The sequence below is a fragment of the Colias eurytheme genome, chromosome 10 (genome assembly GCF_061535395.1).
Source record: "Colias eurytheme isolate Ceu_HAF_F1 chromosome 10, ilColEury1 Martin Lab GWU primary, whole genome shotgun sequence".
NCBI lineage: Eukaryota > Metazoa > Arthropoda > Insecta > Lepidoptera > Pieridae > Colias > Colias eurytheme.
The window spans coordinates 9,795,490-9,846,779 of record NC_142989.1 but is presented as its reverse complement, the minus strand read 5'-3'; the positions used below and the strand labels follow the sequence as shown (position 1 = coordinate 9,846,779).

The following is a 51,290-nucleotide window of genomic DNA, read 5'->3' as shown; positions in this document are numbered from 1 at the left end:
GTCAGGAAGTTTTATCATTTTCTGTCTAAGTTTTCTGTCTGTCAATATTTATACCATTGTCGGTAAAGTAGCAGTTTGTTTAAGCATTAATGTATGTTATAGGATTATATGCAAGTCGTAGTTAATTACGGACATAGTTTATTTTATTATAACCTTATTATAATCTATACATACCTATAATAAATCTGTAGAAGGGTCAATTCTGTACATTGAAAATATTGAAAAAATAAATAGCAGGGGGTCTGTCTGTCTGTATATGCAGACATCACGTGAAAACTAACGGTTCGATTTCGATGAAACTTGGTTTACCTAATTATACTTTATTATCCTGGGCATAAAATAGGATACTTTTTATCCTGGAAAAAATACGTAGAAAAAAAATAAATCTTAATTTTTCAGTTTTATCCATAGACGTTGTTCTGTAGAACCGCGACACACGTTGCGTTACCGTTATTTATGAATTTTGATGCGAGCGGACGTGTCCAGTGTGGCGAGCGAGAGTGATCGTCTAATATTAATTTAGTGAGAAACGTCTTCCCAGTTCAAAATGGAGAAATAAACCATCCACGCGAAGACCGACATCCGCGCGGACGGAGACGCGGGCGGAACAATACTAGCATTGTTATAAAATGGTTTGTATATTATAAGTTGCGTCTGAAAATCAGCGCTGTCTCTCAAGTTTTGGACAGCAAATGCTGAGACGCAACCTTTTGCTGCCTATCATAATATGTGGGAAACTTGCGATGAGGTATTTGAAATACAAGAACTTGCTGATTCATAAATGTTCACTATCGATAGCCGTAGGCGACCCCAACTCGCTCGTGCCGCGCGATTGATTTTTAATTCTTCTATAATGTGCTTCAATTTAGGTAAATATCATATCAGACGCTGCATCAACGTTAATACAACGCTGCAATTAAATCAAAGTTACAACAATACTGCAATATTTTAAAATATAAAAGTTGTTTAAAAGGCCCTGTAATATAGAGTTATCTAAATCTAAATGCATAATATTGCCACCAAAAACGGTTCAAAACCAATTCAAAACCAACAGATAAACAACGATTGACATTTGATAGCGATTATCTCAAAATTGAAACAGCACAGATAAAGCAATCTTAGACGGGAGATATAAATGATGAAATACTCTGGACGAAGATAAACATTTTTGTAGCTTCATGCAAATTTTTAACATTAGAATATTTTATGTTTGTTCAGTGCGTTTTGTTAATAGCGGCTTATTTGTTTTTCTTCAAGGTTGAACTAATGTCAAATTGTAATCGAGTTGTTTTAAATTCAGCGATTTTCAGAAACCATTCTAAAGCATTGAGAATTGTGTGAAATGCTTATATTTTAAAACTAGCTGTGCCCCCACTCTTGTTGGTCTTAGCCATCCTCGATAAATGGGCTATCTCACACGAATAAATTTTTCAAATCGGACCAGTAGGTAGGTACCTAGTTCCTGTGATGAACGCGTTCGAAAAAACGAGCAAACTCTTCAGCTTTTTAATATAAGTATAAACTGTATAGATATACATAATATTATTATAATACAAATTTAAATTTAAGTAATCATAAATTTTATTAGTTGTATTTTCCTTTTTTATAAATTATTATTGAAAGGAACGCCAGTTAAACATAAAATTCTATCATCAATAGGAGCTCCATCTGCACAATCTTAAATTACATTACCATCTCACAAAGATATTCAAATCAGTCAAGTAAAAGGTTTTGTGTTAAGTCACGAAGACCAGCGTCGTGCGGAACCAGCCTTGATTCATTTCTATTGTAATTAATAGCACTTCTAATCTTAAGGACTTATAAACAACACCTTGTGATTTACAGCTACTGGTAAATAATAGGAACATGACAAACACCGCCGTATCTTCAATTACACAACTGTTTACATATTTAATTCAAATTTATAGATAGTTGTTTATTTGCGTCTTACGTTGGACGTTTTTAGATTTACGAGTAAATATCGATGCTTCGTATAAAATAAGTTAATTATAAGTTAGTTTATTAATCATTATAAAAAAAATGCTTATGCAATTTCTTCTTTGAAATTCTAGTTTATAATAAATTATATATTTTAAATATTATTTATTTTATATTAGATATAAACATTAATCATCTTTGAAATAAATCAAATTACAGTATATCAATTTTTACACTTTGTTTATTTTTTATTTTCTTTGCAAAACATGAATTTCGTAGTTAACATTATACAGGGTGTAATCGTTAAGTGTGCACAGGCGATTTTTCCGTAAGTATTACAGATAACAAAAAACTTTAAACTGATATCGAAAGTACTTAACCTAATGAGTAAAATGGCGGTAATAAATTTTTAAAAATAAATCGAGAAATATAAAAAAAAATATCTTTAAACCCTCCCATACATTAAGTATGAAATATGAATATCCCATATACCTACATTTAATATGAAAGATTTTAGCTTTCTTTTTCCTTTATGGTTTTCTGCTTTAATTACTTCGCAAATTTGAAGTGACATTTTCCACGTTTTTCCGGACATTTTCACGCATTTTCCGGATATTTTCCGGGGATTTTCCGAGCATCTGTAATACTTACGGAAAAATCGCCTGTGCACACTTAACGATTACACCCTGTATAAAATAATAAAATATAAACTGAAAATGAAACATAAAAAAATTACTTCAAAATATTTATATATTAACTGCATAATATTCTTATAACATTAAAGTAATGTTTCGAGAAATAACTGAACCGAAATGAATATTTTTCATAATAGAAAACTCAAGAAGTTTAAGCGCTGGCTTTTCCATACAATCTTTTTGTGTTTCCAACTTTACGTCTGCCTCATGTCGATATGTTGAGAAAAGCCTCTATTGTATGAACTGAAATACTTTAATTACTTCTTGGAATAATAACTGATAGCACGAAATACTATTATAAAATTGTAATTTGTAGGTACTATAATATGTAGGTATTTCACTCAATGCAGTTGTCAAAAAGTGGCAAAAGATTATTCTCAAACTTAATGATTTCTTAACATAAAATTAAAGAAGTAATATGTTAACATATCTGCATACAAAAAAATCGTGAAAAGCACTTCAAACTTTTTTTATCGGTAAATTTGTAAGTGGCCAAGATTCCGTGCCGGTGAGTGTATAATAATAAAAAAATGTACACACCTTAATAAAGCTTTGGAAAGAATGTATGTGTCTTTATTTTTTCCTAGAGTGTACTGAAATAATTATTGCATTTTAATTAAAACACCTTAAAATTCTACTATTATTTCGACTATTCGCTTAAGAAAAACAATAACTTATCCTTAACCTAATATTAGTTCAAAACGAGACGGATAAACGATTATTGTAGGAAATCCTGGCAAATACGCATTTGATCGTAATAGACTAGGAAAAGCAATAAAATAAACAATCATTTTGTTTATATAAGGCTTAGAAAACAATCTGTCGTTCCCTGGGCTACAATAAGTGTAATCCCGAAGGCGAATGACGTGGACTTTAAGATTCTGGAATGGACACAAAATGAAACAATCTTGTTTTATATTTTTAAACGATTTTATTACTTAATACTTAGTAATGGTTATAATTTGCCTGTTTTAGGATATTATGCTTGTGTTTTTGATCGCTAAAGATACCGATATACATTAGGCAACGAGACAATGAAATGATTAATATTGTAGAGCCTATATAATAGTATTTAACATAGTTGAGCTTTTCCAGTAAAAGTCGTTGTAATTGATGGCATTTTCTGCACAAAAAAATAGGTAAGTTAAAATTGGAAATGAAACTTGGTATTGACCACGTAGTGACATGTAGTGTGCTAAAATAGATCATAATTTATTTTTATTTAGTATAGCAAAGCAAAGACTCCAAATTAACAAAGTAAACAGTCTTATTCCAGATGCTACCAAATACATTTAGGGGAAATGATAAAATTTGATATGAAAATATTTAACATTAAATATTTGTATAATACGATAACAGGAAAAGCGCGTGGTTAATAAATAAACTGTATTTAATTAAAGTATTGTTCACATACTTTTTTAGATTGGGAGCAATGAAGAGGTCATAACTTGTGTCTACGATTCCAAGGACAAAATTATATGTGACATTATTATTAAGCTATTGCACAGCTTCTATTGCGGGCCTTGAGCGCGGGGACCGATTCCAGAAAATCCGTAGCGAAAAAAACCTCACGCTCCCCACTCCGACGGGCACGGAGCTGTGGCTTGAGGGCATGCTATGCAATAGCTTTACCGCGGCAGTCCCCGAGTGCCACACGTCTTTTTTTATTTTCTTTATTGGAAAACATACAGAGACAGACAGAAATATATAAAAGAAAAAAAATCTTATTAACTAAAACGGTACATGAAAATGTCTCCATATAGTGCTTTCACTGTGAGCATAATACATATATTGTATTTGCCAACACTCGCAGTAGGAGTGAAAAAGAATAAATAATCGATAACTAACATACATAAAATCAAGGTTTACCGGAAATCGGAATTACCTGCATAGGCTTTCAGTTTTTGGTCATAAAATGTAAACTAGCAAGTTGCTTCGGCTCTATCTATAATTTTTTTTAATGTTTTAAAATTGTGAGGCAAATCCAACCAAAAATCATTAAAATTCGATCAGCAGTCGTTATGTTATAAATTATTATAAAGAGATTTGAAGTCTATAAAATTGTTGGTTTTGTAAAATCGAGAAAACGGCGCTTGAAACTCTGCGTTATAAGGTGAACTCAATTATATTCATAATACTTTTCACAAGCTTCACTTCAATCTAATTCAACCTCAAAAGTTCGTTTGAAAAATAAAACATTTTTATAATAAACAACGTTAATTTTGTATTGTTGAAACTAAATGCTAATTGAGTTAGAAATTGGAGGATTAGATTTACCTATAAATTTTCCCTAAATTGTGTTTTCGTTCTTGAAAGATAGAACTGAAAATGATTATAAATGATAACACGAATCTGAAAATGTTTTTGTGGGATTTTCTTTAATACCACGATAAACAAATGTACTTACTATGAAGGTCAGTATTACAGTTAAGAATCAATTGAGACAATTCTCGGCTATGATCAAAGCTTATCCTGTCAGTGACCACACCTTCCATTATTCATGGCATTTGATAACATTTCGAACATAAAGCCACGACCAGACGTTTCATCAAGCATGCTGCTTCGTCATGCATGCTTGAATATATTTTCGGGCAAAACATCACAGTCATAGTTTTCATCAAACAGTGGTTTGTGGCTCTCCGTGTAACATGAACAGTAAAAAAATGCATTTGTCATGAAGAATAATTGTAGTTCAGTTTACGCTTTGATATTTTATTGATAAGAACTTTACTTTAGATTACTACTAAGTCTGTACTTATCGTAGTAGCGGAACATTCATTTGATTGTTTGCCTGTTGAGTCCGAAATGCTTGTTATTTATCTTACCAGCTTAAGTGGGATGAAATACTTACTTTATTGTTATGACCGTCTTAAATTGTTGTTTCAGATCATATTTTTGTTTTCCTTGTATAAATATTTCGTTTACACGTGTCCAGCTATTTATTTGTATTAATTGTTAAATTTATTTTTATATCTTAACCATAGTTATCCTAAAATAAATGAGTTTATAATTGTCATCGATATTAGAACGTATCGATATAAGAAGTAATAAAATGTTATTGGAACACCTAAGGAAGCCATATCTAGGGGTTATACGGCGATGTCACCTCGTGCAGGGCGGGCGACCATGGCAGAGGGCGGCGCGGGCGCCTCAGTATTCTTTAGACTTCCAAACTAGCATCAACAAATAGCAACCCTTATGCAACAAATAACTTTTTTTTATGTCAACCATGGCCTGAATGCAGCACGTTCTTAAAAAAAAAACAGTGTTCCAAATTCAAAAAATGCGCGGTTCGTCGATTTCTTTTTCGTGAATTCGCGTTCCGTTTTTTATAATTAGTTTGTAGAAAGTGAATTAGTGGACATGGCGGAAAAATTAAATGAATATCAAGGTGTGACGGGACGATTGCACGGTGTTAGGGATAAATATAAGGAGCGGTGGGCGCAATGGAAGGAAGAGCATCCGAGAGGTATTCGTGAGATGCTGAAGGAACATTTTTTTGGTATACCGACGTCAGATGAGCCACCGGACCGTGTATATGATAACAGCGAATATTGTGATTTGTTTAGGTATTTATATCACATATTCTTATCTAAATACTTAGTCAATGAAATAGTTAATTTTAGTAGGTCACAGATGCATATCAAAGTACCTATGTTTAGAGAAAGTATTAAATATGCACAGCGATGTAATGAATTATATTGATTAGTGAATAAAAATTATTAGTTAACGCATTTTATTGTTTAATTTTGACCAAAAGAAAGTGTTTTATGATAATGTCTAAAACATAACAATCTAAACTTTGTTGGTTTAATATATATTTAGACACTTTTTAATGTTCAGTTTTTAATGATATAAAATATTTTTGTCTATGAATTATATAAAAATTTTAATTGTTTGAAGGTACATCAGAACAATAAAACACGTATTACCTATTTCATTAGCAGCATTCAAAAAAACCCTTTCTACCAGAGCGAAAGTTAAGCAAATAAAACCGGCCAAGTGCGAGTCGGGCTCGCGCACAAAGGGTTCCGTAGCAGCAAATATAATAAATTACAGTTAAATCAACCTATCTCAAAAACTATAAGAGATACTTTGATCAAACCAAAAATCGTTGAAAGAGTTAATTAGCATGCATCACCTCTATTTTTTTTAGAATTTTATACCCCGTAGTTATAAAAATAGAGGGGGGGGGACATACTTTTTACGACTTTGAGAGCTGATATCTCAAAAACCGTTCACTTTAAGAAAAATGTTTTTTAGAAAACTTTATATCATTTTAAAAGACCTTTCCATTGATACCCCACACGGGTATGTACATCGAAAAAAAAAATTTCATCCCTCAGTTACATGTATGGGGGGCCCCACCCCCAATTCTTTTTTTTACTATTTAGTGTCATATTTTTGTAGCGGTTCATACAACACATATTCCCATCAAATTTCATCACTGTAGTACTTATAGTTTCCGAGTAAATCGGCTGTGACAGACGGACAGACGGACAGACGGACATGACGAAACTATAAGGGTTCCGTTTTTGCCATTTTGGCTACGGAACCCTAACAAAAAGAGTTATATATTTGATCGACGCTTCGCAAACATTACCTTTAAATTGAAGCTTTTTTCACAATTTTCCACCCAAATTTTCATTATTTTTATATTAACATAAAAGTATATCATCATGTGAATTGTTTAAACACGTACTACGCATTATAATAAACAGAATCAGATAACCTAATTAGATTATTACTTCGTTACGAATATGTTATTAATTTATACAAGGTTTATATGTTGCATTTTAAATATAATTAAAAATTTAATATAAATACTTCTAACAATACAATAATTCTCTATTTAAATAGTTTGTAAAGAAATTATAAAAAATACATTAGAATTTGGTATTTGTAATCGACGCTACGTTAATACACAAATCTAATTATGTGTAGACTTTTATGAATTAATTGATATAATATTTAAGTTTTTACAATGTCCTATTAACTACGTATCCATGCATACATTTATTTATACATTTTATCCATTATATAAAACCAATCCTTTATGTATTCTAGGCGAAAAAATAGAATAGAACTCATGCGGATATCAGCCGCAGTCATGGGTATAGAATTTTCATATGCCGGCGAAACGGCGTTCGTGTCACCAACCTTACTTCAAATTGGTGTTCCCCACCAGCAAATGACTTTAGTTTGGGCTCTATCACCTTTAATAGGCTTCTTTATGACGCCTCTGTTGGGCTCTTTGAGTGATAGATGCAACTCTAAATATGGGAGACGACGACCCTTTATCGTTATGATGTCTATTGGTGTTTTTCTTGGTAAGTATTTAGGTTATTGGATTCGTGTTTAATGGACTTATTATTGCTATAAGATCAAAGAGTAGATGATTGATAAAAATGCATATTTATAATTAATTGTAAGAAATGTAAGATGTGCTGTAGAGTTGCTACGCCGTAGCACTTAGTATTATGCAATTTAAGTTTTTTTTTAAACGATCTATGTCATGATCTTCGTAATTTGAAGTCAGGATCTATTTTGTACACAGACTTCATGAAATACCTTGTCATTTGTTCTATAAATTACGATATATCAATTCAATTATTTTTAGGGTAAAAAAGCGCTTTTTTAAGTTATTATTTCCTTTTCAACAGATATTTTACAATATTCATAACTACAATTTCAGGTCTCATCCTAGTACCAAACGGCGAAGACATAGGTTACGCGTTCGGTGACTTAGGGTCCATAAATAGAACAACTGTCCCCTCGGCGCTGGGCCCTCGTAGTTCCGCGTTAGAGACGCAGGGCACAAACCACCACCCTTGGGGGGTTTTGTTCACGGTTTTGGGGACAGTTCTCTTGGATTTTGATGCTGATGCCTGTCAGAGTCCGGCGAGAGCTTATCTTCTGGATGTTACTGTGCCGGGTGAGTAGGGTTTTTTCTTCATTAGAACCTTCCTAATGCCTCAAAAATACGTTAATTGATCGAGACGTCCTCGAGTTTAAGGCTTAGCAACACATTTAGCGATTCAGTTTTATTAATTGTCACTACCTGTACCTTGCGATTGCATCCGCGGACAATAATAAATTGATTTGATTTGAATTTTATTTTACCTATTAATGCCCGCTTTTCTCAAATGAGAATATTAAAATCTCATAGCTTAGCGTGAGTATTCGCTTTCCTTCAATTAAATAATAAAAAATATAGGTATGTACCTACTTGAATTAAACAAGTCGTTCATAAATGATAAAATAGTTACTTTTGTAACTAACAAATACTATAAAGTACATGATTACAACCAGACACATAAAATCCCTATGAATATTATATGAATTTTCGTTAAATGATGTCATATTCTAATAAAAATATATCAAGGAGATTTTTGAAGATTTTTGTATCATATCGCTGCTATGATTGATTGTAGGTACTACTTCAGATAAAAGATAATTTAAATAAAATGTTAGAGAAATGTAGATTGTGTGTGGAATTTGGAATACGTGTAATCGGTTCATAGTAACAAATAAGAGAACATAGTGTGAAGTCCCGTGTCCCCGTAGTGGGGTAAGGGGCAGATGCATTATTCATACATCTGTTTCACTGATCGATTTTCTTTAGGGATAAGTAGGTGATCAGCCTTCTGTGTCCTGCCAGACCGAGACATTTTTTTTTCTTCGTCTCCACCGGGAATCGAACCCAGGACCCCTCGGTTCTACGCTCAAGCGCCAACCACTGTACCAAGGAGGCGGCCCGAAATAAGAGAACATACACATCTTTTAAACCTTTTTGGAGGAGCTATAAACAACTGGATTTATTGTTATCAAAACGTTTTCTTTATATAGACTTTAGAATCATAGTTTCCGACGGAAAGATTATTTTATCAGACGCACTTAAAGATGTCGATCATATTACCGGCTTATTACCATATCTTAAGGAAGAGGTATATTATCTTTGTATGGAAAAAACATTTTAGTTAATATCCAATGATATTCGTTCGGCACTGATGAATAATCTGAATTCCTAAAGATTTAAATATTTTTATCTCTGAAATAAAAACCCATTTTTTATATTATTTTAACATTGTTGAAAATTCTTTTGGTATAAAACAAAACACTCATCAATCAATTTTTACTTTTTTATGATAATATTTCAGGTAGGTAACATATTTTAGGTAGCATATTTAAATATTATGCTGTTTTGGAAAATTTTAATTTAATAATCATATACCAATTTAAGAAACATAATACATTGCACGCTCATAATAACAATAAATAAAAAATTAACAATAAGAACCTGTGAGAGCATTGCTCCTATTTCACCGCGAACTTTGTGACCTCTTTTTGCGTTACTTATCTCAATATTTTAAATAAAATTCAGTTTCAAACATTTTGCTTGCTATCCTTCACCCAGATTGATAGACGTGGGCAGTGTTTAATTAAATATTTATTTGCTACGTCACAGCATGTGACTTCAATTTAGCCTGAAAACAAGCCACTATCATTTCCTTTCACAGTGATTGATCTATCTTAACAATATTTATTTTGGTATTTTCCTCTTGGCTATTTGGTTATCACTGATATATTCATGTAAATAGGTACAGTTTTGGAACATTTAAGTTATATTAAGGTTAGACAATAGACATGTTTGTTGTTCTCAAACGGTACTATAGAATTAATATGTTTAAATTGTTGTTTTACCATTTACCGTTTGGAAAATCGTATGTAAATTGTAACATAGAAAGAAGTGATGTCAACTAAATTAACTTTACAATATTTTCTATTCATTCGCATGATAACTATTTATAATAACAGGTAATAGGTAAACGTTCAATTAACTTATGTTGCATACCTATATTCAAATTGAATAATTTGTGAGGGCTTGCTAAAAATTCCGATGTAAATCTCAGAATCTATAAGCTACTTACGAGGGTTTGTGCTATAAATACCTGAATAGCCTTTGAAGTAGTCGATAATGGAATTCTATATATTCGCCCTTATCTCCAGTGTAAATTTATATGACGTAAAACTATTATTAGCTTAGCGTCAAGACTAAGATTGAACGGGTAATGGCAGATTATATAAGGTATTATTTTAGGCGTTAGATATTTTCATTCTTGTGATAGATCTGCCGGCCTGGACAAAAAGATATTAGTTTTTTTTTTCATATATAATTTAGCTACTAATTACTATAATTTAACAGTTTTTAAATGACTTTATACTTTAACATAGGAAATTAAAAATGCGTACAAAATAAAATCGAATCAAAACAGTTTTTAGATTCTCACTACTATTATTAGATACAAATTTCCATTCCAACTAGCTATTTAGCTGACTGCTCTCTTGATTGTAAGGATTTAGTTAGTTGAATAAAAACTTGAAAACTAATAGAATGTATACCTATAGGCTATAATCAGATAACTATACTGAAACCACCAAAATAATGCGCTAGCTCAAATTTATAATCCATATTCCATACTAATATCTATTATAAATGCAAAAGTAACTCTGTCTGTCTGTATGTTACTCAATCACGCCTAAACTACTGAACCAATTTGCATGAAATTTGGTATGGAGATATTTTGATACCCGAGAAAGGACATAGGCTACCTTTTATTGCGAAATATGTACCACGGGCGAAGCCGGGGCGGACCTCTAGTAGAATATCTATACATATAATAAAATCGTAGGAAAGTCAAAACTGTACATTGAATATTTTTTTAAAAGAATACATAATCCATGATCTATAATCGATATAGAAGCCAAAAACATAGTTTTTAGAATTTTTGTCTGTTTGTCTGTTTGTCTGTTTGTCTGTATGTATTTCCGGGCTAATCTCGAAAAGTACTGCATGGATTGACTTCAAATTTTGCATGAATATTACTAACAGGTCGGGTCAGGCTATAGGCTACATATTATCAAGCTATCAACTACGGGGAAGGAGCTGTGAACCTTTATTTTTCTTACGTATTCCATGTACTACGACAGCGTACAATATAAAGAATCATGTTTAAATGTTGTTTTTGAGTAAGCCATGCTATTGTCTACCTTTACACTATAAAAACTACATCATTTAAGTAATTTTGGCAGAGAAACAGTATAATGAATCTTAGTAGTATAAAGACAAATTTAAAACAGCGCCATCTATGAGATTTCATTAAAATCAAATCAATTTACATAATATTAAACGCTTCTTGGAAATTCATAATTTAAATATTATGATGTTGGTGAGGTTGTTTTTTTTTAAAGTTAAATAAATAATTCATATCTTCCCAGAGTCCATTTCAGGTTCGCTTATATTTCATGTGAATATACTAAATTTTTATAAGTGAGGGTAGATGTTTATTATTTGATGTCAAACAAGACACCATTACAGTTAATATAGGTAATAGACGTAGTATTTGTATTCTCTTTGGGTAATAGTAGATAACAGTGATTGTGTTCATTGGTTACATTTTTAAAAATCTTCGGCTTTTTTTTAAATTTTCGCCTTCTTGCGTTCCCACAAAAGATAAGTTGTAGCTTTTATATTTATTGTTTATTATAATTATATAGTTAGACTCATGTTTTTAATTAGTTAAAGTTATGACAAAATAAGAAAATGATGAAATTTTATTTTTATGTATAACTTTTACAAGACTATAATATTAAACGCCCAAAGAAGGTCACTTTAGTTCTTGATAAAACTTTATTTGATAGTAGCTTTTTAATAAAATTAGGTACAGTAATCTTTTGATTTTTTTTATTTACAGATTCAATGTTCTTAAAAATCGACGATTTGCGTGAGGATGTAGTGGAAATTAGTAGATAACCTTGCGCGTGGTCAATCAATACATATAATAAAATTCTAGAAAAGTGATGTCTGTGCAATGAAAATATGTAAAAAAAAATTAGCAGGGGTTATTATTAAATCGATCCCAAACCCAAAACTGTAGTTAAAAAAATTTTTGTCTGTTTGTCTGTATGTTTGTGCACGCTAATCTCAGAAACGGCTTATCCGATTTAGATGCGGCGGTTTTCACTAATATATTGTGGTAATCTTCATTTAACATTTAGTGTTTATTTTAATGTTAATCGGTTCGTAAATAAAAAAGTTATGACCATTTAAGTATTCACGGCGAACATTTGCTAAGGCATTCTATTGTACACTATACAGTGTACGATAAAACGTAAGTTATCTGTTATACGCTACAGTTATTCCTTATAAATGTCCAGGTGATCATATCGAAAGTCCCCAAGGGTGGGGGGGTAAGCTGAGGTAGTAGGGGGGGGGGGAAGGGGTCAAATTAGAATTATGCTTACTATGGTTCTTAGATAAAGTGTATCAAAATCGGTTCATCCATTTATTATACCTCGGTATATAGAGGTAAAAGTGGGAATGTGGGAAAAAATATTAGTTATATTTTTATCCAATTCGGTTTATCCATTTATTAGATTACAGCGGTAAAAGTGGGAATGAACAATAATCGAATGTGGTCAAATAATATACTCAAGCGGCATATCAAAATATGAAAGAGCAACGTGTGAATTACAATTAGTAATGTTTTATCGAAATCGGTTCATCCGTTTATTACATATAGGGCACTTTAGGGGTGACAGTGGTAAGATAAATAAACCAAATGGAGCATCAAACAACAGGATATGACGTGTACATATAGGTACAATTAGATAATATGGTATACATCAAAATCGGTTCTGCCATTTACTAGGGGTGGAAAGAGAAGGGTTGAAAGTCTGTGAAAGAAGAGGGGGATATGGGAGCGAGAGGATAGCCACACCCTGGAAATTTTGAACTCTACTCAAAGCCACATAGGTCTGGCCCTTGGCAATTTTTTTTCCTAAAGATACCACTTCTTTTGCCACTGTGATCCATTACTTACAATTTGTGCACGGTTACGGCCCAACTTAAAAGATGTCAAGGAGCAACAAACTTATAGATATCAATATGATGTAGGAATGTAATATGGAGCTAGAGGTAGGTCTCGCTCACTTGAAAATATTACATGAAAATAAGAAACCGAAGTTAAAAATTTAAAAGAAAAACCCAACGCAACGAAGGAAAAGGAATAAATAATAATTTTACAAACTTTCCGACGATCTTTAAAATTAATTACCATTATAAAAAAAAATATAATATATGATATGATAATGATGGTATGGCAGCCCCGACGACTTTGTTTTTTTTTTATTTTTATAAATATTTAAAATGGTATTTATTTTTAAAGATCATCGGGAAGTTTGTAAAATTATTTATTCCTTTTTCTATGCACTTTTCTTCGTTGCGTTGGGTTTTTTTTTAATTTAATTTTTATCAGTGTCTTAGTGTCTCAGTCTCAGTCTCAGTGTCTTCGTTGCGTTGGGTTTTTTTTTAATTTAATTTTTATTGCACGGTCTAAACGGTTTAGTTACTACAGGCGTGAGACAGGAAAGATCTGAGCGCTGAGACAAACGTCAAAACGCAAAGGAATAGAATCCACTATCGATACTAATTATTGTCATAAGCGTATGATGTTTTGCTAAGGATTTGTTCACCCTACCAACGACGACGACGACCACGAACAAAATTTTCATCCAGTTGTAATTTAACAAAATTGTGCAAAACACAATTAAAAATAAATTATTAAAATTTCCTGTCGTTCTGGTGATTGGAATTTTTATTTTTGAGATCAACGAATGAAAAAATAGTTTTTTCGTAGAAACGGTGGCTCCTAGAAAACAATGTATTTGAAGTTTTTTATAGATAATTTTATGATCTACAATTTTGGTAAAAGGTAATTATATGATTAACTTACCGTCTCCGCGAAAATCGCAAAAAACCTATTTTTATATTAATTGTCCTCGAATTTTTTTTCTTTCCGAGTACCGGTATGACGGGAAATTTTAATATTTTATTTTGAACCAATTTTGTCAGGATGAAAATTTTGGTCTTGGTCGTCGTCGTCATTGGTAGTGTGACCGAACCATTACTAAAATATCATGAGCTTATGTCAAAAATTAGCGATAGCAGTTTCTATTTCTTAGCGTTATTCTATTCTCTGACATTAGTCTCGGCCTGCTGATTTGGATTTGGTGCTGGATTTGATAAAAACTGAGTATCGATTAAGCTAATCAGCAGGCCGAGGCTAATGTCAGAGAATAGAATAACGCTAAAGAATAGAAACTACTATCGCTAATTTTTGACATAAACTCATGATATTTTAGTAATGACGGCAACGACTACGACCAAATTGTCCTCCAGACAAAATTGGTTCAAAATAAAATATTAAAATTTCCCGTCATACTGGTATTCGGAAAGAAAAAAAATTCGAGGTCATTTAATATAAAAATAGGTTTTTTGCGATTGTCGGCGAGACGGTAAGTTAATCATATAATCACCTTTTACCAAAATTGTAGATCATAAAATTATCTATAAAAAATTTCAAATACATTTTTTTCTAGGAGCTACCGTTTCTACGAAAAATCTATTTTTTCATTCATTGATCTCAAAAAAAAATTCCAAGCACCAGAACGACAGGAAATTTTAATATTTTATTCTAATTGTGTTTTGCACAATATTGTTAAATTGCAACTGGATGAAAATTTTGTTCGTGGTCGTCGTCGTCGTTGGTAGGGTGAACAAATCCTTAGCAAAACATCATACGCTTATGTCAATTAGTATCGATAGCGGATTCTATTCCTTTGCGTTTTGACGTTTGTCTCGGCGCTCAGTTGCTGCACGATATATTGTCAAAAAAATATATACAAGGAAGGAAGAAAAATAAATTTGCTCCCTTCCCCCCTAAAAATAATATGACATAATTTAAAAAAAATTTTACGTAGAAAATTAACTAGGCATTTATTTTTTTATTTTTTAGCTCAGTTTAGTAATAAATTTTACTAAAAGTTCTTTTAATTATTTATGGTAGTACGTGTTTATTCAATAAAAGTTAAGTACATAGTAACTACTATGCAGTCACTATTCCACGCGGACGAAGTCGCGGGCACAGCTAGTATAACAATAATCAGATAACTATACTGAAACCACCAACATAATGCGCTAGCTAAAATTTATAATTTATAATACGTAACCTTAATGTGTAAGTATCTCTAGAGACACGTCTTGTTTTGGGATTTTCCAAACACGTGTTATCACGAAAAACATGAGATATCGATGGGTTTCTTCGTTACACTTATCTATACCAAAACTCAAAAGAGGTAAGGTGGAGTCTTGTAATTGCAACTAAAAATATTGGAGTCATTACTTCATCTCTACATAATTCTATAAATATACGGAAAAAAATATTTCTTAAAAATTTGTGAATAAGTAAATTTAATGCGGATATTATTTCACCGTCATAATCACGAAAAACTGTGAAGAATAAAAAAGTATTTCCAAAAGTTCTTAAAAAGACAGCAATAGTTGCAATTACCCGTCCTGGCGGGTAATTGCAACTAATTGCTTGTTTTACTTATTTTTCTATGTGTGTTTTCTGCGCGTGTATTTTAATAACAAGCTTTGAAAAATATTCATAGGATTATGATATCTAGGCTCTTGAAATAAAGACCAATTTCGCAAAAAAATACTTTTTAGCTGTGGGGCGGGATATTGCAACTATTTTCTCAAAAATAGTGATGGGAACTAGGGCATGCAGAACCGAGTCCGGTTCCAAGTTTTTGAAACCCGGTTCCAAATCGAGCTCAGAACCGGGTAGAACCGGGTTACCCGGTTCTTTTATAATACCTCGGAAAAAAATACGAAATAAAACAAAAGTAAATGTAAAAGTACCTGATGGGCCTTTTATTTTACGCGGCTTGTGTCTTATTTTATTAAATTAATAAAGAAACAAAATTTCAATACTTCTCTTTATTTATCAGTCTTAAAAAAGTACCTTGTTATCATAATATCGCATATAAACTTAAACCTTATTCATCAACTGCAAACTGTAAACCCAATTTTTCCTTTATCTGTGTTATAAGACGTTACTTTTACCAAATTTCAAGGCTCTGTGTTCATGAGAAGTACCCTGTAGGTTTTGAATTCCATGTAAATGTCGAAATTTGTGAAAAGTTTCAGCATTTACGGCTGTATCTTTTGATGCGCTGGCTTGTGAGTTTGACTTCTTCATAGCATCAAGGGACCGTAGACTTGAGTATTCGATATAAATTTCAGCTTAATACCAAAAACAAAAACATGGCTGGATCATTATGTGAAACAGTAAAATCAACAGCTTTTCAAATTCACGACAAATCTAATAAAAATATTTCTGTAACCTTTATTATATTTTGTCATTTTCGAAGCCCATTTTTTTTTGCAAACGATGCTCGAAGACTTGAGCGATGCAAGCTTAGGGTTGGACTTACGATGAACATGACCAAAACAAAGATAATGACTAATAGCATCAAAACCACCATCATTGTCGAGGGTGGGTCAGTTGCATACGTCGATGAGTATACCTATCTTGGCCAAATAGTTTCTTTCCAAGCAAGACAGGATAAAAAAATTGGTAAACGTATTGAGAACGCTTGGAGAAGCTTTTGGTCCATGAAAGAGCTGATGAAAGGAAAGATGCCTCTTTCACTAAAGCGAAGACTCATGGACATGTGCATCTTACCCATCCTCACCTACGGTGTATAGACTTGGTCATTGACTGATCGCCAAAAGTTCGCACTTGGGGTTTGGCAAAGATAGATGGAGCGCAGTATTTTGGGCGTAAAACTTACGGATCGCGTCCAAAATGAGATACTGCGCACAGATAATCGATGTAGCTCATAAAGCTGCTGAGCTGAAATGGAACTGGTCTGGCCATGTTTGCCGAATGTGGAGGAGTTGTGGCCAAAAATTACCACTTTGTGCATCCCCAACAAGGACAAAAGGCTGCGTGGCAGGCCCAGAACAAGATGGCGGGACGAGCTTGATTCCCATTTAGCAGATTGGAGCAAAATTGCTCAAAATAGGGAGAAATGGATTGAGGGAAGAGAGGCCTTTGCTCAGCATGGGACAGCCATGGCTCATATAATAATAATAAATACAACCGTAGGAAACCTATCGCATCTAAGGTTATAGTTAGGTTATATAGAGCCAAGCTTGAGGCGTGGCACGAAAATTCGCGATGCACGTGAGTCTGACGTTGCCAGAAAGAATAAATTTGTTAAAATAATGCAGCAAAATATAAATAATACTTTATATTTTAATATTTTGGTCGGAACCGGGAGAACCGGGTTTCATATTATTCAGACCCGGTTCTCAAGATCATCAAAAAACCCGGGTTTACCCGGGTTTTTCGGAACCGGGTAAACCCGGGTGCATGCCCTAATGGGAACCTTATCGTAATTTTATCGACTGCCATGGTAGCAGAATTAAAACTCAGGGATATACTGTTTTGGTCGCGGAAGAATTCTAACAAATACCCGCGGCCCCATCATTAAAGCGGCTCGACGGAACACAGTGGGGTTTTAGTCGGTAAGAATCCGACATAACCCAAGGCTCCTTCCCCGGGGGCCGTGAGTATCTTTGGAAGATTTCCCCACTATAAAAAAAAAAAAAAAAAAAAAAAGGGATATACTGTTTTATATATATTTTAATTAGAATATATCTAATCACATAACAAATTCTTAATTTATTTAAATTAACGAAACATTTTAAACACAGTAGGTACTTAACAATTATTTAGTAATGAAAAAGTCTGTTTTTACTCTTATTTCTAAATTCTACACTATTTTTTAACTTTTTTTGAAACACACTAAAAGCCTTTTAGTTATCAAACAGTCTTATTTTACTCTTCCTTTGAACTCTTTACTATTTTACCTAGCTTCATTTTAATTAATTAGAATAATTAAATCTCAATCAGAATACCTAATCAAATTTCCCAACAGAAGAACTCCAAGTAGAGATTGTCTAATCTAAAAATGAACGACCCTCCACTGTGTTTACGCTCACATTCAAAGTACGTGTATAGACGCAATACACACAAATTGGTCTGCCTCATTGGTCGTTCAGTCCTCCAGTCCAGACCATGCCCGAACGACAGGACTAGTTGGCCAACTAGTGCATAAATGACGCGATGCACGACAGAACGGACGTGTCATTCCGTACATAGCGCGCTCTCCCCGCCATACAATGCTAGGCACCTGAACTAATCGCCCGATTAGTTGACAAATCAGTGCGCGAGTGTCAAAGTTTGCAGTAGAATCGACGCGCGCACACATATAAAGTGGTTCAATAATTATTTGTCCTCACACATTGAAACAATTAAGTTTAGTGGAGGGGCGTTCATTTTTAGATTAGACAATCTCTACTTGTTTACTTACATTCAAATATTATCTCTACCTTAAATAAGGAAAGATTACCATATTGTCTTCTTCATTTATCACAGCATCGGGTAATCGTGAGATCACATCTTCTTTTTCTATAATGGAAATACTTATATCAATAAGTCACTGAGTAACAATCATCGAAAAATAACAATCAGGCGTTTTATAATTTAAGTTTAATATCATTGGGTTGTATCGACATATTTATGTCCACTGTCACATCACTAACATTTTCATACTTCATACAAAAACTGTCAGATAATTGCAACTAACCTAAAAATAAAAAAATAGTTGCATTAATAAGACTTTTCATATTTGGCCTGGTAAATGTAACTGCACAGAAAATTCGGAGTAGAAGCATCGTAGAATAAAACAAGCACGTACAAAACGACTTACCGTGGTTGATTAATACACTCCTTGTAAAAAAACCCGCGAAAAACCACAAAAAACAGTATTTTTGATCAAATTACGCACCGCGTGCATTCAGCGCTGGCAATAACAAAATGGTGGAATGACAAAAAGCCCTGTCACTCACACAATTCTTGACCGATGAGCGCCATATATATTTTTTTATTTATATTTTTACTAGCAGAACAATATCACGCCTGTTGTTGTGCAGAACAGCAATCCTAGAGGGCGTTATTTAAGATAGTTGCATTAACCAGATATACCCGGCGCGGCCTAAGATGATCCCTATGACACTGACAGTTATTCTCAAGAGACAAACTTGTAATGGCGTCACCATTAAATTAGAAACGTATTGGAGGCGTCTAAAAATGGCATTTATTAATTTTTACGTAGCTTTATGCCATTACAATGATATTCCGTTGGAATTATAACAATTCTTAACATTTACGAGAAATTATATCAATCTGACTTTACGTTTACGTCCTTCAAAACTTACATCGTTGGCATGTATCGACTAGTGCGGAAAGTATCGATAAACAAATTTCGATAATGGAAACGAGTTCACATTTTTTCCATGCTTAAGCTATAGTTCATTCTCTATTGAATGGAACAGAAGATCGCAGCATAATTAATTAATTAATTACCGTTCGCGTTAATTTACTTACCTATGATAATATAAGTTTTTTAGAAAAATTAAATGGGGGATTCCATTTTCATGATAAAATAATATACACTGTGTTAAACGGGTTAAAGATTACGAGAAAATGATAAGGAGCATTTTTATGTTTTGGAAAACTTTCGTTTTACTTACCGTTTCGTTTACATAATAGACGTTAAAAATTCATTTTATAATATTTGTAAAAACATGTTTACCGACGTGGCTGAATGCAAACCACGCCTTAGCCTATAAAATAGTAAAGTATCGACACGATCCATCATACGAGCAATCACTAAGACGAACTGTCATAGGGATCATCTTAGGCCGCGCCGGGTATAGTTGCAATTACAAGACTTGACCTTATCTTATTAGAAAGAGAGCGTTATGATTCAACTGTGTTCAACTGTGTGTTAATATCAATATTTTTTTAATTTTGTAATAGGAACATAATTCATACATAAAAAGGGAAAATCTGATACACCCAAATTTATATTTGACTAGCTTTCCGCCTGCGACTTCGACCGCGTTTCAAAGAAAAACCCGCATAGGTTCCCGTTCCCGTGGGATTTCCGGGATAAAACCTAATATGACGTGTTAATCCAAGTTACCCTCTATATGTGTGCTAAATTTCATTGTAATCGGTTCAGTAGTTTTTTCTTGAAAGAGTAACAAACATAAACACCTACACATACACATACACATACATCCATCCTCACAAACTTTCGCATTTATAATACTAGTAGGATTTATACAAAGATCTTGAATGTACCTAAGCGAAGCGAAATTCAAAATCTTTGGATTTATATGAATTAAGAAAGTTGTCTGCATTTTATTAATTGTTTATGTTAATTTATTGAATAAGAAAAAATACATAAAAATATAGTCATGAAATTATAAATAATGCAAGTGAACGAAATAATAATGTAGATAAGTACTAAGATAAGGAAATAAATAAAGACACTAATAAAATTGTAAACGATATTATTTATCTTTATTTTTCTCGTTTTCAGAGGACCACGCGAAAGGTTTGAGCACGTTCACGATAATGGCAGGTCTGGGCGGTTTCATGGGATATGCTCTGGGCGGGATCAACTGGGATGAAACTAGCCTTGGTAATTATTATTATTGTACTTTGATTTTTAAATAAAGACTAAGATAGAGACTTGCTTTTTTAGTGCTTATTTCAGGAATAGAAACTTATAAACGAATAATTAATTAATCAATTTTATAAATTTCTTAAAATCGAATATGTAATGGAATCCATTTACGTATTGAATGTTTTGGGGGATTATTACAGACGCCTTCAATACACTACTATCATGGAAAATATAAATTATAATTTGAAGTTTTTTCTTCATGATATAACTGCAGTTTAGTTGTCACTTTTACTCAATTTCAAGAGGAGCTAGTGAATTAAGTGCTTTTTATTTTAAAACCCTATTATATCATGGAGAACACGAAGAGAAAATTACTAATATTATATTAACATTTATGTATCCTATCGTTATAGAATAGGTACTGGGTATCTGAATACACCTTAGCAACACAACCGCACGTATTGAAATTTTGTGGAAATATCCGTATTATTAAAATGAGTTGTCAATTTAGTACAATTTCTCTCCCTACGCTATTATTGTGATGGAAATTTTCTTTATTGATTGCTTGATTTTCTTTTTTTAATGTATCATTTTATGTAGGTATCAGATGTTATCTATTTATAATAGTAATTAATTTTAGTCTTACATTATAATAACCCAATATTCATACAAAAAACAGCGGTGCAATTTAATTTATATTTGCCGAGTGTGGCATTGTACAAGGTGGACCAAAAGAAGTCATCCGATGTTGTTTGGCTCTCATTTTTTTTCTAAATGAAAAACTTCGATTCTGTTTTTTGATTATGTTTATTTGAACCTTTAAAATTTTATTGGTTAAGTCGAGAAGATGATATCGGCCAAATGGGCGCCGTCACAATTGATTGCCATACGGGCTCGTTTTATGGCATTTCTCATCACTTCAGCGAGAACTTCGGGCGACAAATTCTCGCACTCGTGTCTAATGTTGTCCTTGAGGGCTTTCAAGGTCTCAGCCTTGTTAAAGTAAACACGGGACTTCAAAAAAACCCCACAAAAACGTCTGGAACGGTTAAATCGGGCGATCTTTCGGGCCAGTGCAAATCGCTAAAACGAGAGATGAGGTGACCCGGGAAAGCCGCCCTCAGAATATCGGATGTGGCTCGCGCAGTGTGTGCCGTTGCTCCGTCCTGTTGGAACCACATATTCTCCAGTCCTAATTCGTCCAATTGCGGCAGAAAAAAACTCAGCAACATGGCCCTATAGCGTGCACCGTGCCCGTAGCATGTTTCCGGCGACAGCTCGACATCCTCGGCAACAGCGGCGATATTCTCGGGAGAACGGGCGCTCCGGGGCCGGCCACTCTTGGCAACGTCTCGTGTGGTCCCATACTCTTCAAGGTTGGTGGCCAAACGGCGCAGTGTTTGCACAGTCAGTGTCGGACGGCCGGGGAATCGGCGACGAATTGTTACGCAAAAAAGTTGACACGATTATTCTGCGTTATTGGGTACTGTATCGCTCCATGGCTTGTTCACTTGTATTCTACATCTGTCCAGTACACAAATGTCAAAACAGATTTGACATTGGCGGCCATTTGCAAAAATGAGAGCATCTTCCAATAGGGTGATTTCTTTTGGCCCACCTTGTATTTCGGAATTCTGAGTTGCATACAGAAAATAAAAAAGCCCTTTACAAAATTTCAGGCGACTTCTTCGGAGGGCACGTACGAGCAGTGTTTTCTCTAATCACAATAATATTCATAGTATGTGTATCAGCTACAATAACCAGTTTTAAGGAAATTCCTTTGGACGAGTTGCACCAATATGAAGAATTTAGAAAAAGCGATGAAAGTCAGGAACCTCCAGTAGTACAAGTAGAGGGTATCCAGGAGGAACAAGTGGAAAAAGATGGGTTGATTAAGGATGGTACTGTTATGTATGGAGCGTTGGAACAGAATGAGGTAAGAGATGTTAATAAATATGAGGTTTATAGTAATTCTAATAAAAATAAAGATAATTTTAATTTACTTTCTAGTTTTAAATAATTTTAGCTAGCTTATTAAATGTAAGTTTCAACTCCTTGCTAGAGAGGTTACTAGATCTTCTGGGTGGGTTTTTTTTATTTTCCATGGTCCCCGTACTTTTCCCTTAATAATAAAAATGGTTTATACCTACTCCAGGGTCCCAGTATTGCAATCCCCGAGGGTCATGGAGAGCCATTATCCCTGAAGCATTACTTGCTGTCCATCATCATGATGCCCAACTCCCTCCGGGTGGTGTGTCTCACCAATCTCTTCTGTTGGATGGCTCACGTGTGCTATTCACTGTACTTCACCGATTTTGTTGGTGAATCTGTGTATGGTGGGAATCCAGCGGTGAGTATACTTTTTAAATTAAATTATACATTATTTTTATTTGTAACCTTTTTTATTAAAATAGAAGAGGTCACAATCTTATTATTTTCGAGTTATTTAGATCTTTAATAAAATCCTTAATTTCCAGATTAGAATATGGATAGAATAACAATCTGTTAATATAAATTCACAATCTGATAGATTACATATTTACTATGATCTCTGTAAAACTCCAAATAATCTTAAATAAATAAATCTAAATCATCTGCAGTATCAGACTTGACACACCTACATCCCAATTTCAAGAAAAGACGAATGAGTCAGAATTTTTATAGAGAACTTCCTATCATGTTTATGCGCTTAAGTTTTATGACTGCGTTTAGTTAAACAGGTGTTTATACTAACAAACTGTTTATTAGAGAAGGATTAAATGAATATGGCTTCTTGGTAATGTTGATCCATAGTACGTCAACAATTTAATATTATGAAATAATTTATAAGCGATTTTACTTACTAAACTGTTTAACTATATTCTGAATACTGTTTTCAAAGAACTTATTATTAGATGTTTGAAGTACTTACGAAACCTTCAATTGAATTTAATTTATATGATTACGACCTACCGACTTTAACTAAATGTATTTCTATTATTATTTTATGTGTAAGGTCTTAAAATATATTTTGCTGCCTCTAAATTCAAATCTTTTATTTATTTAAGAGTTACCTCTGTAGTGTGTGATAAAAATGTAGAACTATATTTTATTTCTCCTAAAACATTAATACTAAATACGTGGCTACAAGTTTTGCTCGATTATTTCCAACAGGCGCCAGAGGGTAGTGAGAGTAGAATCAACTATGAAGCCGGCGTTCGTTTCGGATGTTGGGGAATGGCCATGTACTCGCTGTCTTGTGCCTGTTATTCCACAATTATTGAAAAGCTTATTAAGAAACATGGGTAAGTTGGGGATAAGGAGGGTTCTAGATTGTGTGTATGTAATAATGGAATTTTGTTTGATTATTATTTAAAACATTCCTTGTACGTAATACAGAAACATATTAAAGTGTGTTGCGATTCTTTTGAGTCCCAACTAATTTGAGTACCAATTTTTTTCTTTATAAAATTATCTATATGTGGGATATAAAATTAAGAATTTTGTATGTTCGTACTAGTACATACTTGAGGTTTTAAAATATTCAAACTGTCGGTGTTTTAGTCGAAAAATAAAATTGATAAGGTTCCAGCTAGTAAATAAAAAAAATACAAACAGTCAACAGACGCTTTATTGTTTGCTCAAAACATCTTGCTTACCTGAAAAAACTTATTCCGTGATTTCGTTGAACAGAGAACTTAAAATTAATTTAATATAAACATTGCGAGGTCGAAACGAAGCCAGGTTACTATCACGAGTTGGATATGGCTTCTCAGTCTAATTATGCGATTTAATTGGGTTTATCATTGTTAAATTAATCGCCACATTGTAATTAAGCCCTAGTTCGATATGTGTATGTTGATTTCATCATGATATTATTTCATATTCCTATCATCTGAAAGTTATGTTAGTTATTATCAAAGCTACTTTAATATCAAGCACCTTTAAATTAGAGCAATTCCAATATAAAATATGAATTATGGTAAATTATTATGTGCACCATCATCATCATCATCATGATACTAAGGTAAGCAAGATATATGAACATTTCATCTTAGTTCTATATGTGAAGTTAAATTTATTAAAACAAATAGCTTTATACCTTGGAGATTGTAACTGAATGACCATTCTTGAAAGTCATTTAATTATTTAGATATTCTTGGAAGCTCTTAGACTCGAAGCTTTTAGACTGAAGTAATGCTTTTTAAATATGAAAAAAATATTCAAAACTAACTATTTTTATAATACCTATATATTTACTTTAAACTTGACTGTGAAATTTAATAGGACAAGACTTGACATTCAACATCATTTTTGTGGCTTCTCATGCTCTAGATTTTTTCATGTCCCAGTTTCTTGGCAATTTTTATATAATAATTCTACGGTCTATATCCTTCAAAGGTTTTATGCCGTGATATTACTATGAGATATTTATTCGAATTATTTATTTTTACTTGTTTGAATATAAGAACACCTGCTGTAAATTATGAGCATTAGAAGCTGGTATTGTTTTCTTTAATTTTTATTGATATATTTATTGTGCTATTTATTGTGTTTACAATGTTGTAAGCTTTTGGATTGATATTGCATTTGAATTAAATTAGGAAGTTCTGTTTTTGATATCTAAAATATTACGAATGATATTAAATTTCCGCATACTACTTTTAATGCAAATTAAGAAATTTAATTGCATATTATGATCAATTTTTGGCTTATTGTTTGCTTATTTTTATTCTCGGCTTTTGTAAAGAGTAGATAGATCAAATCGTCAATAATTTTATTTAATTATGCAAGTTGATGGCCTTATAATAACCATTTTCAGAAATAATACTACCATTGGCACCATCTTTCACCAAAATCTCCATAATTAAGTTAAATTCGATTTTATTACTATGTTTGTTTTTACGACACAAATAAATAACAATAGTTTCAATCATCTCAATAGATGGCGCGCGGTGTGTCCCTTAGACACATATAAAACTGAAAGAATAGAATAAATTCGATCGCTCTGGCAGGTCACGAGTGGCTGAATTGGTCAGGCATTCGCCCCGGTTTGGCGCGAAAGGATGCGGGTTCGAGTACCGCCTCGTGATCGAATTTTTTCTATTCTTTATAAATTTATATCTATAAAGCATTTATCAAATTCAACAATAGTTTCTCCAATTCAGGGCTAAAAAGGTATACGTAGGAGGTCTAAGCACGTACAGTTGTGGTATGATGCTGCTCTGCATCTTGCGGGCTCCAGCTGCAGTACTACTGTTCAGTTGGACCGCTGGAGTCATGTACTCTACACTGTTCACTATGCCGTATCTATTGGTGGCCCATTATCATGCCACGGGGATGGTGAGTTTTTTTTATCATTATATAGGTTAAAAAAGCTATTCGTCATAATTTAGCGTGTTGCATTTTAAGTTTGTCACTATCCATACTATAATTTTATAAATGCGAAAGTAACTCTGTCTGTCTGTCTGTTACTCAATCACGCCTAAACTACTGAACCAATTTGCATGAAATTTGGTATGGAGATATTTTGATACCCGAGAAAGGACATAGGCTACCTTTTATTGCGAAATATGTACCACGGGCGAAGCCGGGGCGGACCACTAGTGTAATATAAAGCTATAGGAATTAATCACTTTCAATTCACTAGTATTAAGTACCTCTTATTCGTCGTTTGTACTTCCTGTTAACGCTTTCTCATCTCCATAAACATTGCATCCCCCCTTTAAGTTTTATTTTCTATATCTGTATTGTTACGCGATAGCTTTAAAGCTTGTTCTAGACTCTAGTGATGACATGATTGTAAAAGAGCTAACTATAGCGTTTCTTGTCCGCTCTTCTCTGTAGAAACTGCTTTCAAAACTAGCTCTTAACGGTAAAACTATGTTATGATGATTCAAAAGTGCTTCTAGAAGGAGTTTACGCGAATAAATAAATGTTTGAATTTGAGTTTAGTTCCCTTGTTTTTCAAACAGAAACTAGACGAAAGAACGTAAAATGTAAAAGGTAAAATTCAAGAGATATCTTTAGAATTTTACCTGTTCCGTTTAGTTTTATCTAGAGGATATTTTAATCTATTATTCCTACATTCATTCCGTCTTATTATATGACGATAATTAATGTATAAATCTGAACTCCAGAATATGAAATCAAGGTACAACATCAAAGAGATTTACTAGAATTTAACACTTTGTAATTAAATCGGATGCTAATTAATGGACTGCACGGTTGTGGAACGTTTCCACTGTATAGTGTAGTCACTCGAAATTTACGAGGTGTTGAAATTGTATGGAGTGGATGCCGTACAAAATCAAATTACCGCCAAGAAAAAAAATTGTTACGCCTCTGTGGACCACTCTTGTACGGTACTACGTGTTTTGTTATTGCCCTAAATAATCATATGACCGAAATATGCTCCTTCTACTAGTACTTTTGAACTCTCAAACTCTAACTTCGTCTAATGAATATTGTGTGTCTATGCAATAAAAGAGTGTAAATAAATATAAAAATTATTATTTATTTTTAATATTTAGTTTCATTCATAGAACATTTTAAAGAATATAAAAATTCGAGCCCACGAGTTTTTCGAATTCTAATTCGAAACATCGTGGGCTTTAAGCACGTAAAACCGAAAGAGTAGAAGAAATTAGATTGCTCAGGCCATTTTTCTATTCTTTAAGATTTTCTCAATAATTTATTTAAACTAGAATATAACAAATCTTGTAAATATTGCTTTTCAGCTATGAGGCCGCTTTTTATGCAAATTATGCTTATTCAACTCTGCTTTTTACATACTCCTGTTTTTTTTCATATTTTGTCCAATAAGTAATTATAAATAAACAACTAAGTGGCTTCTTTATAGTGGGACAGCTGCGGCGGGGGCAGCGGGGGGTCGCGCGGGATCGGCACTGACGTAGCAGTCGTTAGCAGCTGCGTATTCGTAGCGCAGCTGCTCGTGTCCTGCATCATGGGGGTCGCGGTGCGGGCTGCGGGCTCTACGGCCGCGGTCGTAGCGGTCGCTGCTACACTGGCTGCGTGCGCTGCTGTGACTGCTACACAGATTACCTATTTGGATCTGTGAATTCTCTTGTATACATCAGTCAATGTTTTATTGTTTACAATAGATCTGTCTGGGTATTATTTATTTATTTATTTATTTATTATTATAATTAAAACGGTATTGCACCAATTACATTAATTATATCTAAAAAATTACATAAATTATATTACAAAAAAATAAAATTTCAAATTACATATGAAAAGAAAAACAATAATATTATGATTGTCTTGTCTTGATTATTAGTTTCAGTGGGATTAGGTTACCATGTGTTATGGCCTATGGGGGTTAGCAAGTTCGTATTCGTAAGGCAGCTACTCGTGTCCTGCAACATGGGGGTCGCGGTGCGGCCTGCGGGCTGCGGGCTCTACGGCTGCGGTCGTAGCGGTCGCTGCTACGCTGGCTGCAGCTGCTGCTGTAACCGCTACACAGATTACTTATTTGGATCTGTGAATTCTGTAGACCTGTCTTTTGTTTTGTCGTCTAGGTTGTTAGTTTCTGTGGGATAAGGTTGTCATGTTAAATGGGGGTTAACAAGTTCGTGTTCGTAGCGCAGCTTCTCGTATGATCTGTGAATTTTGAAATGAATTTTGTTACGGCTGTTGTTTTGCATATTAGTGTACAAAGAGTTACAAAAAAATATAATTATAGTAATCAAGTTATTTAAAAATGTATTTAGAGTGGGTAATATTATAAAATGTCGATAGTTTTAATGTTTTTGTTACGAACTGTGAATATGATCTCTTTATTGATAATTATGTTATTGAATCTTTAAAAACTTTATATACCTATGTACTTATAAAATAATTATGTAATTTAATGACTCGTGACATTAATACTCATTATTTGACTTGTTGTTGGAGACAATATTTAATTGTATACATTTTTAAAGAGTATGAATGTATTAAAAATTATCAAGTGAGATTTTGGTATGTAAATAATATTATCTTTAATTAATTATTTCTAATAATAAGCATACTTTAAACAATTAACATTCAAGTTAATGATTGCCTATCTAAACCTATAATTTACGCTTGCAATATATTTGAAATTTTATATTTATAAAAGTGTCTGTAGAAGCACATACATAATATTATGAAAGTAGAGTATTAGAGTCATTATTCTGATTGTTAATTATTATTTCATTTATAGTATAAAGTATTATTGTAAATAAAATATACTTACTGTTGAAATTGATGTGTGTTATTGCATGTGGTATTAAATTATGAAATGAACAAGTTGTTTTCTTTATTTTTGCCTGGATATCCATCATATAATTGCTTTTCAGGTTCTTCAATTATAATCTACTAAAGATGTTGCCTAATACATAAAAAAATAAATATAGCATTCCTTTACCTTAAAATATTATTATAATCCCTCAAAAGTCGAAGCCACTATTGTACAAAATATATTATCAAATGAAATCGTTAGTTCTGTCAATGGAAACACTCCCTAGAGCTTATATAATTAAGAGAAATGCATCTATTTCAACAATATCCATTTCAAGGGGCCGAAATGGGTCTGCTCCACCGTGTTTGGTTAAAATTAACACCAACAAAAGCTTTACAGCACTCTGCTAGAGAGGAGACTATGTTCTTTGAATATATGTACCGTGTTACGTATTTAGAAGGTAAGTGTTTATTGTCTATCACCAGAGCTGTGTGTCTTTCGACGCTTTTGATGTTGTGTTTGTTATGGATCCTTGAGATTTCAATGTTCTCACAAAGTTTATTGACATAGCTTTAAGGTTAAAATACACAAAACGTAATAAGAATAGCTCTTTAGAAATCTAAAGGGATAAAGGGACAATGTCGTAACTATTTCTTATTCTTAATAGATATACTAAAATAATATACTCAAATAGATTAGATTTTTTACTAAACTTGGATCTAGTTTCTCGATCGATCGTGATCTAGATCGAGTTTATAATCCTATAACTTACAAGATATGCCTTATATAGCCTTAATGACACTCCTAGATACATTTAAATTATATTACAATACACTACTAGATTTCCTGGAGATATAAAAATGTGTATAACATTTTTATATCTCCAGTTTAAAAAAGCTGGTTTAGCTGCAAAATCGTACTACAAAATATAACATTGTCATCATAAGTTTGCAAGACTACATTCCGTAAAGAGTTTTGTGGTTTAATATATGTTCAAAGTGGCATTAATGCTTGAAGTTTTCAACATCTGCGGCTTGGAATGTTCTTGCGGGGCAAATTATGCTTTCAAACTTTGTACCTCGTTTTATAACTCATTTTGTATGGGTACGTTTTTGGACTGTTCTAGTGTTAAATAATAAACTTTTATAATTATTGCAGCTTTAAAATAGAACTCAATGGATTAAAAATGTGATCATTGTGTAAGAATAATCAAATTTGTAGATATAATGAATACAAAGAGATCTTATTGTATAAATTACAGTAGTCGTGGTACTTATATAGCCTATAGAAATCATGTTCATATCCCACCGTGAAATATTTTTGAAATACAGTCTAGTACTTCCCGAGAATCCCGAGTTTAGTCCATTCAAACAAACAAACTTTTTATAATTTATATTTACAAGATACAAAACCAATTAAACGTAAATAGTCAAAAATAATAATGAATACTTTGACTCTACTTATACTCTACGACTATACCTTAGTTTAATAATATAAAAGCTGTGTCATCGAAGCAGTAAGTTTCCTCTAAGATGAAGAAGTTTTAATTGAATATGAGTCTGCAGTCCCTATTTAACGAGTAATCTTATCGAGTTCCTAGCGTTTCACTGAAGGCGCATTTAAAACTATTATGCTTTTAGTATAACCTTTTAGGAGTACCCAATAATTCCTCAGACATGAACTAATAATATATTTATTTGGAGATCAATAATTAATTAATAGTTATGTAGAGATTTTATAAAACAGAGATTTTACAATAATGCCACTTCAAACTGGTTAAAAGAGTGTTATCTCAAAAACGTATTACGAGTATTAGAAATTAGTATAAAATGTGTGATATTTGAAGGTTACCTCAATAATTAAATTAGAATTGTGTAAGTGCCTTTAAAATCTATATGAGCCACGCCCGAAGTCACGCTCTATTAACACTTTTTTGAATTGGCTATTGAAGCTATTGAATGATCATTACATTTAGATAAGATTCATTGAATAGTTAATAAATTAGCAAACAATGATTATTATTAATAGGCTAGTAGGGCAAGTTTTTTACTGTGATTGATATTTACCTGCAAACTGAATATTTGAGTCTTAAATTACAATTTATAAGTTATTTCGTCGTAACGTCCTACGTTTTAGTAAGTATGTAGGTATTTATTAAGATGTTTATGTTTTCCAAATACTGTCTAAAGTTGGCCTTTTATATAGCACCGACAAACAGCATTTGCAAAACATTCGTTATTTCTTTTCACAAGAGTTTGCGCTTTGTAAAATGCAAGCTACATTTAATAATGATGTTTCTAAACAGTCCAAGTTTCAATTACTCTAATGCAATAGCATAGAGAATGCATTAACTAACTTGTGCATTCTAGAACTTGGGTCTTGGACACACGTGTTTCTGTTTATTAAAGGTATTTGAGTTGCTTAATTGGAGAGATTAAGACGTGAGACAGTTTGCATCTCGCTGATAAACAAGTTGTTTGACACCTAATATTATGTACTTTTTAACCGACTTCCAAAAAAACGAGGAGGTTATCAATTCGGCCGGTATAATTTTTTTTTTTTTTTTTTTGGATGTATGTACACCGATTACTCATAGGTTTCTTAACCGATTTACGTGATTCTTTTTTTGTTCGATGCGGGATGGTGTCGAATTGGTCCCATAAAAATTTTATTCGGATAAACCCAGTAGTTTTTATTTTATGAGCATTTTTGTCTGTACTCGATGACTTCATTGAAATGTAGCAAGTAACTTTGATTCACTTCCCGGTAACCGATTGAGCTGAAATTTTGTATACTTATGTAAATTGGATAGCGATGAAACATTATCATGACATAGAGCTGATTTGATGATGGAATCGGAAGGTGGCCTTAGGAACTCAGTAATATATTGACTCAATTATATCGAGATTGGGCTCGTTTGATTCGTGTTGATAAATACACTAAAAATTATTAAATAAAAATAACTGCGTTAAAAACAACCGACTTCATAAACAGAAAAGTAAAAAATAAAAAAGATTTGATATTATTAATTACTACATATTATTTAGATGTGTTATTTATTAAATAGGTTTGAAGTCGGTGCCAAACACTAGTATTAAGCCCGTGCACCGACATCAAACCTATTTAATAAATAGCACATCTAAATAATATGTAGTAAGTAATTAATAATATCAAATCTTTTTTATTTTTTACTTTTCTGTTTATGAAGTCGGTTGTTTTTAACGCAGTTATTTTTATTACATTAACTGTAACTCGTAGATAAGGTAATATCCAGGTGTAAAACTGAACTCTTATAAAAATTATTTAGTTAAGTTCTCCTTATACAAACTTGATCATACATCAAGCGTGTTGAAATCAATCTTTAACATTAACCCTGTTTAAAACAACCCATAATTCATAAATAAAATAAAACGTTCTCCAATCAATTAGCACATTAGCTTTTAAGAAAGCATTATCCCTTTCAAGGACACCAATGAATCACAAATACTACACAGATATACCGTTTCAATAAACCCAACCACCACCTGACATGGACATTAATAATGCACATATCACTGTCAAAGAGTATAAAAATAACTTGTTCTCAATGATTGTTTTATAACAGATGCGCTTCGTAACTACAATATGTTAGGCCTAAATTAAACAGATCAAACGATCTCTCAACAAAAGTTTTAAGCGAAGGAATTATGAGGAAAGTAATAACTTTCAATAAAGACGCAATTGTGTTCATTATTGTAGTAGTAAATAACAGTCGTGACTATGACCTTACTATTCCTTATTCATTAGCGAGATATCGGGCTCTTAAAATGTTGTAAATATAAGTCCTTCTATACAAGTATAACAGTTTCAGCTTACCTTTAAAGATGTAAAAATAACCCGTAACCAATACGGACCTACAAATAAATCGTTACCACATGTCTGACTTCTAATTAGAAAAGGGGACATGTATGACAGACACTGATGTTTGGGCGAAACAGAAATAGATATGTTCTTCCGTCATCTGATAATTAATTTTATTAGTTTACGAAATTTTATTGACCAGAAATGTTTACATTGCTTTTTATTTATGTTACTCTTGATTTATTCAAATGTGTGTTAGAATATACATTCGAAGAAATTAGGAAGCTAAGAGGGTCCATTTTTTTAATTTATTGGATAGGCGGAAGAATGAACTGACTTAGAAAGAAGAAATGTGTCTACATCCAGAAGGTTATAAATCAACTGCATGATAGTACATAATTAATAGAATAAATCACAAACATTTGTAACCAGTTTTGTAGACCAATAAATAAAAAAAAAAGAAAAAAAAAAAAGAAATGTATTAGAAAATATTAATGGTGTAGAGTTTAATGCATTTCATAGTATAAATATTTTAAAAGAGGTAATAGATATTATGTAGGTACCTAATTATAAACTAGAACTGTGTTTATCTCTATTAATTGACCCATGAAAGTTATCGTTAACCTTTACCTAACTCTAGGACTAGGTACGAATGTTTTTGTCTAAATAAAAACTAGTAAGTACAATATTTAGTTAGGAATAAAATATATTTCAATTCGTTCGACCGAAACTTTGCGGCTTTCATGCAATTTCAAACAAATACGCTAACGGGGTTTTTCACTGTCGAAACTTAACGAGTAGTTAGTTCTTTCGCAAGGTAACTAAATAAAATAAAACTTTATTACTTCTTTATACAGTCTTTATACATTATTCATATTTACTTATGCACTGAGATTCAAATAATAAACTTATATTAAATACCTAATTGTATCAACGTTTTACGATAGTTATTATAAAAAAAAATATATGTTTTATTAATATGATAAAGGCTTAAATAAACCATGAAACAAAAAAAAAGTGATGATTTGCCAGAGAGGATGAGTACCTAAGTAACTAGTAAGTAATAAGGTTCATAAGATTACAGCAAACACAAATAATTTACGAGAATTTGATGAAAGCTTTAAAACAGAATGTTATTATTATTTTCCAATTACTTTCTAATCTACGAAAAGCTCAAGTAAGGTATCAACTGTCAATTAGGATACACGAATTTGGAATTTAAATTGACCGCAATGATGATTTACGAATTATAATGAGTGTAAAACAAATTAACTGTTTCCATTATATAACTCAATAACATTTCTTGTACACTTTATTAGTTTATAATTATTGCCCCCCCATTATAATTATATATTAAAATGGAACGGTAAATATTATTCTAGAATACCTATACCTAAGTACAGTAAAATTGCTCATAATTGGATTAATTCGGTACAAGTTGTATTTGAAACAATTGTGTTTAAATGATATTTAAAATAAATTATTATTCATTAAAACAATGTTCTTGATATTCTATATCAGAATTTCAGTCAGGACAAATTATAATGGAGTTCTAGGTAGGACTTTCAAATCGGAATAGATAATGGTCACGTATCGCTCGCTCGGCAAAGGTTTATTGCTGTGAAATATGCAAAGCGCAGCCTTTTTCAGCTAGACGGACTTTTACACGGAACTATATAAAATTCGGGGACGGCTATAAATGTATGCAGAAATATTTATATAGAATTTTCATAGCGTTTATGCACTAAATTTGTAATACAAAAGTAAAACATAATTCGATTTTAATTTAAAATTGGTAAAACATATTATCATATAATATCATAAGTACTTTACACCGAAAGAATTTTTCAAATCGGACCAGTAGTTCCCGAGATTAGCGCGTTCAAACAAACAAACAAACAAACAAACTCTTCAGCTTTATAATATTAGTATAGATGAAGCCAAATCGTACAATGGAAACACTGAGCACGAGGCAACTAAGCTTAGAAATCAATTAAATTATTAAGCATCAATAAACTGAACTGAATCGTGATACGCCCACATACTTCCAATCCCAGTTCAACCACAAATCTAAAATGAAAGGAATATTAGGAATCATTTGGAGGAAATTAACAAATACCAGAGCATTGGTAGAATCCAGCGGTAAACTTGAAACTCAATACTTTGAGTCAATGTACCGGGTAATACCTATACTTAGAAGGTAAGAAGTTAGGAAATTGTTTCACTCAATAATGTAGGTGAAGTTAGTTTCTGTTTATTTCGTATACAGTTCGATAATCGGCACTTATTTATCATTATTATCCCTTTACACAGTATATCTTTGAAAAAATTCCGAATTCCTTTGCTAATAATATGCAACGAAAATTTTTTTTTCATTGATTTTTAGATTTAGGTGTATCAATAAAACGTGTAGATATGTAAGTACATTGATATAACTTACACAACCAAAACACTCCATCGTTATTTATATTTATTTTTTAACCAGCTGTGCTTCGCGGTTTTATCCGCAGTGCTCCGCTCCTGTTGGTCTTATTGAGATGATATTATACCTATAGCCACCGCTAGCTTAGGCTATCTAACACCGAAATAATTTTTCAAATCGGACCAATAGTTCCCGAGATTAGTAGTCTGAGTGATAAGTTGAAAATGGCGTAAACTAGAGATAAGTCTCTTAAAAATACGTGCGATAGCTCATTTGATTCGGAATGACGTCTAGAAAAATGTATCGGAAATGTGTATTGTACACACAAAAAATTGCAAAAGTTATAAACAAATTAAGTTGCAAAAAAAAAGGTATTTCGTTTATTGTTATTAACTCCTAGACTGGGGTAGAAGCCTTTAAAAATAATGAAAAGATAAAAAAAATCGCAGTCGGATGAAACCCATTAGAAAAAGAGGGGAATATGATGAAAATAAAAGGAAAAATAAATTACGGTCAATCCGAGTTCGGGAAGTGGGAGGGGGGAGCTTTTAAGAGAAAAAAATGGTTTCTCTCGATTTCCGACAAAACTACAAGTCCTACAGAAAAAAATTCAATGGCAAAGTTGTAGGTAATTAAAAGTTCTACAACTTTTGTATTCACAATTTTTTCAAATAACCTCAAAATTTAGGTGAAAAATTAAAAAAACCAAGTTTTTGGTCTTTTATTTTTATCTACTTCAAAATTTATTGTTTTTCTACGAAATTTGGTGGAAACTTACTTTATTATGTCCCAAATACACTGTAATTTATTTGATTGAAAATATTTATTTTTTCGCCTTATTTTGAATTAATACCAAAAAAACAACCTAATTTTCAATCGAAAAATCACCCGTCAAAATATCAGCTTTTTTCAAAAACTGGGGGTGCCTATTATTCATTGAAATCTCTACTTTCATATGGTGTAAAAAAAATAAACACCACCATAGTAAATGTTCTCAGGAAATGCATACAAACAGTGTGATAATGAGCTTTTACTAAATCAGGCACACTTCTAACACAAACACAAACACGAACATGAAAACGAACAACGAACAGCAAACAGCGAACATCGAACAACGAACAACGAACAACGAACAACGAACAACGAACAACGAACAACGAACAACGAACAACGAACAACGAAAAACGAACAACGAACAAGGAACAGCGAACAGCGAACAACGAACAGCGAACAGCGAACAGCGAACAGCGAACAGCGAACAGCGAACAGCGAACAGCGAACAGCGAACAGCGAACAGCGAACAGCGAACAGCGAACAGCGAACAGCGAACAGCGAACAGCGAACAACGAACAACGAACAACGAACAACGAACAACGAACAACGAACAACGAACAACGAACAACGAACAACGAACAACGAACAACGAACAACGAACAACGAACAACGAACAACGAACAAAGTGAATGTGAATGTGAATGTGAATGTGAATGTGAATGTGAATGTGAATGTGAATGTGAATGTGAATGTGAATGTGAATGTGAATGTGAATGTGAATGTGAACATACACAAACACGAACACGAACACGAAGAACGAACATCGAACAACGAACAACGAACAACGAACAACGAACAACGAACAACGAACAACGAACAACGACCAACGAACATCGAACAACGAACAACGAACAACGAACAACGAACAACGAACAACGAACAACGAACAACGAACAACGAACAACGAACAACGAACAACGAACAACGAACAACGAACAACGAACAACGAACAACGAACAACGAACAACGAACAACGAACAACGAACAACGAACAACGAACAACGAACAACGAACAACGAACAACGAACAACGAACAACGAACAACGAACAACGAACAAAGTGAATGTGAATGTGAATGTGAATGTGAATGTGAATGTGAATGTGAATGTGAATGTGAATGTGAATGTGAATGTCAATGTCAATGTCAATGTCAATGTGAATGTGAATGTGAATGTGAATGTGAATGTGAATGTGAATGTGAATGTGAATGTGAATGTGAATGTGAATGTGAATGTGAATGTGAATGTGAATGTGAATGTGAATGTGAATGTGAATGTGAATGTGAATGTGAATGTGAATGTGAATGTGAATGTGAATGTGAATGTGAATGTGAATGTGAATGTGAATGTGAATGTGAATGTGAATGTGAACATACACAAACACGAACACGAACACGAAGAACGAACATCGAACAACGAACAACGAACAACGAACAACGAACAACGAACAACGAACAACGAACAACGAACAACGAACAACGAACAACGAACAACGAACAACGAACAACGAACAACGAACAACGAACAACGAACAACGAACAACGAACAACGAACAACGAACATCGAACAACGAACAACGAACAACGAACAACGAACAAAGAACAAAGTGAATGTGAATGTGAATGTGAATGTGAATGTGAATGTGAACATACACAAACACGAACACGAACAACGAACAACGAACATCGAACAACGAACAACGAACAACGAACAACGAACAACGAACAACGAACAACGAACACGAACACGAACACGAACACGAACACGAACAACGAACAACGAACAACGAACAACGAACAACGAACAACGATCAACGAACAACGAACAACGAACATCGAACAACGAACATCGAACAACGAACAACGAACAACGAACAACGAACAACGAACAAAGTGAATGTGAATGTGAATGTGAATGTGAATGTGAATGTGAATGTGAACATACACAAACACGAACACGAACATGAACAACGAACATCGAACAACGAACAACGAACAACGAACAACGAACAACGAACAACGAACAACGAACAACGAACAACGAACAACGAACAACGAACAACGAACAACGAACAACGAACAACGAACAACGAACAACGAACAACGAACAACGAACAACGAACAAAGTGAATGTGAATGTGAATGTGAATGTGAATGTGAATGTGAACATACACAAACACGAACACGAACAACGAACAACAAACATCGAACAACGAACAACGAACAACGAACAACGAACACGAAAAACGAACAACGAACAACGAACAACGAACAACGAACAACGAACAACGAACAACGAACAACGAACAACGAACAACGAACAACGAACAACGAACACGAACACGAACAACGAACAACGAACAACGAACAACGAACAAAGTGAATGTGAATGTGAATGTGAATGTGAACATACACAAACACGAACACGAACAACGAACAACGAACATCGAACAACGAACAACGAACAACGAACACGAACAACGAACAACGAACAACGAACAACGAACAACGAACAACGAACAACGAACAACGAACAACGAACAACGAACAACGAACAACGAACATCGAACAACGAACATCGAACAACGAACAACGAACAACGAACAACGAACAAAGTGAATGTGAATGTGAATGTGAATGTGAATGTGAATGTGAACATACACAAACACGAACACGAACAACGAACAACGAACATCGAACAACGAACAACGAACAACGAGCAACGAACACGAACAACGAACAACGAACAACGAACAACGAACAACGAACAACGAACAACGAACAACGAACAACGAACAACGAACATCGAACAACGAACATCGAACAACGAACAACGAACAACGAACAACGAACAACGAACAACGAACAACGAACAACGAACAACGAACAACGAACACAAACACGAACACGAACACGAACAACGAACAACGAACAACGAACAACGAACAACGAACAACGAACAACGAACAAAGTGAGTGTGAATGTGAATGTGAATGTGAATGTGAATGTGAATGTGAATGTGAATGTGAATGTGAATGTGAATGTGAATGTGAATGTGAATGTGAATGTGAATGTGAATGTGAATGTGAATGTGAATGTGAATGTGAATGTGAATGTGAATGTGAATGTGAATGTGAATGTGAATGTGAATGTGAATGTGAATGTGAATGTGAATGTGAATGTGAATGTGAATGTGAATGTGAATGTGAATGTGAATGTGAATGTGAATGTGAACATACACAAACACGAACACGAACACGAAGAACGAACATCGAACAACGAACAACGAACAACGAACAACGAACAACGAACAACGAACAACGAACAACGAACAACGAACAACGAACAACGAACAACGAACAACGAACAACGAACAACGAACAACGAACAACGAACAACGAACAACGAACAACGAACAACGAACATCGAACAACGAACAACGAACAACGAACAACGAACAACGAACAAAGTGAATGTGAATGTGAATGTGAATGTGAATGTGAATGTGAACATACACAAACACGAACACGAACACGAACAACGAACAACGAACATCGAACAACGGACAACGAACAACGAACAACGAACAACGAACAACGAACAACGAACACGAACACGAACACGAACACGAACACGAACAACGAACAACGAACAACGAACAACGAACAACGAACAACGAACAACGAACAACGAACATCGAACAACGAACATCGAACAACGAACAACGAACAACGAACAACGAACAACGAACAAAGTGAATGTGAATGTGAATGTGAATGTGAATGTGAATGTGAATGTGAATGTGAATGTGAATGTGAATGTGAATGTGAACATACACAAACACGAACACGAACATGAACAACGAACATCGAACAACGAACAACGAACAACGAACAACGAACAACGAACAACGAACAACGAACAACGAACAACGAACAACGAACAACGAACAACGAACAACGAACAACGAACAACGAACAACGAACAACGAACAACGAACAACGAACACGAACACGAACACGAACACGAACAACGAACAACGAACAACGAACAAAGTGAATGTGAATGTGAATGTGAACATACACAAACACGAACACGAACAACGAACAACGAACATCGAACAACGAACACGAACAACGAACAACGAACAACGAACACGAACACGAACACGAACACGAACAACGAACAACGAACAACGAACAACGAACAACGAACAACGAACAACGAACAACGAACAACGAACATCGAACAACGAACATCGAACAACGAACAACGAACAACGAACAACGAACAAAGTGAATGTGAATGTGAATGTGAACATACACAAACACGAACACGAACAACGAACAACGAACATCGAACAACGAACAACGAACAACGAACACGAACAACGAACAACGAACAACGAACAACGAACAACGAACAACGAACAACGAACAACGAACAACGAACAACGAACAACGAACAACGAACAAAGTGAATGTGAATGTGAATGTCAATGTGAATGTGAATGTGAATGTGAATGTGAACATACACAAACACGAACACGAACAACGAACAACAAACATCGAACAACGAACAACGAACAACGAACAACGAACAACGAACACGAACAACGAACAACGAACAACGAACAACGAACAACGAACAACGAACAACGAACAACGAACAACGAACAACGAACAACGAACATCGAACAACGAACATCGAACAACGAACAACGAACAACGAACAACGAACAACGAACAACGAACAAAGTGAATGTGAATGTGAATGTGAATGTGAACATACACAAACACGAACACGAACAACGAACAACGAACATCGAACAACGAACAACGAACAACGAACAACGAACAACGAACAACGAACAACGAACACGAACACGAACACGAACACGAACAACGAACAACGAACAACGAACAACGAACAACGAACAACGAACAAAGTGAATGTGAATGTGAATGTGAATGTGAATGTGAATGTGAATGTGAATGTGAATGTGAATGTGAATGTGAATGTGAATGTGAATGTGAATGTGAATGTGAATGTGAATGTGAATGTGAATGTGAATGTGAATGTGAATGTGAATGTGAATGTGAATGTGAATGTGAATGTGAATGTGAATGTGAATGTGAATGTGAATGTGAATGTGAATGTGAATGTGAATGTGAATGTGAACATACACAAACACGAACACGAACACGAAGAACGAACATCGAACAACGAACAACGAACAACGAACAACGAACAACGAACAACGAACAACGAACAACGAACAACGAACAACGAACAACGAACAACTAACAACGAACAACGAACAACGAACAACGAACATCGAACAACGAACAACGAACAACGAACAACGAACAACGAACAAAGTGAATGTGAATGTGAATGTGAATGTGAATGTGAATGTGAATGTGAACATACACAAACACGAACATGAACAACGAACAACGAACATCGAACAACGAACATCGAACAACGAACAACGAACAACGAACAACGAACAACGAACAACGAACAACGAACAAAGTGAATGTGAACAAAGTGAATGTGAATGTGAATGTGAATGTGAACATACACAAACACGAACACGAACAACGAACAACGAACATCGAACAACGAACAACGAACACGAACAACGAACAACGAACAACGAACAACGAACACGAACACGAACACGAACACGAACAACGAACAACGAACAACGAACAACGAACAACGAACAAAGTGAATGTGAATGTGAATGTGAATGTGAATGTGAATGTGAATGTGAATGTGAATGTGAATGTGAATGTGAATGTGAATGTGAATGTGAATGTGAATGTGAATGTGAATGTGAATGTGAATGTGAATGTGAATGTGAATGTGAATGTGAATGTGAATGTGAATGTGAATGTGAATGTGAATGTGAATGTGAATGTGAATGTGAATGTGAACATACACAAACACGAACACGAACACGAAGAACGAACATCGAACAACGAACAACGAACAACGAACAACGAACAACGAACAACGAACAACGAACAACGAACAACGAACAACGAACAACGAACAACGAACAACGAACAACGAACAACGAACAACGAACATCGAACAACGAACAACGAACAACGAACAACGAACAACGAACAACGAACAAAGTGAATGTGAATGTGAATGTGAATGTGAATGTGAATGTGAACATACACAAACACGAACATGAACAACGAACAACGAACATCGAACAACGAACAACGAACAACGAACAACGAACAACGAACAACGAACAACGAACACGAACACGAACACGAACACGAACACGAACACGAACACGAACACGAACAACGAACAACGAACAACGAACAACGAACAACGAACAACGAACAACGAACAACGAACATCGAACAACGAACATCGAACAACGAACAACGAACAACGAACAACGAACAACGAACAAAGTGAATGTGAATGTGAATGTGAATGTGAACATACACAAACACGAACACGAACAACGAACAACGAACATCGAACAACGAACAACGAACAACGAACACGAACAACGAACAACGAACAACGAACAACGAACAACGAACAACGAACAACGAACAACGAACAACGAACAACGAACAACGAACATCGAACAACGAACATCGAACATCGAACAACGAACAACGAACAACGAACAACGAACAACGAACAACGAACAACGAACAACGAACAAAGTGAATGTGAATGTGAATGTGAATGTGAACATACACAAACACGAACACGAACAACGAACAACGAACATCGAACAACGAACAACGAACAACGAACAACGAACAACGAACACGAACAACGAACAACGAACAACGAACAACGAACAACGAACAACGAACAACGAACAACGAACAACGAACATCGAACAACGAACATCGAACAACGAACAACGAACAACGAACAACGAACAACGAACAACGAACAACGAACAACGAACAACGAACACGAACACGAACACGAACCACGAACAACGAACAACGAACAACGAACAACGAACAACGAACAAAGTGAATGTGAATGTGAATGTGAATGTGAATGTGAATGTGAATGTGAATGTGAATGTGAATGTGAATGTGAATGTGAATGTGAATGTGAATGTGAATGTGAATGTGAATGTGAATGTGAATGTGAATGTGAATGTGAATGTGAATGTGAATGTGAATGTGAATGTGAATGTGAATGTGAATGTGAATGTGAATGTGAATGTGAATGTGAATGTGAATGTGAATGTGAATATGAATGTGAATGTGAATGTGAATGTGAATGTGAATGTGAATGTGAATGTGAATGTGAATGTGAATGTGAACATACACAAACACGAACACGAACATGAACAACGAACATCGAACAACGAACAACGAACAACGAACAACGAACAACGAACAACGAACAACGAACAACGAACAACGAACAACGAACAACGAACAACGAACAACGAACAACGAACAACGAACAACGAACAACGAACAACGAACAACGAACAACGAACAACGAACAACGAACAACGAACAACGAACAACGAACAACGAACAACGAACAACGAACAACGAACAACGAACAACGAACAACGAACAACGAACAACGAACAACGAACAACGAACAACGAACAACGAACAACGAACAACGAACAACGAACAACGAACAACGAACAACGAACAACGAACAACGAACAACGAACAACGAACAACGAACAACGAACAACGAACAACGAACAACGAACAACGAACAACGAACAACGAACAACGAACAACGAACAACGAACAACGAACAACGAACAACGAACAACGAACAACGAACAACGAACAACGAACAACGAACAACGAACACGAACACGAACACGAACACGAACAAAGTGAATGTGAATGTGAATGTGAATGTGAACATACACGAACAACGAACAACGAACAACGAACAACGAACAACGAACAACGAACAACGAACAACGAACAACGTACAACGAACAACGAACAACGAACAACGAACAACGAACAACGAACAACGAACAACGAACAACGAACAACGAACAACGAACAACGAACAACGAACAACGAACACGAACACGAACACGAACACGAACACGAACAAAGTGTATGTGAATGTGAATGTGAATGTGAACATACACGAACACGAACACGAACAACGAACAACGAACAACGAACAACGAACAACGAACAACGAACAACGAACAACGAACAACGAACAACGAACAACGAACAACGAACAACGAACAACGAACAACGAACAACGAACAACGAACAACGAACAACGAACAACGAACAACGAACAACGAACAACGAACAACGAACAACGAACAACGAACAACGTACAACGAACAACGAACAACGAACAACGAACAACGAACAACGAACAACGAACAACGAACAACGAACAACGTACAACGAACAACGAACAACGAACAACGAACAACGAACAACGAACAACGAACAACGAACAACGAACAACGAACACGAACACGAACACGAACAAAGTGAATGTGAATGTGAATGTGAATGTGAATGTGAATGTGAATGTGAATGTGAATGTGAATGTGAATGTGAACATACACAAACACGAACACGAACACGAACACGAACAACGAACATCGAACAACGAACAACTAGTTTACGCTATTTTCAACTTATCACTCAGACTATAGCGCGTTCAAACAAACAAACTCTTCAGCTTTATAATATTAGTATAGATTCAATTTTGTTTCAACAGGTATATCATTCTCAGAGACAAATATAGGCTATTGGATATACAGCTCCACAGTAAAGTCGCTGATACTCTTGCTGGTTTTCAGCGAAGTATGGCAATTTCTCAGCGCACCACTGACTATAGATACTGTTATAGACAGCACCAATATTATCGCTATTCAGATGAGTGCATATTATAAGTATAGAAGCAGGGTAAGGTGGTATAAATATAAAAATAGATATTCGTATCGAATGTTCAGACATCGTATATTTGAATTGATGAATTATAGTTTCACTTCTTGATAGATCTTGTGTATCTTATCTGACAGTTAAAATTACAAATAATTTAGAAAAAGATGATCAAATAAGTTTTATATAAGACCAAGAACTCTATCAAAAAGTCGTGAACTTTATTTAAAATTAGCAGTTCGTCTATCAATATGTTTTGTTCATTTCCAATCTGCTATTATAGTGATCTGTTTCCATTAGAGCATTCCGAACGACCTAACTCCTCGTAGAGTTTAATAAATCTCTCACTAAAGTATTGTTTAATGAAATTCTAAGATGTTTCCAGTTGAAATAGTTTTACGTTATTTCTTTTAGTTAGTACACAAGAACGTGTTTAGACGCCTCGCTTCGTCCATGAATTCCCCTAACTTTGATCTATCGACTGCCGAAAGGAAAAAGTTATTGGAAGTTTGGCAAAAGAGAAATGAGGCGCATTTGAAACTCCTTTTGGCCCTTGGGACATGTACACTTATAGCTTGGTAGTATGATTTTAAAAACTAATATATAGTTTATTAGCTTGTGATCATCTGTAAGAGTTTAAAAGATAGATAATGTTACAGTTCATAGATTGGTTATTCATAATCAGGTCAATGGGTGCACACCCAGAAAGTGGGTAGAATGTATTAGCGCCTTAACATTGTAATAACACCTTTTTTGTAACTACATTCTTGTAAATAAATGAAATTTGAATTTGAATTTTGAAATTTGAATTTGAATGGGAATATACCTACATATAGGTATTAAGTAAAGTATTATTTGTATGTCAGGTATTTAAATTATGTTGTTTTATTTGGAACGGTTAATATCAAAGGATGAAATGAAACCGTAAAGGTCCCTTTCCACCTTTATTCACATCCCTTTCAGACCTATTTCACATACTTTAAACTCAAATGAATTAAACTTTATTGTATCCTCTTACATAATATTAAATTCGATTAATAATTCGGAAAATTAAACATGATATCATACTATATGAGGGATACTGAATAAAAATAAAAATATTATAATACTAATATGTTTGATTGCTATTATAGTAATCCATACTAATATTATAAATGTGAAAGTAACTCTGTCTGTTACTCAATCACGCCTAAACTACTGAACCAATTTGCATGAAATTTGGTATGGAGATATTTTGATACCCGAGAAAGGACATAGGATAGGTTTTATTCCGGAAATCCTACGGGAACGGGATTTTCTAAGAAAACGCGGGCGAAGCCGCGGGCGGAAAGCTAGTAATTTAATATTTTAATTCATGTTCCTAGCCTGCCTGCCTACCTAGTAGCCTGCTTTATAAACAATCTCAAACATCTACTCAACTATATTATGAAATGTTTCAGGTACATCTATCCCCTAGTAGATGAACTAGATTACAACCTAATGGTGTCTGTTCGTTTGCCCTACGACTACCAGAATTCCACCCTATACCCTATAACATATGTTGCCCTGGTAATTATCTTCTCATATATGTCGTACTTCGTGATGGTGAACGATCTGACAATACAAGCACATTTAATGCATTTGCTGTGCCAATTCGCTGTACTGAATGATTGCTTCAGAAATATATTGAAGGACTGCGTTGAAGATTGTAAAGGTAAGTTCAGACAATAAGCGCGGTGTCAAAACATTCAATATAGAGTTATATTATCGGATTGTTGCATTGGTATTTATTACCATATACATTGCAAGATGGAAAACCATGGGGCACAGCTAGTTATTGATATTACATAATGATATGGTGAGTGAATGAATGAATTGTATAAGTTGAAGCAAGTAAATTGGAGCGAATCCATAAAGGTAACCAAACAATATGTTTTCTAAGATCTGAGATATATAAGGGTTTCTAAGACAGGAATCCTTTCATTCGCATTCAAAGTGGTGAAATCATATTATATTATACAATAGGGGAAATGTGAATATTCCTTTGAATTATCTCTTTAAATTTGAATAGATAAAAACTATGCTACTGCTACTAACTTGAAATCTAATTGATTCATTGCAGATCTGAACGACAGTCAATTGTTTTCGAATAAAAAATTTCAGCAAAGGTTCATAAGGAGATTGGGAGATCTGACTGAGCAGCACAAATTTCTTTTAAAGTAAGCAAATAGTACATACCCAATATATTATGACAATAGTTTAAGAATCCGATTTTACACTAGCATTTTTATTAAATTTGTATACCAAGACAAGTTCTTAATTAAGTTATTTTATGTAAAAACACATCCACGAAATTAAAATCCTTAAAAATCGACTATCAAGCGTTCTTACATTTTGATTTTTATAAATATATCCCCCATTATGTATACTAAAAAAAAAACATGTTAATTTTAGAAAGACATCATTAATTATAAAAAATGTTGTGTGGTTTTATGAAACCACGGTAAAATTGAAACTTAGGCACAAAATTATCGTATTTGTACGATAATGACTCCGAACACTGCTTTATACCTACTCGGCAGCCGACCGTCACGCGACATGCGCTACACAGACCAAAAAGTTTGAGACGATGTAATAAAAGTTTCACTTTAAAAAAGACATTAAAAAAAGATATCACTGAAATTCATAATACTTAATGAGGAAGTAACTTAGTTAACTTAGTTTCAGGAAGCTAACTACAAGTCTACAAAACAAATAGAAAATATATTTAATAGATATATATATTTAAGAAAATAATATCTAATGACTTATACACTGCAAGATTAAAAGCTTAATCTATATGTAAATAAGGAAAGTAGCTTCTTCTTTCTTTAAATATTGCTCAGAATTTTCATCATTTTCCTAACGTGAACGTAACATAATGTTAGTGTGAGGAGTAAGTATATAATGTAAGGTTTTTCAATAAATAAAGTCAGTTTGTATCTGGATCTCGATAGTATCATTTCGCTCCCAACACGCGAACCTTATATGGCGACCCTGCCAGGATGCCTGCCAGGCGTGTTGGGAGCGAAATGATACTATCGAGATCCAGATACAAACTGACTTTATTTATTGAAAAACCTTACATTATATACTTCGCTAAATTGTTATTCGGTCATAAATCTCAACCAACTATTATCATGGAAATATCCATATTATAGTTTGTACATTTTACACAGCCTTTAACGTACTCTTTGTACCGTCAGCGTATTCAGGAGGCATTACATATTCATGAAATCGAGAGCTAGGCACGTTGTTGAGTTAAATTCACGTGGAAACAGGCGATACCGCATATAGTTTAGTATTCTCGCTTATGTTACAAATATACGGTTTATGTGAATTTATTAGTAACTCTAATATAAGCTGTGAGTAAGTTGAAATAACTATTTGAACGGTGAACTTCCCAACTGTGGTTGTGATTGCTTTGGTTAGGTTTTGAATTTCATGTGATGTTATGTATTGTTTAGATTAATATGTAAAATATAGTAAATGCAAGCTTTTTATACAAATTTCATACACATGAGATTAGTAGGTACAATTAACGAGTTTCAATTGACTTAAATCTCTTTAACATTCTTTCAAACAAACCTGTTTCCTATTAATGAACTGCTCATCAATTTTGATTGTAAATTATATAACTGTTACTGTTATGTGACGTATCTAGTTAAATTCGTCATTAAAAAAGTATCACTGCGTTAAAATGTTCAGATAATATAATAAAACCATTCAAATATTTTGAAAACCTTTATTTACACCGTTTAGCTTACAGTAAACACTTTATACTAAATAAATACGATAATTTTTATTGATAACAAAATATTGATTAACAATTTTAGCATCACGTCACAGCTTCGAGAGATATTGAGTAGGCCAATGTTGGCCCAGATGGTTGTTAGCACTACTCTTATTTGCTGTATTGGTTTTCAAGTGGCCATTGTGAGTACACAATTTGACACGTTTTTACGTAAAATAATAATATACTTTATTGAGTAAATGATAATGATTAGAGTAAGGTAAAGATAAGTATTACATTTCGTATCGCATATCTACAAGGTAAGTTAAGGTCGCGTCGTTCTGTCAGGCCACCCTCTTAATTCCAGCTTTTTTACCTAGTTAAAAATACAAAATTATGTTAGATATAAGTAATAAAAAAATAATAAATTCTTGGCTATTTACTGTCTATCTTTCTTCTCAGTGAAATTTCTTATAAGAAAAAATATAGAGCCATACTAGCGTTTAGCTACTATTAAGTATTCTGTGGCCATACTTTATTATGTAGCTATGCTGTATGACAATTATTGACAAATATATTTTATTATTACACGGAACAGATAAAAAAAATCATATTTATTAATGTAATTTTCAGTCTGTGAGCGTTAACTTCACGAAATGGGTGATGAGTCTGCTGTACTTGGGATATAATATGTTTGTGCTCTACATATTGTGTCGGTGGTGTGAGGAATTGAAAATCCAGGTAATATCATAATTATTATTTATTTTCTTTTTATAAAGATAAGTACAACCGTTAAAGCAAGCAGAAAAATAAACGGAAAGAATCATAAAAACGTTAACAAAGTTAAAATTTAAATTCTTAGTAGATTCTCATTATCATCTAAAATCATAATACTAGGTGGACGTATTCAAAAAATGAGAGGACACTTGTAATTTTGTAAACTTTATTTTATTTCCATAATCATAAAGTCTAGAATTCCACAGAGCACAGCGATCGGCGACGCCCTATACTTCTCTGGCTGGGAGGGCGGTATCACCAAGATACCTGGCGTGAAGTCCAGCATGCTGCTCATCCTGGCGCGCGCTAACAAGCCGCTGGTCATGTCCGCGGGCGGCATGTACGACCTGTCCCTCGAGGCCTATGCTACTGTTAGTGTTAGAAAAGATATACCAATATAATATAGTAGGATTGGTAGGATAGGGCAGTTTGGCAACCATCGGAACTTGAGACGCGATATTCCCGCGTATGCTACTGTTAGTGATAAAAGTGTTAAAAAATAATGTTTAATATGAAGTAATCTATAAGTAGTAGAAACGCATAATAGCAAATGAAACGGGTGTACTCTGCTATACAAATTTTCTAAAAGGCAGATTTTATAATTCCTAATATGTATAGGTAATGTTTCTTTTTAGCATTATTATCAATGCGTTAATTTAGTCGTTAGCGTAGAGCCTATTTTAGTCTGAAATCGAAATATTCAAATTACATTCTTCTGTTATTCAAATCAATTGATTAAATAAGTACCTATTAATAATTATTACTTAAAAAAATTGAGAGTTACTTTTAAGGATGAAAGGCATAAAATGCTTAAGTATATTATAATATCTCTTTACGATAAAAGCTGGCGACGCTATAGTAAAAACTTGTTCAACAAAATATAATATGTGCGTACAATATTGATTATGAGTCCCAACAGGGAACATTAATAGGCTTATGTAAGGATCCTTGTTTAGTTATTAACATGTTACAATGTTCGTTTGCAGATGGTTAAAACGGCTTATAGTGCTCTCACTGTATTACTCCGGCTTCGATGAAATAACGTCGAGTCTCTATTTGATTTATATCAATAAAATATTATAAAATATTCACTGTTTTTCTGCAATTGTATCACAATAAAAGCTTGAACCCTATATTATTTGTTTCATTTTACATACTTCCACTATTTTTCATTAGTTCTAGTTACATTGTTTTTATGTATGATTTCATTATGCTTTATCTCGTAATCTACAGGCTATTTGATCTTAAACATTATTTTGCTACCAGCAATTGAATAAATACTATTAGGAGTGGCTCTATATTTTTTAATACATTAGATCCATATTTCTTGAGGCCAGTCACTATAGAAATAGTAAAAAATTTCAATGAAAAATCATATCAGAACAAGATAAACAAGACATAACACTCTATCTCTAAACTCTATCAAAATACAATCAAACCTCGTGTAACTAACCTCTA

At 33.7% G+C, this 51,290-nt stretch overlaps 2 protein-coding genes across 3 annotated transcripts; both read left to right on the top strand.

Annotated features, from left to right (window-relative positions):
• The first annotated feature begins 5,935 nt into the window (after positions 1 to 5,935).
• lovit (loss of visual transmission) lies at positions 5,936 to 28,149 on the top strand. Of its 2 annotated transcripts, none has more exons than XM_090106711.1 (9): positions 5,936 to 6,202; positions 7,701 to 7,963; positions 8,329 to 8,568; positions 21,003 to 21,104; positions 22,769 to 23,034; positions 23,245 to 23,439; positions 24,243 to 24,373; positions 26,237 to 26,411; positions 27,931 to 28,149. In XM_090106711.1, the coding sequence occupies exons 1-9, from the start codon at positions 5,997 to 5,999 to the stop codon at positions 28,147 to 28,149; spliced, it is 1,797 nt and encodes a 598-aa protein (XP_089962837.1). In that variant the 5' UTR covers positions 5,936 to 5,996. The 2 variants fall into 2 exon arrangements, with proteins under 2 accessions (XP_089962837.1, XP_089962836.1); XM_090106710.1 differs by having other exon boundaries at positions 22,769 to 23,049.
• Positions 28,150 to 29,640: 1,491 nt separating this feature from the next.
• Positions 29,641 to 50,883, top strand: LOC149905406 (uncharacterized). Its single transcript, XM_090106730.1, has 9 exons — positions 29,641 to 29,755; positions 45,141 to 45,328; positions 45,719 to 45,882; positions 46,744 to 46,997; positions 47,406 to 47,502; positions 49,159 to 49,258; positions 49,689 to 49,796; positions 50,039 to 50,203; positions 50,819 to 50,883. Exons 1-9 carry the CDS (start codon positions 29,641 to 29,643, stop codon positions 50,867 to 50,869), a joined length of 1,242 nt encoding a protein of 413 aa, XP_089962856.1. The 3' UTR covers positions 50,870 to 50,883.
• Positions 50,884 to 51,290: the final 407 nt, after the last annotated feature.

What these genes read in the sequence shown, in the direction of transcription:
- LOC149905406 (XM_090106730.1), top strand. Translation starts at nt 29,641, where the DNA reads ATGGGTCTGCTCCACCGTGTTTGGTTAAAATTAACACCAACAAAAGCT. An exon ending in CAGCACAAATTTCTTTTAAA is followed by an intron (nt 47,503 to 49,158) that starts GTAAGCAAATAG and finishes TAACAATTTTAG; the next exon opens with CATCACGTCACAGCTTCGAG. An exon ending in GTGAGGAATTGAAAATCCAG is followed by an intron (nt 49,797 to 50,038) that starts GTAATATCATAA and finishes AGAATTCCACAG; the next exon opens with AGCACAGCGATCGGCGACGC.
- lovit (XM_090106710.1), top strand. Translation starts at nt 5,997, where the DNA reads ATGGCGGAAAAATTAAATGAATATCAAGGTGTGACGGGACGATTGCAC. An exon ending in GAATATTGTGATTTGTTTAG is followed by an intron (nt 6,203 to 7,700) that starts GTATTTATATCA and finishes TATGTATTCTAG; the next exon opens with GCGAAAAAATAGAATAGAAC. An exon ending in CTGGGATGAAACTAGCCTTG is followed by an intron (nt 21,105 to 22,768) that starts GTAATTATTATT and finishes ACAAAATTTCAG; the next exon opens with GCGACTTCTTCGGAGGGCAC.